At 36.8% G+C, this 72,089-nt stretch overlaps 1 long non-coding RNA gene and 1 pseudogene across 1 annotated transcript; one reads left to right on the top strand and one right to left on the bottom strand.

The window, feature by feature from the left end:
• Positions 1-19,333: 19,333 nt before the first annotated feature.
• LOC132303208 (uncharacterized) lies at positions 19,334-32,499 on the top strand. The gene is made up of 2 exons (XR_009481121.1): positions 19,334-19,904; positions 32,379-32,499. It is a non-coding gene; the product is annotated as an uncharacterized LOC132303208 (long non-coding RNA).
• A 33,816-nt stretch (positions 32,500-66,315) lies between these two features.
• On the bottom strand, positions 66,316-66,414 carry LOC132305691 (small nucleolar RNA R71; annotated as a pseudogene).
• Between the last annotated feature and the right edge of the window lie 5,675 nt (positions 66,415-72,089).

The following is a 72,089-nucleotide window of genomic DNA, read 5'->3' as shown; positions in this document are numbered from 1 at the left end:
CCATGGGTCCTTATTAATTAACTCAACAAGACTTCATCCAAACCTAAGACCACATCCATCGGTCCAACTTCCTTTAAGCCCAATCTAATTAACTTAAATAAATAAAATAATTAAATTAAATATATTAATTATAAACAATTCATAATTAAATTACACACGCATAAACATACACATAGTAAAATAAACAACCTAATCATGGCATTTCACAAAGCAAAACATCATATCAAATCAACAAATAAAATACGAAATATAATTTAATTAAAAATATAATTTAAATAAAACAAGACAATTAAATAACATACCAAATTAAATTAAACAAATCAACTCAATCAAATTAAAATTAATTAAATAAATTCTTTAAAATATAGGGATATTGCAAATAAAGAATGGATTTAACACTTAACAACAGATCGTTGAGTGTGCTAGAGGTAGTTAATAATCCCCAACAATTGGTATCAGAATTGATGGTGGGTATAACCCTTTGGTTGATCCTGAAGGTCATAGCAAAAGATTAGTGTGAAGTTTGTCAAAGTAGAAGGTTAATTATGGGGTGCAATGGAGATTAAATTAGAGTTGATGATGACATGAAGGTATGTTGTTGTGAAGCTCACGAGAAACAAGTTTTGGGGATAAGCCAGAGAGTGGGTACTAGTTCCCAAGATGGGGCAAGTATAGTGTAAGGAATGAAGGGGTTTACTCTAAACCCGATGAAGAGCAAAGTGGAATGTGAGAGTGTAGAGAGGTTTGTTGCTTTAAGCTATAAAATCAATTCATGATGATGAGTTTGAAGATTGGTGGGTTGCTGTAATGTTTTGTAATTTTTTGATATTTTTTTATTTTTCGTATTTATTTTACTCGGCGTCTTATTTTACGTGTAGAGTATTGATTAGCATGTCGTGTGGGTCCCGAAAGTCATTTAGGGTATTTCTTTGAATTTATAACTCTTAGAAATACATTCTGCGTCATTTTTGTATTTTTTAGATTTTTGGGCCAGGAGGTCCTGTGCGGCCCCACGCCCAAATTTTTCGTGTTCGGGAATATTTTTTGGTTTATTTAATTTCTTAATTATTATATGGTGCATCTATATGTGTTTATGTGATTAATTATATTATTGGGGCATAATTGTAGTTTAAATACACGGGAGGGGCTAATGTGTCATTTTGAGGTCAAAGGTAGGCCCCACTTTGGTACAGGGGCCAATATATGTTTTTTCTGTATAAATTCTCACCCTCTCATCTGGACCACACTTATTCTTCTCTCTTCTCCTTCTTTCTTCTTCATCGACCATTGTTACACACCTTAGAGCTTACATTCGACCTCATTCTAGTGTGATTTGGACAATGAGCAAAGAGACAAGTTGAACCTACTATCCAGAGCTTTCCATTAATACAAGAATCATCTCTATCTACCCAATTTGTGATTCCAAGTTTTACTTGAAGAGTGGATTTAGGGTTGTCTTCAAGAGTAAAGTTTGCTCTCATTGTCCTCCCTTTTTCATTGGTGTTGATAGCTTACAATTTGGTGGAGATTCTCACTTGGTGAAAACTAGAGTTTGTGCATCAAAGAGTTAGAGTTTTCTAATTGTCATAGTCCTTAAGTTTTAAAGTCAATACCATATTTTTTCCCTTGAATAACATGCTAATTTGATGTTAATTGTGTAGAGAAATTTTAGGGTTTCATACATGTTTAATGTTATTGTCTAATTAATGAACTATGAAAGGTTATGTGCTTAATCTTGTGAATATTATGTGATTATCATGTATTGGGTTCATTAAATGTTGATGGCTATAACTAATTGATGACAAATTGAGATGAGGTTGTTGTATGACATGTTAAACATACCTTATGATATAAATTGGCCAATGTGACTTTCCTTTGGTTAAGTTGATGCTAGTTCATTGCTTATATGAAGTCAATTTTATAAGTAAAGTGTTACTACAAGATTAAATTGCCTTAATGATTATGAATACACGATGAGTTACCAAATTGTTGAAATATGTTATACATTATAACCATGGCATTGAAGGCATTTCATGAGCAATAGACATGGGTGTGTAGAAATGAACGTGGAAATATGAATTGTGAATATGGAGAAGTTTTGAGGAAAGGTCTTCTCAAACTCAGTCTTGAGGGGGTACCCTTTTATCAGTGGTACTAGCTATCTAATATGGACACGGGAGGTATCCGTAAGTAATTTAGCAACTTAGGTCCTAAATGGTAATTGAGAGGTACCTTTTGCCAGGGAAAATATCAAATTCTCCCTAAGGACAGAGGAAGGTACCCAAAGTCTAGTTAGTTAATACATTTTCAGTGTGGGTGTATGGAAATACGGGCGTGTGTGTGTGGTATGTGCTTGCATTATTCATCTCATACATTGCATCACTTTAAATTTGTTGATGATGATTCTTTGGTAAATTAATTAATGTTATGTAATCCCAGCATGATCATTTCTCATGAACTCTACTTCTTGATGTGTAAAAACATACACTGTCCAGCTACTTGATTTGAGGAGATGCCACTTACATAATCTCTACTAAGCCGTTGTGCTCATTCCTATACTTATCATTGTTTAGGAAATGAAAAGGAAGTAATGGACAACCCACAACCTCACCTTTGATGCATTTGAGGACTATTTTTGTCGACTAGATGTTTAGCCCATTTTGAAACATGTATCTTTTGGTGTATATGTAACTTGTAATCAAATATGTAATCTTTTGCTAACTTTGTAATTGATGGATGGTGTGGTCGTGTGGCCAAGTTTAAATTTGTAGATTGTCACTACCACTACTAACTATTAATATAGTTAAAGTGAGTAAGGATAGTCCCAAGGGAAAATGGAGTGTATTTAAGCTTGGAAATCAATGTTGGATTAGTAGGTCGAATGATCAAAGATGGGTTGGTGGTTAATTAAACTACAATGTAAGCTAAATAAATGCAAGATAAAGCAATGAAGGTAAAGTGAGGTGTAGAGAGCATAAGAGAGGGGCCTTAGGACTTAGAGTTCACCACTAGGCACTACCTTCCTAGACATTCAATGTTTGATGGATTAGGGGGATTATATGTTGCAATAAATGTGTATGTCATTAATTGAATTAACAAGCATAGATGGCCAATTAAGCGTACATTGTCTAGCCAAACTAGTGAATAGCACAACATATCAAATCAAACCATTAACCTTCCTTTAAGTCCACAATCAATGCACATCATCAAATTAGAGAAATATACTACTTGCATTCATAAGCATGGTACATCAAACAATAAGTATGGATTGTCCACCTATCTAAGAAAGTAAGGCAACTACACTATAACTAAGCTAATGACATGAAAATTAAACTAATTAAACTAAGGGTGTGGCATAATCCATCAAGAAATAAGTATGCATCATCAAATAAACCACAAGAGTAATCTATTTAAGCACCATGCTTTAATCATCACTAGATTCATAGTATTAACACACATAGACATGTACCAATGTTACAAAATTAAGAAATAAACACATGAACATTCATCCTAGCATATATATATGGATAGAATTAAATTATCAATTAAAAGTATTCAACCACACAAATCATTGTAAACAAAGATTTATAAATAAAAGATGTTAAGGCAACAATTACAACACACACCCCCTTTAATTACAAAACATCAAAGTCTAGGAGGCATGCTTAGGGCTATCTCTAGCCCCAAGAGAATGATTTAGCCACTCATTGATGTAGTCATCCAACCCTCAATGGCTATCTCCATGGTAGAAATGATCTCATTCCTCTTGATGGAAACCCTAGATGAGTGGAATAACTCTCCTAAAATGGTGTGTATCTCTCTCTTCAATCTCTAAACTCCTTTCACCTTTATATTGTATATAGTTCCCCTCTAAAAGTATATCTTGTAAAAAATGGCCAAAATCCTTATCTAGGTAGCTTAAAAGTCACACCCAATGGTTAGACCTCGTGTACTAGGACCTCAAAATGATTGCACCACAAGCATACCTTTTAATTGGCTGGAACTCTATTTTTCTCGCACTTTAGGAGATTTTATCAGTCGCAAGGGTGGTTCGATTGATCGAACTATGGCGGCGCCTTTTTAGAATAAAGATAAAGCTGAGATATTTTCGGGATATTTTGGGAAAAGGACAAAAGTGGTTGGTGAGGATAAGATCAAAGATATTCGATTGATCGAAGGAATTGTAATGACCCGATCATTTTTCTCCCTTTCATTTTTCTCAAATTTTACGGATAAATTTTTTCCTTTTAATATTCTTTTTCTGAGTTATGTTTCTCATCACTGGGTGTCATCTTGAGTGCTTGGAAATGGTTTCCGAGACTCTTTTATTTGGATTGACAACTTCCTTTGAGGACCGAGTCATTTTCACATTTTCACTTTTTGGACACTATTCACTTTTCGTCTTTTTCCTATATGTCACTTTGGTGGCACAATCTCAATTTTCGTGTTCGGATTTTATTCTAGTTTTGCATGCATCCATGATATTAAAATTCCATGGTATTGTGCATTTTTACATTCCGAGAAATGCATGCCATTAGTGCACTTACTTCCTTAGGGATGTGGATGCACACTTTCTTTGGAAACTTTCTTGTTTTTGGGGTTACTTGTGTAATTACTTAAAGTAATTATTTTTCATTTTAGGGACCATTTTGTAATTTCATTTGGAATATATTTTCAAAAAGGACCATTTTGTAATTAAGTTTACAAGATATTTAGAGCAGGGACCTACTTGCAATTATTTTTGGACTACTTTGGGATTATGTTGTTAAAGAAGGGTTTTTGTGCAATTGACCAAGACTTGTGTGTGTTGACTTTGGTGTAAGACCACATAGTGAGTGGAGGATTTCTATTTCCTCCACTCATATTCTATCACACTCACATTTTCATCATCTCCATCTCTTGTAAAGAAAACCCTAGCCTCCATGGATAAAACTTAAAGCCTTAAACTTTGACCTTGATTTTTGAGAGCCTTCCATTGATTTCCAAGCTTAACCTTGGGAATAATTTTTGTTCCCCTCATCCTCCTCTTCATAACCCTAGAAGGGTTTGCCATTTCGTATTGATTTGCCTTGGATTCAAGAAGAACAATTCTCTTGTGAGGTAGGAGGTGTTATAGTTTATTTTTCCAAGTGGTTTTACTTGCTTTTTATAGTGAAATATAAGTTTTATGCATGTCTCATGTTAATTTGAGAAATTAATGATTAATTGTACTTGCATGTAACTCACCTTAGACTTGAGATATGGCATGGCTATGACTTGATCTTTGTTATATATTATTTTGGGATGATTTAAATGAGTTTTCAAATTTAGAGATTTAATAAATTTAATTTGATTTAAATTCTACTTAATTGTACCTTGCTTGTATTCCATTTTGGACTTGATATATGGCATGGACAACTTTTTATGTCTAGAGATTTAATTAATTTAAATTAATTAAATTTCAAATGATGATATCTTGCTCACTTTGTGAAATTTATGTGATATTTTCAATCACCATGGAATGGACATTCACTTATATTATTTTGAGAATTTTTGGACAACTTTGATTTCTAGAGAAATTAATTGATTAGGCTAATTAATTTCTACTTAGTGTTCTAATAGATTGGACTTGTATTTCATAGGGCCTTTGCCTTTTTATCATGCATCATAACTTATTGTATCTTAACTTGCACCCTTACATTGTAATGAATTAATAGTCCAAGAGTTGTTAAACAAATAATTAAATTATGAATCTTATACTAGTGGTATATTTACAATAACGGTTCCATGAACTTTATTAAGTTTCTAACTTGGTATTTATAATTCCCTTGACAAGTTCTTTCACGTGTATCAAATAAAGAATAATCGGATAAGTTTTTAGACTTGTATTTAATAATCTCCTTTGTATGGAATTTGATTCACATGGTTGTATCTTGTATGAAATGAACTTGTAACTTGATATTAAAGTTGTCCTTGACATGACCCTTGACATAACTTATTCTTGGAATATTTAGAGTTGCCTCGTGGTCTTGAGAATTTAATCCCTTAAGTTGATTAAATTTCCCTTTTATGCATCTATCTAGTTAAGTATGCTTTGATATTGAACTCTCGTCAAACTTATAATTTGGTACTTGCTATATGATCACATGGTAGGATTGTACGAGTTGAGGTTATGAATTGACTTGTCGGCATGAACATTTACTTATATGACATTTAATGTGCCATCGTAGCTTGAATGCCTAGGGCATGTGACCTCCATGACTGGTTCTGTATAGTACTTGGCTAAGTGCATTGAATATATATATTGTATCTTGATTTTCACGACTTGTTGATTTTGGGACTTCGGATATCAATCAAGAATTGACATGGCTAAGACTTGGTTCTAGTACGGGAGATAGAGAGCTCCCTAAATTATAGTGCGCACTAGGGGAAGGTACCCATGGGTTAGAAGCCTTAAAGTGATCCCAGGAGTACGGTTTTAATCCGGGCGATATCCGAGTATCCACATTGGTTGATTTCACTCTTTAAATTTCAAGTTACTATTCCTTGAAGATTTAAAACTTGTCGTGTTATGTGAAATGCTCCAATCTTGTTTAATTGCATATATATTATACTTTATCTTGGATTTCACTCCTTAAATTTCAAGTTTTTTGTTCCTTGAAGATTTAAGACCTTCTCGTGTTTTATGAAATATTCTATCCTGGTTTAATTGCGTAGATATTATGCATTATCCTTGATTTCACGTATAATTCTTTTCGTGTTATTGATTTCATCCTTAAGTTTCAAGTGTTATCCTTTGAAGACTTAAAAACCCTTTTTATGTCATTGATTTCACTCTTTAAATTTCAAGTGTTGCATTCCTTAAAGATTTAAAATCTTTTCATGTTATATGGAATGATCCAACTTGTTCAAATTACATAGACATTATAGACATTATGCTTTATCCTTGATTTCACTCTTTAAATTTCAAGTAGTATTTCCTGAAAATTTAAACCTTGTCGTGTTATATGGAGTATTTCCTACCTTGTTTAATTGCATAGACATTATGCTTGCTTTATGTATTTGGATCTTATATAGCATACTTGAAAACGTTCACTTGCTTCTTGTATCTAGAATTCCATTTAGTATACTCGTGTCTAGTATACTTGCCTTGTGTGTTTCCAATCTCTTTAGTATACTTGTGTTTTGCATACTTACCTCGCATGTTTTCATCTTCGTTTAACACACTTGTAACCGGTATGCTTGTATGTCGTGTATCTCATTTCAATTGCATGAGTAGCTTAGGATGATCCCTGAGTCTCACTTTGACATTGACGTTAGTTGGCATGTCCCTTTTGAATTGTTTCATGTTAATGTAAAAATCAGTAAAAGTTGAGTCTATGTATGCTCATTCCCTACGAGTAAACTTGTTTACTCACCCCAATGTTACCGGGTGATTTTTCAGGTACGGATGCCTTGGTTTGGGATGCACAATATCCCTAGATCATTTGACGCATTGAAGTTCTTTAAGTGAATTCTTGTTCATGACTCTTGTAAAGGTTGGCTTAAAATGCCACTTGTAACCTTTTATGTCAAAATGTGTATATTTGATTCCATATATGTAATGTGTACATAAGTACTCCTTTTGTATTGTATTTGACATGTATGAGATGAGGCAGGAGGCCAATGACATGTATTTTGTATCCAATGTAAATTTTGACTTCATGAAATTTTATGAAAATATTGAAAAATCACAAGTCATTGTCTCACCATGTTTGCATCGAGTGTGAGAATTCCATTTTTATTCCTTCATAGGGTTTCATTAATCATGTATGAAGTGTGGCCAAGGTCCAAATGGTCATTTGACTCCATTTTATAATTTTGGTTTTCATATTTTCTATTTCAAGTTCATTTTCGCCTTTTTGGTCGTTGGGGGGGCGAATTTTGACTCGGCCATTTTCGGGAGCCGCGGACCATTCCTACGAGCTCAAAATCACTATTTACGTTTGCATGCATGATCATTTTCATGAAAAACCCTTTCATTTGTGAAATGAGCCTCCTATGGACTCATTTCACATTTTTATTGAATAATTCAGCTTAAGGGTATTTTGGGATTTTTTTTTGGGAAATAATTTCCAGTCTCAACTCTGCCACATAGAAATTGTGATTTTGGGGGGAGTTTCTTCCTGAAATTTTTCCAAAAATGTCATCTTGGTCTCAAAAACCACGTTTCAAACTCATTTTTCTGCTTTTCTACTATTTCTGCTGCACTTTACTGTTTCTGTTTAGGTTGAACTAGTTCAAGAACGTTGAACTTGTTCAAGGTGAAGTTTTTTTGTCCAGCATAGATGTTCTATCCATGTTAAACTGGTTCAAGAATGTTGAACCAGTTCAAGTCCTCTAGAGATTTCTCTACAGGTTTAGCTTTAGCCTTCTAAATTCGATCTGACGTAACTTCTTCATTTTAACTCCGAATTAGTCCGTTCTTGAGTCTAAACAGACCATGTCAAAATAATATTTCCAATGGTACCAATTTATATTTTAGATTCTTCTTCTATCACAAGATATCCTTGTTTTAGTGAGAGGGTGTCCGATTTGGTTCGAACCGGGATAGGGTTCATTTGGGTTTTCTCTTCCTTTGGCCTTGGGACTTCACGTAAAGTTACCAAGGATGTTTTTAGATGTTTTTAATCTCATTTGACTTGTTGGAAGTCAAATTCCTTCCTCTTTGGGTAAAATGACCATTTTACCCTTGGTCCTTCTTTTAGTAGGGTTTTGATACCCATGTCTCCGTTTTACTTCTGTTGAGTCTTGAAACTCCTCAGAAGGCCATTCTTGTTTCTTAGGGATGACGTACATCTCTAAGGACTTGTCTTGGTTTTGCTTCCGCATTCTTGGATTCGTTTCGGGTCATCACAGGACATACTGGGTTGAAAAATCCAGGGTCGTCACAGGTGGTTATAGAGGGTCCGGGTTCGAATACCTTGGGCAATGGGTTTTGGGTGCATATCATGCTCACGTTGTTTTGCTTTGGTATGTCATTTGTATCTTGATAACATGTCTTGTTTGATAACATGTCATGTATGATAACATGTTCACATGCTCAGGTGTTTTGAGACATCTATTATTTATTAAGCATATTTTATGTGTATATATGCTTCTTGATAACATTGTATGGGTTACTATCATGTCTTGGTGTGATATCATGTCTACGTGCTTATGTTAGCACGACCGTATACGACGTATGTCGGCATAACTTACGCTGTTTATTCACGGGTATTGTCATGCCATGCATTTACGTGCATCTTAATAACATGTTTTGACTTGATAACATGTTTGTTTGCTTATGTGGCAACTTGCTTAGAAGCTTATCTTGACTGTCTTATCATATGATATATGCGTGTTTACCTTAGCACATGGTACCTGCTTGTTATTTTAGCATGTGGTATATGCTTGTCTGTTTGAGTACATTGTATACGCTTGTTCATCTTAACATGATTATATGCAGCATATTGTCATGTTTTAAGTTCTTTTCCTGCATACACTGACATACTTTATGTGATCTTACTACTTATGTGAGTAGGTAGTCCATTGTTATGTTATATGCTAGCTGTTTACTTTCATGTCTGGTTTTAACATTATCTCTTTGGATCTGTCGTATCCCTTGGATGTGTTTTTATTTCACGAGTTTCTTCCTTGGATAGGAGAAATTCATCCTGTAAAGACCTATGTCGGGAACCTTCTTGTTTGTTTTGTTGGTTGGGTGTTTTGGGACCTTAGTCTGTTGGTTGATGCAAGTAAGGCTCATGTGAGCATAGAATCGCAATCCTTGTCTGGTGGAGTGAGACGTGCGCCAGGGAGGCACCGTTTCATTTTCCTTTTCCTTCGTGGCTTCAAGGGTGTTTTGCAATGTAGGAGTTGCTGGCTCTACTTGCACTGAGGATCTAAGGACTAAAGTGTAGCATTGCCTATGACATTGTTGTCAGAGTTTTAGGATTGGCCAAGATGGTCCGGCTGGACATCATTGGACCAAACCCCACTCTTACAAAATGTCTATTTCCCGTAGTGCTTTTGGTAATGATCGTTTCCGACATTAATGTCATCCATATCGATAGTTTTTTTTTTTTCTTTTCAAAGTTGACCTGGTACGAGGCATGTTATTAGCTAGTTCCTTATACTGTCATGCTACCTTGCTGACGAGTAAGTGTGAGCGGGTTCTAGTTATTGTTCGTACTGCCTTGTCACTCTCTTCTTTTATTGTGTTTAAACGTTTTGTTGTCTTGGGATTCTCTCGGTGGTTGACATTGAATTAACGTGTCGATTCATTTGAGGTGTTGTCTTAGTTCATGGTTTCGCGTTCCTTCAGTTGATCTTGAGACTTCTGGAGTTGTCCTTTAGTGCTTCATGAGCTGTTCTTTGATTTGACCTTTTGTTCGGTCCTTATTCTGTTCTTTTCTGGTATGTTTCTAATTTTGGGGATGAAATTCATTTAAGAAGGCTAGGTTGTAATGACTCGGTCATCTTCATCCCTTTCCTTTTTCTTAAATTTTATGGATAAATTTTTTCCTTTTAATTTTTTTTTTTTTCTGAATTCTGTTTCTCGTCACTGGGTGTCGTCTCGAGTGCTTGGAAATGGTTTCCGATACTCTTTCATTTAGATTGACAACTTCCTTTAAGGACCGAGTCATTTTCACATTTTCACCTTTTGGACACTATTCACTTTTCGTCTTTTTCCCGGATGTCACTTTGTTGGCACAACCTCACTTTTCGTGTTCAGATTTGATTCCGGTTTTACATGCATCCATGATATTTAAATTCCATGCTATGCGTATTTTTAATTTCCTAGAACTGCATGCCATTAGTGCACTTTCTTCCTTAGGGGTGTGGATGCACAATTTCTTTGGAAACTTTCTTGTTTTTGGGGTTACTTGTGTAATTACTTAAAGTAATTATTTTTTGTCTTAGGAACCATTTTGCAATTTAATTTGAAAGATATTTTCAAAAAGGACCATTTTGCAATTTAATTTGGAATATATTTTCAAAAAGGACCATTTTGTAATTAAGTTTACAAGATATTTAGAAGAGGGACATACTTGTAATTATTTTTGGACTACTTTGGGATTATGTTGTTAAAGAAGGGTTTTTGTGCAATTGACCAAAACTTGTGTGTGTTGACTTTGGTGTAAAACCACATAGTGAGTGGAGGATTTCTATTTCCTCCACTCACATTCTATCACACTCACATTTCATCATCTCCCTCTCTTGTAAAGAAAACCCTAGCCTCCATGGATAAAGCTTAAAGCCTTAAGCTTTGACCTTGGTTTTTGAGAGCCTTCCATTGATTTCCAGGCTTAACCTTGGGAATACTTTTTGTTCCCCTCATCCTCCTTTTCATAACCCTAGAAGGGTTTGCCATTTCGTGTTGATTTGCCTTGGATTCAAGAAAAACAATCATTTTGTAATTGACATGGCTAGGACTTGGTTCTATTACGGGAGATAGAGAGTTCCCTACATTATAGTGCGCACTAGGGGAAGGTACCCATGGGTTAGTAGCCCTAAAGTGATCCCAAGAGTACGGTTTTAATTCGGGCGATATCCAAGTATCCACATTGGTTGATTTCACTCTTTAAATTTCAAGTTGCTATTCCTTGAAGATTTAAAACTTGTCGTGTTATCTGAAATGGTCCAATCTTATTTAATTGCATAGATATTATGCTTTATCTTGGATTTCACTCCTTAAATTTCAAGTGTCGTGTTCCTTGAAGATTTAAGACCTTCTCGTGTTTTATGGAATATTCCATCCTTGTTTAATTGCATAGATATTATACATTATCCTTGATTTCACTTATAATTCTTTTCGTGTTATTGATTTCATCCTTAAGTTTCAAGTGTTATCCCTTGAAGACTTAAGACCCTTTTTATGTCATTGATTTCACTCTTTAAATTTCAAGTATTGCATTCCTTGAAGATTTAAAATATTTTCGTGTTATATGGAATGATCCAACTTGTTTAAATTACATAGACATTATGCTTTATCCTTGATTTCACTCTCTAAATTTCAAGTAGTATCTCCTAAAGATTTAAACCTTGTCGTGTTATATGGAGTATTTCCTACCTTGTTTAATTGCATAGATATTATGCTTGCTTCGTGTATTTGGATCTTATTTAGCATACTTGAAACCGTGCATTTGCTTCATGTATCTAAAATTCCATTTAGTATACTCGTGTCTTGTATACTTGCCTTGTGTGTTTCCAATCTCGTTAGTATACTTGTGTTTTGCATACTTACCTCGCATAATTTCATCTTCATTTAACACACTTGTAACCGGTATGCTTATGTGTCGTGTATCTCATTTCAATTGCATGAGTAGCTTAGGATGATCCCTGAGTCTCACTTTAACATAGACGTTTGGTGGCATGTCCCTTTTGAATTGTTTCATGTTAATGTAAAAATCTGTAAAAAGTTGAGTCTATGCATGCTCATTTCCTACGAGTAAACTTGTTTACTTACCCCAAAGTTACTGGGTAATTTGTCAAGTACGGATGCCTTAGTTTAGGATGCACAATATCCTTGGATCGTTCGATGCATTGAAGTTTTTTAAGTGAATTCTTGTTCATGACTCTTGTAAAGGTTGGCTTGAAATGCCACTTGTAGCCTTTTATGTCAAAATGTGTATATTTGATTCCATATATGTAATGCGCACATAAGTACACCTTTTGTATTGTATTTGACATGTATGAGATGAGGCCGGAGGCCAATGACATGTATTTTGTATCCAATGTAAATTTTGACTTCATGAAATTTTATAAAAATATTGAAAAATTACAACTCATTGTCTCACAATGTTTGCATCGGGTGTGGGAATTCCCTTTTTATTCTTTTATAGGGTTTCATTAATCACGTATGAAGTGCGGCCAAGGGCTAAATAGTCATTTGACTCCATTTTATAATTTTGGTTTTCATATTTTCCATTTCAAGTTCATTTTCGCCTTTTTGGCCGTTGGTGGGTCGGATTTTGACTCGGCCATTTCTGGGAGCCGCGGACCATTCCTGTGCACTTAAAATCACTATTTACGTTTGTGTGCATGATTGTTTTCATGAAAAACTCTTTCGTTGATGAAATGAGCCTCCTATGGGCTCATTTCACATTTTTATTGAAAAATTCGGCTTAAGGGTATTTTGGGGATTTCTTTTGGGAAATAATTTTCGGTCTCAACTCCGTCACATAGAAAATGTGATTTAGGGGATAGTTTTTTCATGACATTTTGTCGAAAAATGTCATCTTGGTCTCGAAAACCGCGTTTCAAACTCATTTTCTATTTTTCTACTGTTTCTACTATATTTTACTAGTTCTGTTCAGGTTGAGCCGGTTCAAGAATGTTGAACCAGTTCAAAGTGAATTTTTTGGTCCAGCATAGACATTTTATCCTTGTTGAACCACTTCAAGAATGTTGAACCGGTTCAAGTCCTCCAGAGATTTTTCTGCAGGTTTAGCTTTGGCCTTCCAACTTTGATCTGACGTAACTTTTTTGTTTTAACTCTGAATTAGTCCATTCTAGAGTCTAAATAATGGTACTAATTTTAGTTTCATATTCTTCTCCTAGCTCAAGATATCCCTATTTTAGTGAGAGGGTGTCGGATTTGGTTCGAACCGGGATAAGGTTCATTTGGGTTTTCTCTTCCTTTGACCTTGGGACTTCATGTGAAGTTACCAAAGGATATTTTTGGATGTTTTTTTTTTATCTCATTGGACTTGTTGTAAGTCAAATTCCTTCCTCTTTGGGTAAAATGACTATTTTACCCTTGGTCCTTCTTTCGGTAGGGTTTTGATACCCTTGTCTCCATTTTGCTTCCGTTCAGTCTTGAAACTCCTCGGAAGGCCATTCTTGTTTCTTAGGGATGACGTACATCTCTAAGGACTTGTCTTTGTTTTGCTTCCACATTCTTGGATCCGTTTCGGGTCATCACAGGACACATTAAGTTGAAAAATCCAAGGTCATCACAGGAATGTTAGATCGATTGAAGAGGGAAATTTTCTAAGAATAAGGACAAAAGGCTTGATGCATCTTGGCATGGTTGGAACGATCACTATGTGATCGATTAGGGCTTGGTTCGATTGATCTAAGAATGCTTCATTTCACCACTTTGTTTCCACTTTGCTCCTTTCTTCCACTAAGCTTGAGATTACATCTTTTATGCTCTAATTCAGCTGAATTAACTTATTTTGGGGATAAGTGCCTGAAAAGGGAAAGAACATGAAATTAAACTAAAACTGAAAAATAAGATAGAATAAGGTCCTATAACGTTTAAGCTTAAGGGGTTTAAAGGCGCACTTTTCAGTGTTTATCACACCCCCAAACTTAAATGTTGTTAGTCCCTAGCAATGAACTATAAAGGAAATAAAGAAATGAACAACTATACAACTATGAAATAGAAAGCAATAAATGGATAACGCCACTTTCATAGGGAACACGATTGCATTTAGCACATGCAACAGGCTTTTTAAACCTCTAGGTTACCCTTAGTGGACGAGTGAAGTCTCGTGAGGGTTTCCAGAGATGCTACCCATAAACATTAAGCTCATTCTCACTAAAAAGGCACCAATATTCCAAATAAGCATTAGGAGAAAACTACCTCAAGTATGCAATTTTTCAACCACTTTCAAGCAATCTCCCAAATCTCAACAATATGCAAGCAAAAATGGTCCTCTACACTAAGACAATGATCATGCAAATCAAAACAACTCTAGAACCCTTTTTAAGTGAACTAACATCAAATATGTTACTATCTAAGCCAACTAAAGAAATGATCACATCCGGCCTCAAGCTAGCAGACAAATCTAGTACTGATCATCAAGACAAAGAATAGACCTTTTTATTAAAATTTTATTCAACTAGGTGCACTTATTCTTTTCACTCGTTGTTGTTTTTTTTTTTTTCTATGATTTTAATTTTGAAATTTGAAATTTACAAAGTCAAAGTCAAATGGAGGAACACAAATCGATCGAAGATTGATCGATTGAAACTCAATCAATCCAACAGGTGAAAACCTGCAGAAATATTCGAACGATAGATAGAGAGGACATTTTTCAGAGTTTCGAAAAATTTTCTAAGTATTGAATTGAGATCGATCCAAGGGAAAATTGGATCGATCGGGAAATTCTTGGATCGATGTGAGAGAAAGTTCGCACGATACACAGAGAGATGAAATATGCAAAGAGTTTTCGCTCGATGGAACAGAGAGATGGGAATATGCAGAGACAGTGTTCGATCGATCGAACTTCTTTTGTAATCGATCGAACAGGCACTAAATGCCTAATTTGAAGATGAAAGCACATGCAATCCCTATCAAAGTCTCAAACAATGTTTATGATCCCAAAATGTATTTAGACGACACAAGAAATGAAAGTAAAATAGAAATGAGGGTGGAATAGGGTTATGAACCCTACGAACCACTAGTGTTTAACGTCTCTAGCAAGACATTGGACTCTTTTAGCCAGGATAAAAAATCTTGTTATGCATCCCCTCCTTAATAGGGCGGAAAGAACTTTGAACCCCACCCAACAAATTGTTCCCTAAGGAACTCATTGGATTTGATTTAAGTGAGATTGATGGTCCTTTGTAAAATCAATTCTTAGGCTTCTATGCCCTTTCAACACTTGGTTTACAAACATTTTTCTTTGCAATCTTTTTAGAAAACGAACCATTGTAAGGTTCAACATCAAACAAAGACTCAAATTTTTCAAATTCACTTTCAAGACATTTTTCAACAATACAAACCTCTTCATGCTTGTCCAAAGAATTTGGGGTTGGATTGAATATGTTTAACTTCACCTTCATGTGCCCAAATGAAATTTTCATTATCCCCATCCTGTAATTTATGTTGGCATTAGCGGTTGCCATGAAGGAACGACCAAGGATAACGAGAATTTGGCTCTTGAGATTTGGGACCGGTTCCGTGTCAATGACTACGAAATCGATCGGGAAGAAGAACTTATCAATTTTGATTAACACATCCTCACTGATACCCTAGGGCTTCTTGATATATCGGTCGGCTAGTTGCAGCACTACCAATGTTGGTTTTAAGTCTCCTAAGCCCAATTGAACATATACTGAATATGGAAGAATGTTCACACTTGCTCCCAAATTAAGAAGAGCCTGGTTAATGACATGATCACCAATAATGCAAGAAATAGTAGGTGAACTGGGGAATTTTGGAAGGGTGTTATGTTGTAAAATGTAACTTACTTGCTTGGTCAAAACAACTTTTTTTGGTGCTTAACTTTTGTTCTTCCTCTTTAGGGTGCAAAGATCTTTAAAAAATTTAGCATAAGCAGGAATTTGTCTAATTGCATCCAAGAGAGGAAGATTGATCTTCACTTGCCTAAACACTTCAATTATTTCATTAACTTTGCCTTTTTGTTTTTCAAGAGAGTTGAATCCTTTTAAGGCACCCAAAAATGGAGCCTTTGGTTCAAAAAATTTTTGAAAATCCTTTTTGGAAGCATTTTCAACACAAAAAATTTTCAATTCATTTGGCAAATCTTTCTCAACAAAGGGGTCATTCACATGCAATGTGTCACGCCCTGAATTTTTCTAAATAAAATCCTCGATTTCATTAAATCAAAATACTTCATAAAAGACACCAGGATCTCAAAAGAAATTAAATACCCTTTATTGATACAAAATCAATCAAATTTCCTCAAATGAATAAGATAACATCTCAAATTAATTAAATTGATACTAAATCAATTTCCTCAAATAAATACATAAAAATCTCTAAATAAAAAAATAATTTAATTCCTCAACTCCAACTCTTCCACCTAAGCCTGCAATTATGAATCCAAGTTCATCCTCGGTACCTGAAACTGTAGGGGGTGAGACAGTAGGAAAAACCATAACAAGGATTTCAAAGAGTTTCATGATAAATTTGCTTCACAAAAATATATATATGCTTTTAAACAAAATACATATATGCAATTTTAACAAAATAACAATCAACAAAATATTTGAAATAAAATCATCCAAGCCATTCAAGGTATGATGATCCCTACTCTGCAAAAAAATTAAAAATCACCACTGGACTATTCAAGTCTGTCCATCTCGGCACCTTATCTGTGCTTCACAATATCACTCTGTGCACTTCTCTAAATTCTCTTCTCTGTTCTTAATTTTTCTCTGTATCATCACTTAGTGTACAAACACACCTCAATATAAAGGTAATTGTACCGACAGAAATCAAATCTCAATACAGCTCACCATGAACATAAAATATCAAAAAAATGATCAAATGCCATGGGCCCGCCACCAATTTTCTTCCTTTTCTTACTTTTCCTTATTCTTTCATTACGCATACAATCAATTGTACTCCAAACAGCCCACGAAGTCAAGGAAATAAATTGCCAAAATATCTCTTAATGGCCCGCCACTATTCACAATCAGAAGCCAAAAATATATATATAATATATATATATATATATATATATATATATATATATATACACAAATGTTAAAAAAATCCAAATCAACTACTTTAAACATCATTTCTCATGGGACCCATACCAAACCATTTCCAATTTCATTTTCTCTTTCTCTATTTTCGGGTGGGTGCATCTTAAAAAAATCCAAATCAACTACTTTAAACATCATTTCTCATGGGACCCATACCAAACCATTTCCAATTTCATTTTCTCTTTCTCTATTTTCGGGTGGGTGCATCTCCTTACCATATTCCTTCAACAGATGATATATATATATATATATATATATATATAATTCAATCCATTAATTTCATCAAATGGGACCCGCAAATTCCCAATTTACCATCACAAAAAATCAATCTTTCTTCTCCCACTTGCGGCTGCTCCTTTCTTTCCATAGACATCAAAAATATATATATGCATATATATCTTACACATGCAACAAGGAAACCAAATCAACCAATTTCTCTCTCCTTCTTATCTCATTCGGCTGACCTTGCTGCCACCTTCCTTCAGACACCACAAATATATATATATATACATATATTACACAACAAAATTCAAGTCCATCAAATATCTCTTTACTGGGCCCACCAAAATCACATCCATTTCCATTTTTTCTCTTCATTTCAGCACTGCTGCCTTCTTCCATCTCCATGACATTCTATATATATAAATATATCATATAAAATGAAACAAAACCAAATTTCCTTAAACATCATTCCTTGTGGGCCCCACATATACACATCTCATTTTCAATCCCATTTCATTCTTTCATCACCTCGGCTGGTACATGCATCCATCAGACACATTGCATATATATATATATAATTGCAATATAAAACCAAATCAACCCAATTTAAATCTTTAAATTGGTACATCTCCAAATTTAAATTTAAATAATTCTCCAATTTAAATTTTGAATAATCAACTATGACAATTTAAACGTCATGAAATAAATTGAATTTCAACCCTTAAAAAAAATCCGGGTTGTCACACAATGAAGGAGGAATAGAATGTGAGACAGGACGGGTGTCAACTTTTGGTTGTACCGGTTCAATCTTTTCATTTTGAATACCAACTTGATTATCTACAATTCTTCCACTTATCAAGGTTGTCACCGCATTGACATGTTCAATTGTGGGACCTTTCAAAGAGGAATTGGTCTCCACAATAAATTGTTGCTTGGGTGGTGAATTCAAAGGCATCTTACCTTTTTCCCTAGCATTCAATGTACTAGTTATTTGCCCGACTCTGGTTTCTAACTTCGCAATGATTGGGAATATGTAATACCCCTAATTTTCAAAATGATATAATTGAAATTTAATTTTTATTTCTTGTGCATTTTAATGGATTATGTGGTTATGTGGCTTAATGGTATGTGTTTAATTAAATTAATTAATTAACTATTTGGTTAATTGTTAATTGTTTAATTGTTTGATTATTTGAGTATTATTATTATTAATTGTTTATTTTAATGTTAATACTAGTAATATTATGTTAGAAGATTATATATATATATATATATATATATATATATATTTGGTGATCACGTATAGGACTTTATATATGTGTGTTATTGTGATAACCTGGATTTTTAAAATTTTAATTTAATTTATTTCATGATATTTAGTTGCTAAGATTGAGTATTTAATTTTTAATGGAGATTTTTTTTAGAATTGATTTGGTTTTGTGCTTATATATTTCTAGTATCAATTTCATATGGTGAAGGAAAATGGGCACTTGGGCGAAATTCAAAGAAAGAGAAGGAAAAGGAAGATAAGTTTGAAATGGTAATGAATTTTGTGGGGTCCATTAGTAGATTTTTAGTAGGAGTGGATTTGTTTTATGCAATTGTATTTATATATATTATATATAATATACATTGCATTTATTAAGAAGGAGCAGTTCAACCGCATGTGGGAAGAATGGGTTTTGATGTTTTCAATTCGTGGGGTCCACTAAGGAGCTTGATGTGGTCTTGTAAGCATTTACATATATATATTGCATCTGCCTTGAGATAAGAAGAATGTGTGTTGTTAGTCGAAAATTTAGAGAAAAAGAAAGAAAAGAAAAAGGGAAAAAGAAGAAAGAAAGGAAAAAGTAATGATTAGTGGGGCCCACGAAATTGTTTTTGTGGCCATAAATTCTTTGAACTTAGTCCTTCACGTGCGGGGTTGTCTGATGGGCTTGAAATGAGTGTATTGCTTCATTCATGTGGGTTTTGTTGGCTGACATTTTGTTTGAGTGGTGAGTGTTTTTGTTGGGTGTCAGTGGAATTGTCTTTATAAAGAGACTGTTTTGCAACTTTGGTAATGATACAAGCAGAAAGAAAAATGGAGGAAAACATAGTTAGCTGAGAGAGACACAAAGAAATGAGAGTTGCAGAGAGAAGCCGCGAGGTTGCCGAGGAGGCTAGAAGCTTGAGGCTTTGATGATCTAGTGAGGAAAATTCTTTTTTTCAAGGTAGGAGTGTTCTAATTCACTCAATCTTTGGTTCTTATGACTCATTTTTTTTTTATATTTGATGTATAACGTGCTTGAATGTGATTATTCTTTGAGAAATTGCCTTAGTGTTGTATATTGATTTTGTATCTCCATGTGGGTTTCTATATGAAAGTAATTGGTGAGTATATTGTTGTTGAAATGGATTGAAAATCACGTTTAAATGGTTGTGTTTTAAATTCTTATATTTAATGGTTAAAATTTGATTATTGATGTTCATGTTATTCTTTTATGAGAATTATCTTGATAAGCTTATAATATTTGTTAGAGTTGATTGTATGATACCACGGCATTGGGACGCATGAAGCATTCATGCATACATTGGGAAAGGAAAAGGAAAAGTGTTTTAAAAACAAATGAAATTACTTTTTTTTTTTTTTTTTTTTTGGGAAAAGTTTTCGAAAGTGTTTGTAAAAAACACGGACGCCTAGGAGGCGCCTAGTAGATCGTGGTGTTAGTGTAGTCTAGAGAGGACTAGGGATTGAGTTAACTAAGCCGGATGCGATGCCTTAGAGGTGCCTTGTGGTCGTGGATAGTTAGCTGATCGGTTGATCAACTATACATCAACCTTCGCAATAGCACGAATCATTGTAAAATAGGGCTATTGGTCGGGTAAGTCGAACCACTGGGACTGCGCTAGTCTAATACAACCTAAATGTCTAGAATCATTCTTAGAATGATGAAGGGTATATAGAGGTTTTGTTGGATGTCACTTAAGCTAGGAAATTAAAAGTGCATAAAACAATAAATTGCAAGAATTCAAGGGGGTGAAGTACAAGTAAAGAAGGCTAGGGAAATGAATCCACCTCCATCCCTATACACATGCTAGGTTAAGATTAATTTAAGAGAAAAACAACATATATGATAGTCATGATACATAACAATACTAGGTTGCTATAACATCCTCAAGAAGTTCATTTAAATAGGAAGGCAAGAATAAACCATCAGAGGTTCACATGATCAACTACCTAAACTAAAATGTAGCTTAGAACATGCTTACTGAGTTAAGGATTATCAAGCCCTAATTTAAATGGTGAATGCACATAAAGCTAAGAATCAAGTATAGACCATCAAAGGGAAACCCTAAGCCATGAACTATCTAGGTTCTCCAACTCCATTCCATTAAAACCATTCCATGATCTAACTTCCATTGTCACCATGGAAGTGCAAGCAATATGATTAAGAAAAGTAACCATCCAAGACAAGATGAATAACTCACAATAATCATTTATAAACATTCAACATTCATTACAACAAAAATGAGGCTCTTGATCATGGAAAGACTATCAAAAATATATTGTAATCCCCAAAAATAAACTATACTAACACATGTTTACAAGGGAGGGGTTTCATCACCTCCCTAGATGAGGTTTAGTTGCCCATTGGTGAGCTAGAAGAAGGAAGAAGCATCATCCTCATCTCCATTTTCGTGCACCCTCTTTGGAGCTTGAAGAACACACCTTTCTTTTGCTCTCTTCTCTCTCCTCCCTCTTGTCAAAATGAAGGATAATCCTAAGTAATGTATGGCTCCCCTCTTTTGTAGACATGTTACTCCACCTAAAAAGCCCTCTCTCTCCTCCAAGAAACATCCCCAACCAACTCATAAAGAGAGCATACAAAGTTAGCAAATTTCTGAGCACAAGTGGCTGATCTCATGAAGCAATCTGCCCTACTTTCGAGCACTCGAAATAAGGCCTCGAGCACTCGAAAATTGGCCAGAATGCTCTATGCTTGGTTTGCTCCGCCCAGACCTACTTTGGTAAAACAGCCATAACTTTGCCCTCCGAACTCCAAATGATGAAATATTTGAAGATTTGGAAAGATAATTCAGAGATCTAAAAACTTTATGTTTTGGTGGAGATCCAATTCTCAAGTATGGTTGGTCGAAATTGAAGAATAAGACAGACTTTCATTGCTGCCAGGCAGTTCTGAGCACCTCTAATAAGAAGATCATAACTCTCTGCTCTGAACTCCGAATGATGAACCGCTTGAATATTTAGAAAACTGATTCAGAGCTCTAAATCTTTCATGTTATGATTGAAGTCCAGTTCTTAAGTTTGCTAGGTCAAAAATGGCGACAAAAGTCAGGTTCCACTGTGGCCAAGCTTCAGCATTGTGCCTTTCTTATCCAAAATTACAACAAAACTTCAACCTTGCTTCTTTTTGGCCAATGAACCTGAAAATGAATAAAAACATGGAAATGGAGATAATCTACATAAATACACAAATAAAGAACTTAACTAATGCAATTTAGGGCGCCTGAATATACAATATTCGGCGCTTATCACACCCCCAAACTTACATTTTGCTAGTCCCTTAGCAAAACTACAATGAAAAACTTAATGAAAAGACAACCATGGGCATGCTACTACAACAATATCATCCATGGTAAAATGAGATATATACATAGCTCAAAAATAACTTGAAACAGAAAAAGAGCTGGAGATGGGGTCATTGGGAAGACTACCTTGCATATATGAAGTATTGATACAAAAATTGGCTAAATACATTTCCACATACATGCATCAACATGAAAGTCTATATAAATAACTCAATTATCATCTTTTGAATGGAAATCAACTCTAGCTTCAGTGAAAGTGAATTGGATTCTCAACATGCGGCTTTTACTTTCTTTTCCAATTCCAAAGCACAAGTTTTCGAATCATTGAATTCCCCTTTAAATGAGGTACCTAAGGCATGATTTTATTTACAAGACAACTTTTGTTGCTTGTTGACAATTTATTGTAACTCATAAGCGAAACATAGAATGGTTATGCAATGCTGAAGTCCCTTAAGCTTTCTAACCAACCTATGTAGCAAGCGTTAGGCCAACAACTCCCAAACCAGATGGCTTTAGGGTGTTAAGTGTAGAGACACTCCTAGGGCTTAATAGCTCAAGTTGGAAAGGCTACAAACTCCAACGAACCATGTTTATTACAAGTTTTTTTTTTTTGAATGATCGTGCAATGTTTAAGTCCTTTAAGCTTTCTAACCAACCCATGTAGCAAGTGTTAGGCCAACAACTCCCAAACCAGACGGCTTTAGGGTGTTAAGTGTAGAGACACTCCATAGGGCTTAATAGCTCGAGTTGGAAAGGCTTCGAACTTCAACTAGTCATTATTTTCTTTCTTTCTCATTTTTTTTTTAGATAACTTAAATCATGCCAAAGATATTCATCTATCAGGTTCATCAAATCAGATTAATTAGGCCAAGGTCAAGGTTGATCAAGTTGCATGCCTCACAGTTAAGTTTCTAATGTGCATCTGTGCATTGTGAAGCTTAAAAGAGTGTCAAATCTAGTGAGAATCTAATTGAGACATTTATACAGACTAATTTGAATCCACATGATCATTTCAACTCAAATTTTTCTTTATTTTCAAAAATGTCAATTGCTTCTATACACAAGGTATTAAACCTATGCTTCATCTCCAACTAGTGTCAAGTTATACTATCATTGCTTAGCAAAAATTATGAAACCAAAAATGCATAAATGCACCCCCAAACTTGAATGTCACATTGTCCTCAATGTGAGAAGACAAGTAAATGAAAATAAGAATAGAGAGGGTTAAAGAACAATAATACCAAGTCGAGTGATGATGACGTAGATGTTCAGCCATATGAGTGCGCAACGGCGTCCCCCAAACTTGGATATAAAGACCTATCAAAACACAACTAAAATATACAGGTAAAAGCATTGGTCTCGTAAGGAGAACAAGAACAGACAAAAAAATAGGACTAATAGGAATTGTAATAAAAGATAGAAATCTATATTAATTTTTTTTTCTTTTTTTAGAGAATGAAAGAAGGTTGGATGGGTGGTGGGTTTTGGAGGTTGAAGCCGAGATGGGTTTGGGGTGTTGGAGAGGGTTGGGATGGTAGGGTTGGTTGGTGCAGCGAAGGGTGGTAGAGGAAGCAAGGATGGTGAATTGGTTAGTGAGAGAGAGAGAAGCCGAGAGAGAGAGTTGTTGCAGCGAGCACTAGAAGTGAGCTCGCATGGGGTTGGTTGAGGTGTGAGGTTGAGCAATGCATGGGGAGAGTTGGTGCTCAGCTGGGTGGGTGGTGGGTGACATGCAATGCATGCATGAGGGGGTGGTTGGTTGTTTTGGGGGGGTGAGGTGGTTTGGTGTGGGTGGTGAGGTTGGGGTATGCTTGCATGGTGGTGAGGGAAGGGGCATGCATGGGAGTGGGTTGCATGGAGATGAGGTTGTGGGGTGGGAGATGGTGAGAGGGTGGTGGTTTATGGGAATGGTGTGTGTGAGGTGAGAATGGAGGGTGGGGATGTGCATGGGGTGTTGCAGAGATCGTTTTGGGTTCTAAAGGAAGGTGAAGGAGATGGGTTAGCTTCGAGCACTCGAATGGGCTCGGCGAGTGCGCAAAGCTTTGGTAGAGGGCTCGGCGTTGGGTTTGTGTTGGGTTGGTGATGCTGAAGTTGAGTGGTGGCCTAGAGTGTGGGGGGGTGGTGGTGAGGTGAGGGTGAAGGGATTGGTGAGTTGGGTTGCATGGAAGTGGGTTTGCAGGGAAGGGTGAGGATGAGGTGTGGTGGTTTAGGTTGGGTGTGGTTTGTGGGTTGATGAGAGATGGTTGGTTTTGAGGTGAGAGATGAGCTCGGTTGAAGAGAGAGAGATGGTGGTAAGGAGGGTTGGGGTGGTGGAGCCGAGAGGGAGAGAATGTGAGGGATGGCATGCAGGATGGTTTGATGGGTGGTGGTGTATGTTGCCGAGAGAGAGGGAGTTTAGGGGTGAGTTAGTTTGGGGGGAGAAGCTGGTTTGGTTGGTATGAGAGATGCCGAGATGCACTCGGCATGGTGCATGGTTGAGGATGATTTGGGTTTGTGAGGGAGGGGTTGGATGGAAAGCTTGCCGAGAGGAGAGGGTTGCAGATTCGAGTGCTCGAACTGAGCCTGCGAGCACTCGAATTGAAGGCAGTGTCTCGGCTTGTGATGCATGAAGTGTTCAAGCACTCGAAAATGGACTTCGAGTGCGCGAAATGGAGACAGTAGCCTCAGGATGATGTGCTGACATTGGTGTGCAGCTGCGAGCACTCCAAAGGGCCTTTGGATTGCTCGAAATGAGCACAGAAAGGTGAGGGGTTTTGAGCATCATGGAAGTTGAATTCTTTATCCGACATGGATGCATGGATGCATCCAAAAAATTTTCATTCTTATGCATGCATGAATCCATTCTTATGCATTGAATGCAAAATTTTTCATGATGGATGCATGCATGAATTTTTTTATTCTTATGCCTTGCGAATGCATGCAAAATTCCTATGCATAGATAGACTGTGTATACATGATACAATTTTCAATTTGCCTGGATGCATTGGCTTGAAAGTTGAAATGTAGCATGGATGGAAAAATTGAAATTTCTCATGGAAATTTTTTTTCATGGAAATTTTTTTTCTTTAATGATGCATGCATGAATTTCAATTGCATGAAAAAATTTCCAACTTGCACAACATCACACATAGCATGGATGAATGAAATTTTAAAACTTTGTAAATTCATTCTAATGTAATGCATGGATGAAATTTTTTTTCAAACTTTGCACTGCACACAATGCATGGATGAGTTTAAGAAAATTTTCAAGCTTTTTGTAACATGATGCAAAATGGATAGAATTCTCAAAAATGAAAATTTCAAGCTTAAAACATTTCAACATGATGCAAAATGGATAGAATTCTCAAAAATGAAAATTTTAAGCATAGAGAATTTTTGAAAATTTGCATGTCAGTCCTAAATTCAAGCCATGCATGGAAAATTTGAAACTTGACACATTATTCCAATCCAATGCATGGATGGATTTTTAGAAAAATTTGGGAAACTTTTCAACTTCTTTCTAATGCATGGATCAAATTGGAAAAATTTTCAAAATGTAACACCTTTCCAATGCTGGATGATTTTGAGAAAATTTTCAAGCCTTGGAACATCTCTTCAATGCATGGATGGGATTTGGTCTCTTCAAATGCATGGATGAATGTAGGAAAATTTTTTTTAAACCTTGCACTTAATCTCCAATGCATGGAAAATTTTTGGGGAACCATGATCCAACAATGCGTTGAAAATGAGAGGTTGTGCACATGAGTTGCATGCCAAAGATCCTATGAAATTGCTAAAAAGCGATGGAAATTTCCGGGAATGAAAATTAGAGCTGAGAAGGTCTAAGAGGCCGGTCTAAAATTACGGAACACAACTAAAGACCATTTCAGAAAAATCAAATTTTTGGCTTTTCTAAACCATTTCCCAGAAAATTTCAAGGCATGAGCAATTTGAGAAGGTAGGGAAGCTTGGAACATCGAAAGAATTTCTTCCCTTGCTTTGCTAAATTTAATGTCGATATCTAGACGAACCAGGATCAGGATCCATTGGAGAGATGGATCCTTAACGCTCCGTATGCAACTTGCCTCCTTCATATGGTCTCAAACTTGGATCAATGAATGGTGAGGGATATTGATCCTTCCGAAGAGAAACAAGTTTGGCCTTAGAGGATTTAAGCATCGCTTTTAATCTCACTTCTTTTATTTTCAGATTTAAGCAAAGGTGTTGCTTGTTCGAGATTATGGAGGCTCGTTGAATGTCATTGTCTTGACTAACAATGGGAGCATCATGACCTTTCATATTTGCAATCTCCAAGTCATATACCTCATTGTACTTAAATGGTTTGTTCATAGGTTGAGTATCATGGACAATGATTCAAGATTGGGCCGGAATGATTGGAAGAATTTCTAGCAACTTGTCAACATTCGCCTTACCTTTGTCCGGTGGTTCACCCTCAAAATGTTGAGGTAACTTCGGTGAAGAAATGGAAGGAGATGGACATTCCCAAGATAGAGATGGGTTTGGTGCTACCCATAAAGGAGAGGAAAATGGTGATGGAATATCAAGTAAGGAGTTAACTTTCCGAATGGATTTTTCCTCATCAAAATCCTCAAAATCAGAGTGGACCAAGCAAGCTTGTAGGGGATCCTCCGTTGAAGGAGGTGGAATTGGATTTTCAATGAGTTCATCAGCAATAGTGATTGCAAAACACTCACTCTTATCCAGAGAAAGATGCACAGCATTGAAAATATTGAGCTTAACATTCATATTCCCAAAAGAGATATCCATTAATCCGGTTCTACAGTTAATAGAAGCATTAGCTGTAGCTAGAAAAGGACGTCCGAGAATTATGGGAATGTGTTTTATTGGGTCGTGGACTGGTTCCGTATCAAGAACCACGAAGTCTACCGGGAAGTAGAACCTATCCACCTTTATGATAACATCTTCAATGATTCCCCGTGGTTGCTTAATAAATCTATCAGCAAGTTGCAATACTATCGGAGTTAGTTTAAGATCTCCCAAACCAAGTTGTAGGTAAACCGAATATGGAATCAAATTCACACTAGCTCCTAAGTCAAGGAGGGCCCTCTCGATTTTGTTGTCACCAATGACATAAGAGATTGTAGGGGCACCCGAATCCTTATACTTTGGAGGAGTGCTGTGCTGAATGATCGCACTAACATTTTCAGTTAACCTCACTTTCTTTGGTAAATGACTTCTGAAAGTGTGCTTTTGAGTGCACAAATCCTTAAGGAATTTTGCATAGGGAGGAATTTGCTTGATAGGATCCAAGAGAGGAAGATTGATCTTTACTTGCCTAAAGACCTCCCACATGTCTTGAATTTTGCAATTCTTATTCCCAAAATGTGTCAACTCTTGAAGACGTTGAGGGAACGGAGCTTTTAGCTCATAAGTAGTTTCCACATTTAGGGTGACATGCATGGGATTTCCGTAAATGGTATTTGGACAAGAAGAACTTGGATTTGGATTGGAAGAGCTTGAATTTAGATTTTTCAAAGGAGGATTTCGTTCACTTTTGTCTCCATCGACCTTGTTGTCAACCACTTTACCACTCCGAAGGGTGGTGTTAGCTTAAACATGCTCAAGACTCGGCCCACTCGGAAGAGGGGTTTCATCAATTGCATGTATCCCTCTAGGATTTTCAAATGGTTGAGCGGGAAGCTTACCCTTGTCTTTTTGAAGAAGTTGGTTCACTTGGTTAGCTATTTGTCCCATTTGATTTTTGACCCTAGCTATGGCTTGAGTATGGGAGTGAACCATTTGGAGAGTAGGTTGCAAGGATGTCAAGAGATGCTTGTTGGAATCTATGATTTGCTTGTTTAATGATTCCATCATTTGCACATTTAATGATTCCATCATTTGCTTGTTTGCAGCCACCATCTCATCAATTGGATTCACAGGAGGTTGAGTGGAGACATTTGGATTGTATGGAGGTTGGTAGCTTGAAGAGGCTTGGAAAGGCCTACCTTGATATTGAGAAGAGGGCTGATTTTGAGGCCCTTGATTTTGAAGTTGGGAATTTTGTGGGGCTTGTTGCCTCCACGAAAAATTCAGATGGTCCCTCCAACCTGGATTATATGTATTAGAATACGGGTTATGCCCGGGCCTTGAGAACATGGCATTAGCTTGCTCTTGGTTGGGATTGGGAAATTGCTCCAGTGTGGGGCAATCTTCCGAGAGATGGAATGGACTAGTACATAAAGCACAAACCGAACTTGCCAAATTTTGAGACAATGAAGGGGGAAGATGTGGTGCCATCAATTGGTAGAATTTATGAGCAATGGCATCCACTTGAGATGATTCCTCCCTTATTGATTTTTGTTGACAAGGATTGGTGTTCTTTGGAATGGTTGAGGTCGGAGCCCTACGAGAATTGTGTTGAAGTGAATTTTCACTAAAATTCTCAAGTAAGGTCCAAGCCTCATCTGCATTCTTGGACATGAACATCCCACCACAAGAAGAGTCAACCATGAATCTATGGGTGTCGGTCAAGCCGGCATAGAAAGCTTGCACTAATTGCCATTTTGGAATCAAATGATGAGGACACTTCCGAAGAAGATCTTGTAACCTTTCCCAAGTCTCGTGGAGTTGTTCTCCATCAACTTGAGAAAAGCTTAGAATGGAACGCCTCATTTGGTTGGTTTCACTCATCGGATAATACTTCTTAAGAAATTCTTGTTGCAATTGAGCCCAAGAAGTAATAGAGTTGGGAGTGAGGGAGTTCAACTAATATTTTGCCCTATCCTTTAGGGAGAATGGGAAAAATGTAAGTGGAGTGCATTTTCAGGAAATCCTCTCAACCGGATGGTCGAACAAATTTCAAGGAACTCATCGAGATGCTTATATGGATCTTCATTATCAAAACCATGAAAAGATGGAAGCATTTGGATGGTACTAGATTTGATCTCATATTGAGCTGCATCAATGTTTGGCATCACTATGCAAGATGGAGAAGCATAGGTGGTAGGGATGAAATGATCTCTAAGAGTCATTGGTTCAATATTAGGAATTTCAGCCCTTTCATTCCCCAGATTTCCTATATTATCCCCCATTGTATTAAATTCAGTTTCAAGATCCCGTGTAAGAGTAGGTTCCCTAGGGTTCCGTCTAAGAGTTCTTTCAAGAGAGTTAATATCAATGGGAGAGTCAATTGTGGGTAAGGAAAGTGACCTACGACCGAACATCAACAACAAAGCATATACTTAACAAAGCAATTCATCAACCACAACTCCACATACGATGTTCCCTTTCTCCTCAATTATCAAGACAGAAAATAAATGGCCACGACAAGGACCGATGCTTAAACACGAAATTAAAACAATAATATAGCCTCAACAAGGGCTTGCAAAAAAAATTAACTACTTCTAAGCTTAACACATGCACAAAATATAACAATGCAAAACTAAATGGTCAAGAAGCTTACCTAGGGTCCTTTGGACTTACACTTTGCTAGCGTTCCCACGGCGAGAGTCGAGTCCCTAGAATCTTACAACACGAAAAATGGTTAAACCACACGAGAAATATGCACAAAACACAATCACTAAGTTTAACCCTAAAACTTTGGTTGCTAAACCGTATGCAAGTCCCTGGCAACGGCGCCAAAAATTGATCGGTTGATCAACTATACATCAACCTTCACAATAGCACGAATCATTGTAAAATAGGGCTATTGGTCGGGCAAGTCAAACCACTAGGACTGCGCTAGTCTAATACAACCTAAATGTCTAGAATCATTCTTAGAATGATGAAGGGTATATAGAGGTTTTGTTGGATGTCACTTAAGCTAGGAAATTAAAAGTGCATAAAACAATAAATTGCAAGAATTCAAGGGAGTGAAGTACAAGTAAAGTAGGCTAGGGAAATGAATCCACCTCCATCCCTATCCACATGCTAGGTTAAGATTAATTTAAGAGAAAAACAACATATATGATAGTCATGATACATAACAATACTAGGTTGCTATAATATCCTCAAGAAGTTCATTTAAATAGGAAGGCAAGAATAAACCATCAAAGGTTCACATGATTAACTACCTAAACTAAAATGTAGCTTAGAACATGCTTAGTAAGTCAAGGATTATCAAGCCCTAATTTAAATGGTGAATGCACATAAAGCTAAGAATCAAGTATAGACCATCAAAGGGAAACCCTAAGCCATGAACTATCTAGGTTCTCCAACTCCATGCCATTAAAACCATTCCATGATCTAACTTCCATTGTCACCATGGAAGTGCAAGCAATATGATTAAGAAAAGTAACCATCCAAGACAAGATGAATAACTCACAATAATCATTTATAAACATTCAACATTCATTACAACAAAAATGAGGCTCTTGATCATGGAAAGACTATCAAAAATACATTGTAATCCCCAAAAATAAACTATACTAACACATGCTTACAAGGGAGGGGTTTCATCACCTCCCTAGATGAGGTTTAGTTGCCCATTGGTAAGCTAGAAGAAGGAAGAAGCATCATCCTCATCTCCATTTTCGTGCACCCTCTTTGGAGCTTGAAGAACACACCTTTCTTTTGCTCTCTTCTCTCTCCTCCCTCTTGTCAAAATGAAGGATAATCCTAAGTAATGTGTGGCTCCCCTCTTTTGTAGACATGTTACTCCACCCAAAAAGCCCTCTCTCTCCTCTAAGAAACCTCCCCAACCAACTCATAAAGAGAGCATACAAAGTTAGCAAATTTCTGAGCACAAGTGGCTAATCTCGTGAAGCAATCTGCCCTAATTTCGAGCACTTGAAATAAGGCCTCGAGCACTCGAAAATTGGCCAGAATGCCCTATGCTTGGTTTGCTCCGCCCGGACCTACTTTGGTAAAACAGCCATAACTTTGTTCTCTGAACTCCAAATGATGAACCGTTTGAAGATTTAGAAAGATAATTCAGAGCTCTAAAAACTTTATGTTTTGGTAGAGATCCAATTCTCAAGTCTGGTTGGTCAAAATTGAAGAACAAGGTGGACTTTCATTGCTGCCAGGTAGTTCTGAGCACCTCTAATAAGAAGATCATAACTCTCTGCTCCGAACTCCGAATGATGAACCGCTTGAAGATTTGGAAAACTGATTCAGAGCTCTAAATCTTTGATGTTATGATGGAAGTCCAGTTGTTGAGTTTGCTAGGTCGAAAATGGTGACAAAAGTCAGGTTCCACTGCTGCCAAGCTTCAGCATTGTGCCTTTCTTATCGAAAATTGGCCAGAATGCTCTATGCTTGGTTTGCTCCGCCCAGACCTACTTTGGTAAAACAGCCATAACTTTGCCCTCCGAACTCCAAATGATGAAATATTTGAAGATTTGGAAAGATAATTCAGAGATCTAAAAACTTTATGTTTTGGTGGAGATCCAATTCTCAAGTATGGTTGGTCGAAATTGAAGAATAAGACAGACTTTCATTGCTGCCAGGCAGTTCTGAGCACCTCTAATAAGAAGATCATAACTCTCTGCTCTGAACTCCGAATGATGAACCGCTTGAATATTTAGAAAACTGATTCAGAGCTCTAAATCTTTCATGTTATGATTGAAGTCCAGTTCTTAAGTTTGCTAGGTCAAAAATGGCGACAAAAGTCAGGTTCCACTGTGGCCAAGCTTCAGCATTGTGCCTTTCTTATCCAAAATTACAACAAAACTTCAACCTTGCTTCTTTTTGGCCAATGAACCTGAAAATGAATAAAAACATGGAAATGGAGATAATCTACATAAATACACAAATAAAGAACTTAACTAATGCAATTTAGGACGCTTGAATATACAATATTCGGCGCTTATCATTAGCCCATCCCCCTTTCGTGACGCCTTGGAGGTGCCTTGGGTCGGATTACACTAACGGTTTGAAAGTTGAAATGGTATTGTTTCGGAAATGGGGATTAACATTGCATGGCATGGCACATCATTGGCACGCTTGGTGTATTTGGTAGTTGGTTAACATATGTATGTTTGTTGATGACATAATGGTTTTACTTGACTCCTGAGATATGATCCCATTCTCTTGCCTTCTATTCTCTATGTGGATTCATGGGGTTATAAGAAGTATGTCTTAGACACTTCCTACTGAGTGTTTAGATCACCCCATCATTTTAACATTTTTTTCAGGATACGGAAAGGAAGTGGCGGACGACGCTCCTCTATAGGTTTTAACGGGTTAGTGGACTGTTTGACATATTTTGTAGCTATGATCTCATTTTATTATTATTATTATTATTATTTTTATAAACCCTGGGATGACATGTATATTATATATTAACGTAGGAAAGGACGATAGTATCCTTAGTTGACCTCGGGTTCGGATAAGGACCCGGTTAGCAATTCAGACCCTCGGGTTCGGGTCATTACAGTTATTATATTTTACTTTTCTTTTCTTTTATGTTTGGCCGACTTAGTATCAGGTTGGGATTAGGGTTTGTATAAACCTATATATATTTAAGGGTGTTGTCTACCTTAGGGTTCATAAGACCCTACTCACGCCACCTTATAGAAGAAAGTGGTAGTAGAGAATTGAGAGAGAGAACAGAGAGGAGAGAAGACAAACTGAGAGACAAAAGAGAGGGTTTAGACCAAAGAATTAGGCTGGACCAAGGAGGAAGGTTGAGGGCTATTCGAGGGTTAGAACCAGAGCAGAGGAGTCCTTAACGGCAGTCACGTTCGCCGAAAAAACTAGGAAGAATAAATTAATGGTTTCAAATCGAAACCTAGAGGCAAGTTTTATTTCTTGCTCTTTCCCGTAGACCTGTGTTCTGTGCATGCCTAGATAATCTCCAAGATGTAATCAGACTTTAAAACTAAACTTGTACGCATAGGGTTTTTAGAGTTTTATCTGTATATTCTGATTTTGATTTAAATTGAAGTCTTTGATACGTTGTTTCATTCTATGTACTCTGAATTATTGTTTTTGATTTAAAAAGTTACAGAGGTGTTTAAACTTGTCAGAGATGGGGACGAAGGGGTAGAACGAGAGGGAATTGGGTTAGGGCTCTCAGAGAGGAAAAGAGCCGGCTCCATCGAAGTAGGAGCTAGCTCCCTCAAGCAAAGAGCCGGCTCCAGGGGTTAGGGAGCCAGCTCCCTCCTAAGTAGAGCCGGATCAATGGTGTGGGGAGCCGGCTCCCTTTGTGGTTGAGCCTACTCTACATTTTTTCGAGTAGGCTCTCTTGATTTAGTGCGTACAAATGATGTTTTGGGGCACTGTTTGGGTGTTTTGGAGTTCTAGAATGGATTTAGGTTGATTTTAGGAATTCTAAACAATTTTTCAAGACACCTTAAATTCCCATAATGCATAATTTATACCTGTATGCTAATAGTTAGAATAATATGAAATTTTAAACAAATTTACATATTGTTCTCGGATGAGGGGAATTAATATTATTTTAGCAATTTAATGACTATGATTATGATCTGATTTTAATTTTGTATTGGATGCATAATATGCTAATGGTTAGAATAATATTGAATTTTAAACAAATTAGCATGTTGTTAATGGATATTGAGGATTTAATTGCTTAATCTTAGTTTAGCAATTTAAAGGACTGTGACATGATTTTTAAATCTTGTAATGGATGCATAATATGATCATATACATATCAGATTTTTATTATGCTTGCTCTAGACTATGATTGATGAATTGTTTAATTCTATTTCTATCAATTATATGGATTTTGTGGATTATATGCACCGGTATGGGACGTTGGCATATTAGATACGGATTATATCAAAATGCTAACTCCTACCTATTCTGGATTTTAATTATTGAACTGCTTTATTTGTTTTATCAATTATTGGTTTGTTTTGTGGATTATATGCACCGGTATAGGATGGTGGCATATTAGGTATGGATTAGATCAAAACGCTAACTCTTACCTATTCTGGAATAAAGGAATGGATTAATTATAACATTTAAATCCTACTTATATTTCGTGTCATGGCAACGAACAGTTGAGCGGCACTACTTTGGTGGTGGATGGATTTTAAATATATAATTATGGTACCGCGATATGAGCTTGAGTCTTAGAGTTGATGGTTAGGGAGTGTATATGCAGTGGGATACATAACTAGCTATGATAGGCTGAGGTATACCTTGTTAGGCTTAGGTACTCATACCCACTTCAGGTGCATTTTTGCATGTTGCCTTCTATTCAGGTTGAGACCCCTTTTGTAATCCAATGAGAGTCCTTTAGTGTGGATATATATATATATATATATATATATATATATATATATATATATATATATATATATATATATAGTTATGTGATGAGTGCTCAAATGTGACGCATTTTAGCCCATAAGCTAAGGTATTTTAGTCTATTCATCTATCTTACTTTCATGTCTTAGATACTTATTTGTGCTTTTGTTTATTTCAGGTTAATAAAGTTCAAACAGGCTAACAAGAGCCATTTAGCTCAATTTGGAGCTAAAGAGCAAAGTTGGAAAGAAGTCAAGAAAAATGCACCAGGGGAACTTTGATCGATCAAAGAGGAATCCCGATCGATCGAAAAAGTCTTCAATCGATCGAAATGAGGCAGTGCCAACTCAGCCAATCGGATAAAGCCAAAAAAGATATTTTTGAGCCACGTCAGCTTTGATCAATCGAAGTTAAGTGTTTAATCGATCGAATATATTCGATCGATCGAAAATGCTGCTAGCAGTGAGCTATCCAATTTTTGAGCGCACCGATTTATACATAACTTGTGTAGTGGCGAATTTCCTCTAATCAAAGGCTGTAATTCTAACTTGGTCTTTACTCAAAGGAGTATGTAATTGATTTATTGAACATTGATTATATCATAGAAGAAAGATAGAGAAATTACCAATCACAGAAATTTTCCTTTCTCTAGAACTGTAATGACCCAGTCATTTTCCTCCTTTTTCCTTTTTCGGTGATTTTCTTTTTTCGTCTTTTTCCTATTTTGTCTTTTCCCTATTTCGCCTTTTTCCCGTTTATCTTTTTTCCTTGCATAATATCACTTTTTGTGTATGGATTTGATTCCGGTTTTGCATGCATTCATGATATTTGATTTCCATGATTATTGTATTTTTACTTTCGTAGAAAATACATTCTAGTTGCTTACTTTTTCGTAAAGGGCATAGATGCATACTTTATTGTAAATATTATTAATTTTTGGGGTTTTAGTGTAATTATATAGAATAATTATTTTTCATTTAGGGACCTTTTGGTAATTTAATTTGGAAGATATTTTGAAAAAGGTCTTTTTTACAATTTTTGGAAAATATGATAAGTGTCAAATTCTCATGGTGCCACTTGTTGGCATTGGGGTGGAGTGACTTGGAAACATAATCTATTGACATTTGGAGGGTGGAGATTCACCCACTTGTTGGCCTAGGATTGGTGTACTTGTTGGGTTAGATGGTTAACAAGTGTAGGCTTAGGATTAAGCCTATGAAGAAGCCATTAATTTATGACAAGTGTAGGCACCAAAATAAGTCTTGCATTAGTATGTATATGAGAGGTAGTGTAAGAACACATAGTGAGTGGAGGATTTCTAGACCTTCCACTCACCATTTTCATTTCATCTTTATCATTTACACTTGTTCTTCAAAACCTAAACCTAGCCACCATTGGAGAAAAGCTTGGTTAATAGCTTTCTTCTTCATTTTGGCCTCCTTCCACTCACCTTAGACTTAAAATTTTGGGAGACAAAAGTTTCCTCTTGCTCTCCTTTTCAAAACCCTATTATTGTTTTCTATTTTTAAGCTTGGTTGCTTGGATTATAGAGATTCAATTCTCTATTGAGGTAGGGGTGGTAGTATGTTTATATTCTAAGTGTTTTATAAACTTTTGGGGTTTAATATATATTGTGTACATGCTTTTAGAATTGTAGTATTGCATACTATAGGAAATTATTATAATTAACTTAGGGTTTATTAATTTAAGCATATATGTTGTGTATGTATCATGGGTATGATTATTAATGTTGTATAAAACTCTTATTGATTTGAATTACTATACTATTGTGATGTTAATCCTACATTCTAGTTGATTACTATTGGTAATTGTAATTATTTTAGAAGCTTGTTACTATAATATTGTAATCTAGTATATAAAGCATATTGTTGAGGCATGATTTAAAATGATAAGTTAGTGGCATAGTATTGTGCATAATATCATGATGAGGACTTGTCATTTGGTATGCCATCTTAGACTTGGAACCCTAAGACATGGTTTGTGTGGTTTCAAAATACTTGTGCATGGAAAGTGGTGTATATGCCTTGCCTTAATTATAGTGTATGAGTCTTGAACTTGGTTATGATTTTGGATTCTTTTGGGACATTGTTACAAGTGATATGGCTAGAGTTTGGCTCTAGTGCGGGAGGTTTGAGTTCTGTCCAATTCAGATAATGCGTACTAGGGTGGTCTTCCCAGCGGGTTAATGCCCAGAATAACCATTTTGATCTTGGTTTAGTCCGAGACATGATGTCCAAGTCTTCCACTAATTGATTTCACATTCAATTCTAAGTTGACAACCAATACTCAATTGTAACTTGTAATTTTTGTTATTGGCGAATTGATGTTGTTAAGTACATTGATGCTGATATGTGTTGTTAAAGAATCATTTAAGTTAGCTTAAGATGATTCCTTAGAACACCTTGAATATAGACGTTAAGTGGAATGCTCCTTTGTATTCGTCTATATTGATCTTACAATGATATTGAAACTTTAGGGTATACACATATGCTTCTTCTTACGAGCAACTTGATTACTCACCCTAGTGGTTTGGGTTGTTTTATAGCTAACGAGACTATGTTCTTGGATGTTCATCGTCCTTAGAAGCTTATGAGCAATTTGAAGCATTTTTGTATATTAACATGCAAATGTTTAGCATGCTTTACTTTTGAAGTTATATTTTTGCATACCATGGGTGTATGGTATTTTGGAAGTGAATGTAACTTTCTTGATGTGTAATGATACTCAAGTATTTACTTTTGACATTTTAAGCATGTTTACTTGTGTACTTGTATTCACTTGGTATCAAACTTTGCTTTAAATTGCATTTTAACCAACTTTGGAGGTTTGGCATATGAAATTCTTGTAATGGACATGTATAAGACCACAATTTGTTGTAATACATTCATTTATTCATTTAAAGGTTGTTGACATGCTCACATACTCAAATCTCATTAAAAATCAGTTTTAAACTTTCATTTTTGAACCAATTCATGAGGGGATTTGAAGCATAGGTTAAACCTTAACACATTTGGCATATAGAAGGTCTTACAGCAGCTTTTTGAGTTGTTTCAGTCGTCTGAAACTCCATTTCGGTCGACCAATGGCATTTGGGAAACTCATTACACAATAAAAACTCATTTCTAGTAGGCTTTTTCACTGTTCAGGACCATTTCGGTCGACCGATGGCCTAATTCGGTCTACCGAAACAACCTCCTCTCAAAAATCATGTTTTCAGCAAAATTATGCCCAGTTTGATAGTCCGAAACTCTATTTTAGTCGACTAAAATAGCTTGCATTCACACAGCCTCTTAGTTATGTTTTAGCACTGAAGTTCCAACTTCAAAGGGTCATAACTTCTTCATTTCTAATCTAAATGGGGTGATTCTCGAGCCTAAACTCAAGGATTTTGAGTCAAATTTCCAATGGTACCTATACCATTCTCAGATTCCAACTGTAGTAGGAGTTATTCATGTTTTAGTGAGGTAATGTCAGTTTTTGCTTAAGCCGGGAAAGGGCAATTTTGTGGGATTCTTGGCCAATGTTCTTGGAACCTCTTGGAATGTTATAAAATGATTGGATTAGGTTGTATTCACCTTGTTTGACTTGTTTAGAGTCAATTTTCTCCTTTTATTTGTGAATTGACCATTTTACCCTTAATTGACGAATTTAGCCCATTTTAACTCTAGTTTCCTCTTTCGCTTTCCTTAAGTTCTGTGACATCATGGAATGTCACATTGTTTCCTTAGAGATGATTTGTGTCTCAAATGACTATTGTTTTATCTTTTGCTTCCGCATTTTGGACCCGTTATCGGGTTAACTTTCGGGTCATCACTGACGCACCGGATTGAAAAACTTAGGCCATCACAAGTGGTATCAAAGCTCCTAGGTTTGAATACCTTAGGACGATGGGTTTTTGGTGCATAACATGAATTTGTTGATCTATCTTGATATATTTGTATGCTTTTGATAACATGTTTTGGCATTATAACATATTTATGTTTTTCTTGATAACACGTTTGCTAGTATGACATGTCTTTATGTTTATATGCCTATGTGGTTAAAAGTATCTTTGTTTGACATGTGTGCCTATTTGCTTAAGTGCTTAACTATTTTAAGGGCTTTCTTTGATTACTTTAGCATGACCATATGTTGCATACCTTGCCTTGCCTTGTGTTTCGTGCATTCATAATGTGAGTTGCACTCGGTCATAATAACTTATGTAAATTTTGACCTCTTTCTTTATGTACATTTAGCATCATGGTTGTCATACATGGAGAGTCTTCACGTCAAGGCATTGAGGAGCAGGTGGATGACACCAAGATCACGAGGGGTCCGAGAAGGCCCAGGGTTCCAGTTCGTGGCGTGGATACTAATCCACCATGGGCACTAACTTATGAGGAGCGAGTGGCTCAGGGAATCAATCAGGGGATCACCGAATCCCTACAAGAGTTGATACGTAGGCAAGTGGTAGGGATACAGATTCCGGCACTAGCACCGGCACCAGTAATGAATGAGGTAATGGAGTACTTTATGCAACTACAGAGGGTTAAGATTGATCCATTTGTAGGGAGTTCAGATCCGCTAGTCTCAAAAGATTGGTTGGACCTTATGGTTTGCAAGTTGGATAGTATGGCGGTACCCACGGACAGGTTGAGGATTTCTTTGATAGCCTCTATGTTCATGGGAGATGCAGATATTTGGTGGAGGTCTATGACCAATGTCCACAATGTTAAGTTGATGACTGGAATAAGTTCAGAGATTTGTTCTTCGAGCGCTTCTTTCCTAGGGCTGTCAGGCAAGAGATGAGGATACAGTTCACAGGTCTTTATCAGGGCACTATCAGTGTTATTGAGTATGAGACACGATTTAATTATCTCTCGTTATGCCGAGGATATGGTAGCGATAGATGAGGCCAGGGCAATCAAGTTTCAGGATGGACAACATCTTGACATCAGGCTACGGGTCTCAATTCTTGATTTGAGGACTTACAGAAAGGTAGTCCAGAGGGCTATACTAGCTGAGGCAGAGGAATGGGATCAATTACGGATCAGGGGTTCACACAAACAGCCTCGCGGAGAAAATCCATCATCTTCTAGGAGTCAGTGGAAGAAGGCCAAAGCAAGGAACAATACTTACTCACAGGGGGCACCGTAGCAGACTCGTCCTGTACCCACAGTTCCTGTAGCTACGGGATCTGCCCAGGGTGTGGTTTGTTACCATTGTCAACAACCGGGGTATATTAAGCCTCGTTACCCACAGCCTAGACCACAGGCCAGTCAGACATCAATTCTACGAAAATAGGTCAGGGAGCTTGCTTTTATTGCAAGCGACCAGGTCATCTCAAGAAGGATTGTCCAAGGTTGTTGAATAAGTCATGTAGTGGCATAGATTCACAGATGGTACTGGCACAATCTGCAGTGGTTCAGTCTGGTTTTAGAGTTCCTTAGGCACCACAGCCAGTGGCACCAGTTGGCACTTATCCAGCCAGGGGTTCTACACCTAGTGCTTTTACACATTAGTCAGGCTATCATGGCAGTTCACAGCAGGGCTCAGGGACTCAAGGACGAGCCTACACTCTTCAGCAGGCAGATGCTTCTGCAAGCACTTCTTCAGTTCGAGGTATCTTTCCAGTTTTTAGTTCTTGGGCATAGGTTCTTGTTGACACGGGTGCATCACATTCTTTCATTTCTGTATCATTTGCACATTCTTTGGGTCTGGAAGTCATACTTCGGGATAGTCTTCTCTGTGTTAACATACTAGCTAGGGGTCCAGTGTCTTTGGATTATGTTTGTTAGGGTTGTGCTATTGAGACAATTGGACGAATCTTAGAGTTTGATTTCATTGTTCTCAACATGACGGGCTTTGACGTCATTCTCGGGATGGATTGGTTGTCATTTTTTCGGGCTACGATTGATTGCTTCCGCGGGAGGGTGTCCGTTTACACTCCTAAGGGAGATTGTTTCCATTTTATAGGAGATCGGAGCGATTCCCACCCAGTGATGGTTTTTAGCATTGGTAACTGGAATCGCCACAGATCCTACTTGGCTAGTTTGCTAGTTGACGAGGATAACAGTTCGGGCCATGTTCTTCCGGCAGTTGTTGAGGAATTTGTTAATGTCTTTCCAGAGGAACTGACAGAGTTACCTCCTTTAAGGGAAGTTGTTTTTGCCATTGATGTCATTCCCAGTATAGCACCCATTTCTGTGGCACCGTACCGTATGGCACCAGCAGAGCTTGATGAGCTAAAAGGCCAGTTGGATGATTTGAAAGGTAAGGGCTTTATTCATGCTAGTGCTTCACCATGGGGAGCACCAGTTCTTTTTACGAAGAAGGAAGATGGGTCTTTAAGACTTTGCATCGATTATCGCAAGTTAAATCACGCTATGATCAAGAACAGGTATCCTTTGCCAAGGATTGATAACTTGTTCGATCAGTTGAAAGGAGCGACATACTTTTCGGAGATTGATTTGAGATCAGGTTACTATCAATTGAAGGTTAAGGATGAGGATATATCCAAGACCATTTTCCGCACACGATATGGCCATTATAAGTTTCTGTGATACCATTTGGTTTGACCAATGCTCCAGTAACTTTTATGGATTTGATAAACCGTGTATTCAGTGACTATCTTGACAGATTTGTGGTGGTGTTCATTGACGACATTCTCGTATACTCAGCTTTGGTAGAGGAGCATGAGTATCATTTGAGGATAGTGTTTTAGGTCCTTAGGGATAATCAGTTGTATACCAAGTTTGAGAAATACGAATTTTGGCTACCAGAAGTAAAGTTCCTCGGACATGTTGTATCAGGGGGTGGTGTTGTGGTGGATCCATCGAAGATTGAGTTTGTGATGGATTGAGAGCGTCTGAAGACAGTGTTTGAGGTTCAGAGTTTTCTTGGCCTAGCCGGCTATTACAGGAGATTTGTTCAAGATTTCTCTCGTCTAGCGGCACCTATGACTTAACTTACTCGCAAGGTAGTCAAGTTCATATAGAATGAGGCTTGTGACTTTGCTTTTCAGAAGTTGAAGGTCAGGTTGACATTAGCTCCAGTTTTGATCATACCTGAACGTGGTTTGGGTTACGTGGTCTATTGCGAAGCTTCGCGGGAAGGATTGGGTTGTGTCTTGATACAGACAGAACGAGTGGTTGCTTATGGGTCTCGATAGTTGAAGACTCACGAGTTGAATTATCCGACACATGATTTGGAATTGGCAATGCCTTGAAAGGGTGGAGACATTATTTATACGGGGAGAAATTTAAGGTTTTCTCCGATCACAAGAGTCTCAAATATCTCTTTTCTCAGAAGGATTTGAATTTGTGACAGTGCAGATGGGTTGAGTTCATGGAGGACGATGACTTTAAGTTGCAGTATCATCTGGGGAAAGCCAATGTGGTGGCCGATGCATTGAGTAGGAAGTCACGGGGTACTCTAGCTAGCATTTCCATCCACAGATGGAAAATGCTTAAAGAGCTTGCACATCTTGGTTTACAGTTGTATGAGGATGTTTCACCGGCTATCTTGCTTAGCCTTGTGGCTCAACCGGCTCTTGTTGGCAGAGTTATTGAGGCACAGCAGGAGGATAGGGAGATGAAGTCCATCCACAATCGGATTTTAGGCGGCGAGAATGTAGAGGGTTGGACCTTGCATTAAGGCAGTGGTCTCAGGTACAGAGGGAAGATGGTTGTTCCTTTGTCTTGTCGTGACATTGTTCCTTGGGATTTTCACCATTCTCGACTCGCAGTTCATCCTGTTGGTACGAAGATGTATTATAATTTGCGGAGACAGTTTTGGTGGAAAGACATGAAACGGAATGTTTCTCAGTTCGTGGCTAAATGCCTTACTTGCCAGCAAGTGAAGGTTGAACATCAGAGACCGACAGGTTTGTTGCAACCACTACCAGTGGTAGAGTGGAAGTGGGAGCACATCACTATAGATTTCATGACGGGACTTTCGAGATCCAAGGAAAGGAATGATGCCATTTGGGTCATTGTTGAAAGATTGACTAAGACGGCTCACTTTTTACCTATAGCAGTGACAGATGACGCAGAGAGACTTAGTGGACTGTATGTGGAGCAGATTGTCAGGCTTTATGGGGTCTAGTATCCATTGTTTCGAATAGGGATCCTAGGTTCACGTCTCACTTTTGGCAGAGTTTTTAAGAGGCTCTGGAGACGAGGCTTCATTTCAACATGGCATTCCATCCTCAGATTAATGGTCAGTCAAAGCGTACCATTCAGATATTGGAGGATATGCTACGGGCTTGCATTTTGGATTTTGGGGGTAGTTGGTAAGACTACTTACCCTTGGTTGAGTTTGCCTACAACAGCAGTTACCAAACCAGTACTAGCATAGCACCTTTTGAGGCATTGTATGGCAGACCTTGTAGATCTCCAGTTTATTGGACCGAGGTAGGTGATGTAGTTGCCTTGGGTCCCGATATTGTCCTTGAGACTACGGAAAAAATTAAGTTGATTCGGCAGTAGTTGGCTATGGCTCAGAGCAGGCAGAAGAGTTATGCTGACAAGAGGAGGAGATCCTTGTCTTTTAAGGTAAGGGGCCACGTCTTTCTCAAGATTTCTTTACAGAAGAGACTTTTGAGATTTCGGCAGATGGGCAAGTTGTCTCCTAGGTTCATTGGACCATTTTAGATTTTAGAGCACGTCGGTGAAGTTGCTTATCATTTGGCGACGTCTTTCATGTTTCTATGTTGAGAAAGTATGAGTCGGATCCATCACATATTTTACGGTGGACAAATGTTGTTGATAAGGATGTGACCTACGAGGAGGGTCCAATTCAAATTCTTAATTCACAGGAGCAGGTTTTGCAGACCAAAACCATTCCATAAGTTAAGGTCTTGCGAAGACATCACGGTGTTAAGAGGCTACCTGGGAGCTCGAACAGGAGGTTCGCTCTCAGTATCCAAATTTGTTCTCTCCTTTAGGTACGACTCAATTTAGGGGACGAAATCCTTTTAAGGAGTGTAGGTTGTAATGACCCGGTCATTTTCCTCCTTTTTCCTTTTTCGGTGATTTTCTTTTTTCATCTTTTTCCTATTTTGTCTTTTCCCTATTTCGTCTTTTTCCCATTTATCTTTTTTCCTTACATAACCTCACTTTTTGTGCACAGATTTGATTCTGGTTTTCCATGCATTCATGATATTTGATTTCCATGAGTATTGTATTTTTACTTTCGTAGAAAATACATTCTAGTTGCATACTTATTTGTAAAGGGCATGGATGCATACTTTATTGTAAATATTATTAAATTTTGGGGTTTTAGTGTAATTATGTAAAATAATTATTTTTCGTTTAGAGACCTTTTTGCAATTTAATTTGGAAGATATTTTGAAAAAGGACTTTTTTGCAATCTTTGGAAAAATGTGACAAGTGTCATATTCTCATGGTGCCACTTGTTGGCATTGGGGTAGAGTGACTTGGAAACATAATCTATTGACATTTGGAGGGTGGAGATTCACCCACTTGTTAGCATAGGATTGGTGCACTTATTGGCTTAGATGGTTGACAAGTATAGGCTTAGGATTATGCCTAGGAAGGACCCATTGATTTGTGATAAGTGTAGGCACCAAAATATGTCTTGCATTAGTGTGGGTGTGAGAGGTAGTGTAAGAACACATAGTGAGTGGAGGATTTCTAGACCTTCCACTCACCATTTTCATTTCATCTTTATCATTTACACTTGTTCTTTAAAACCTAAACCCAGCCACCATTGGAGAAAAGCTTGGTTAATAGCTTTCTTCTTCATTTTGGTCTCCTTCCACTCACCTTAAACTTAAAACCTTAGGAAACAAAAGTTTCCTCTTGCTCTCCTTTTCAAAACCCTATTATTGTTTTTCATTTTTAAGCTTGGTTGCTTGGATTATAGAGATTCAATTCTCTATTGAGGTAGAGGTGGTAGTATGTTTATATTCTAAGTGTTTTATAATCCTTTGGGGTTTAATATTTATTGTGTACATGCTTTTAGAATTGTAGTATTGCATACTATAGGAAATCCTTATGATTGACTTAGGGTTTATTCATTTAAACATGTATATTGTGTATGTATCTTGAGTAGGATTATTAATGTTGTATAGAACTCTTATTAATTTGAATTACTATACTATTATGATGTTAATCCTACATTCTAGTTGATTACTATTGGTAATTGTAATTATTTTAGAAGCTTGTTACTAAAATACTGTAATATAGTATATAAAGCTTATTGTTGAGGCTTGATTTAAAATGATAAGTTAGTGGCATAGTATTGTGCATAATATCATGATGAGGACTTGTCATTTGGTATGCCAACTTAGACTTCGAACCCTAAGACATGGTTTGTGTGGTTTCAAAATACTTGTGCATGGAAGGTGGTGTATATGCCGTGCCTTAATTATAGTGTATGAGTCTTGAACTTGGTTATGATTTTGGATTCTCTTGGGACATTGTTACAAGTGATATGACTAGAGTTTGGCTCTAGTGCGGGAGGTATGAGTTCTCCCTAATTGAGATAGTGCGAACTAGGGTGGTCTTTCCAGCAGGTTAATGCCCGGAATAACTGTAATACCCCTCGGATCCGAGACACGGGTTGATCAGGCCCAGGCCCAAACCCGAGGGAATATCAAACAATTAATATTTTAAAATGAACACAGATGATAAAATGAATTAAGAATAAATATTACAAGCTTGAAGAAACTAAAAATAATCCTTTTAAATCGGATAATCCAAAACCTTCAATAGATTTAACAACTCGGGAATCCATCTCTAGTAGACCCCTAATAATAATCCAACTGTGATACAAATAACTGATGGAACATCCAGAAGTAAGCTATGGAGAGAAGTCCTACGTCTTCGGAAGAGTGAGTGATGGTCTCTACTCAGCACGATCAGCCTACGCCTGGAACTATCAAACTCCTGAAAAATAGAAGTGGGTCAGGCCCACGAACAAGTTCTATCCTACTATAATCCAAGCAGAGACTCAATATGCATATACATTCTAACCAACTCAATAATATCTATATAGTCCGCATATATTTATATATCCACACTAAAGGACTCTCACTGGACTATGCATAGTATCTCAACTTGAGTAAAAGGCAACATGCAAAGCACACCTGAGTGGGCATGAGTACCTAAGCCTAACAGGGTACACTTCAACCTAGCATATCCAGCTACACATCCTACTGCCTATACGCACCCTAACCGTCGACTCTGAGACTCAAGCTAATATCGCGGTACCATAAAAATATATTTAAAGTCATGTTCCATCCATAAGAAATCCAGTTGGCCATTCAGCTTGTGTAGCTTCTTTGACTCAACATAGATAACAAGTAATCCAGCTAGTTATTCAGCTTGTGCAGCTTCTTTGACTTAGCCTATACATAAGTAGGATTTATTTATAACCTATTCCCTTATTCCAATACAAGTTGGATTTAGTATTTTGAAGCTAAACCATTCCTGGTATGTCACTATCACATACCGGTGCATACAATCCAATCCATCCTGCAGTTGATAATACAAATATATAAGTAAATACCAACTATTCCATAAGTCCACAATTGATAATATTATGTTAAATATAGGCATCGATTATACCCTATTAAGCATGATAAAATCTTATAATTTAACAGGCTTATACATACTACTTTCCACGATCTAATAATTGACTATACAGGACCTACATGTAAACCAATTTATTCCAAGTAAGCACAACAAAGTATATAACTTCACAGGCTTAGTTTTCAAGACACTGGAACCCAACATAACTACAGAATCATCCATGAAGATTGCTATACTAAGATTAAGCAATTTCAAATCCTTTCCTCCCAGGAACAGTAACTCAATTTTATTAAAATAACCTTCTGTTCAATTATAGTCATCAAGACAAATAGAAACCTGTATATTTTCATACTTATATGAGATTACTGAACCATATTCCCTGTAATCCATCACTGAGAATTATTGTACTAAAATTTAGCTATTTAAACTCCTTTACATCCATGCACCGTAATCTAATTTAGTTTAACTCCGTCTACGGTTTAAGTAAAACATGCTTTTGGTTTAATTTTCATTAGCCTATTTACTGGAGTTTTAATAAAGCTTAGAACCTCTCTGACTACTCCCAACACAGCCTGTACTAAACCTATTACCTTCAAGATTTAAGCCCGAAGCAACAGAGTTATTGGAACATAAAAGAAAACCAAACAGAAAACGAAAATATAAAGAAAAAATAGGTGGAGCAGGCTCCAAAACAAGTGGAGCCGTCTCCACCTTCTTGGAGCTGCCTCCACAAGTGGTGGAGCCACCTCCAAGACACCTTGAGCCGGCTCCATGATTCCATGGAGCCGCCTCGTTCCTCCTCTCCTCCTATCTGCTAGTTTCCTTCAACGATGTCTTCTCCCATGAAGTCCAGTTTCAACAGTTCTCAATGCTAAGGTTTCAATAGGTTAAAATCTAGTCTTAGTGTGTTCCAGAAATAATTAACCTCTTTGTCTAATGATCCACCAAGATTTAAACCTGAATTAAATAATAAGGATCTAAAACAGACCATTTACAATTTATAACCGCTTATCGCTTAAACCATTCAACCACTGTAATACAGATTACTTCTTGTGTTTTCCAATAGGTTCTAGACTATTTAAATGCTTAATACATCAATTGACATTAATTTAAAATAGAAGTTATGCAAAGAAGAAATTAAAACCAACAATACACATCTTGCAACCACACCCAGTTTAAAAACTCAAACATGCATACCAGTTGAATTTTAAACTTTATATAATCTTGGAATTGTATCAGAGATGCAATGAACATGAGCCTAAGGAAAAGAGTTAGGATTAGAACTTGCCTTACACCGACATCGTTCTAAATTCCCAATGAACTCTCTATTTCGTCCCTCTCTGTTGCTTCCCAGACTTCTCCAAAATTACTTCTGCATTTACTATATCGTGAATATAATCTTAAACCCTAGGCAGAGAATTACTGGTATATTTATAGGTCACCAATCCTAGGTTCCATTAAACCCTAACTGATTTACCCGGCCCATCGAATAAAAACCTAACTTGACTATGTGTGCTACCAATTAACAAAACCACGTTAAAATAATTAACACATTTAAGTTCAATTAAAACAATGAGTCACGTAATGAAAATTGAATACACAATTAAATAGTTAACTAAACCCTAATGAAAACCAATTAAGCATTTAAAAGAATAAAATACAAAAATACAACTAATTAAATAAATTAAAACACCATAATAAAAACAAGTCACACTTAAGTCAAATATCAAGCAAATAAATAAATAAATAATTTCAAATAAATTCAAATATTCAAATACACCAGCAATTAAACAATTAAATTATTAAAAATACAATTAAATAATTAACCAAAATACTAGGACTATCCTTTTTAAAATTAAGGGTATTACATTCTTCCCCCCTAACAAAAGGAATTCCGTCCTCGGAATTCGCTCTTACCTTCTTCCTATAATTCAGGAAACTGTGAGCGAATGACATCCTCCCATTCCCAAGTGGACTTAGCCGCGTTGTGATGACTCCACTGAACACGTACCAAAGGAAAAACCTTGTGACGATGGATTTGTTCCCTATGGTCAACAATATGACCCGGTGACTCCAAATAAGTTTCATCGGGCTGCAACTCAAACTCCCCAACATCGATATACTGATACCAATCCTTATCTTGCAGAAATTTCTGCAACAAGGAAACATGAAACACATTATGCACACGATCCAAATGGTCCGGAAGCGTCAACCGATAAGCCCCAGCTCCAACGTGATCCATGATCATGAATGGACCGACAAACCATAATGACAACTTCCCTTTCTTCCTAAAGCGCATGACACCTTTCATAGGCGACACTTTGAGTAGAACCTGGTTTCCAACCTTAAACTCCAAAGCACGAGTACGCCGATCAGCACAACTCTTCTGCCCATTCTGAGCAGTGCGCATACGATCCCTAATAAGAGCAAGCTTCTTAGAAGTATCCTTGATGAACTTAGGACCCAAGAATCTGCTATTGCCAACCTCCATCCAACAAATAGGCGATCGACACGATCGACCGTACAATGCCTCAAATGGTGCCATCCCAATAGTCTTCTGGAAACTATTATTATAAGCAAACTCAAGAACACACAATTGAAGCATATCTTCCATAATCTAATTAACCCTTTCAATCTGTCCATCCATCGGAGGATGATAAGTAGTACTAAGGTGCAACTCTATACCCAAAGCCTGCTGAAAACTCTTCCAGAATCCAGATACAAAGCTCGAATCCCTGTCCAATAAAATAGACAATGGAATGCCATGTAACTTCACAATCGCAGTAATGTAAAGTCTCGCCATCTACTCCGAAGTGAAGTCAGTACGGATAGGCAAGAAATGAGCTGATTTCGTCAATCTGTCCACGATGACCCAAATGGAATTGTGATCCTTGAAGGAATTTGGCAATCCTTCCACAAAATCCATAGAAATGCTCTCCCATTTCCACTCCGGTATAGGCAGTGGCTGTAGAGCTCCTAACGGTCTTTGATGATCAATCTTGACCATCTAATAAGTACTACACCGAGAAACAAAAAGAGCAATGTCCCCCTTTATACCTACCCACCAAAACTGCCGCTTCATATCCTGATACATTGTCGCCTCCTAGATGAATAAAGAACTCAGAGTGGTGAGTCTCAGTCATCATATCCTTTCTCAAATCATTAGCAGAAGGTACCACTAACCATCCCTTGTACCTCAAACCTCCATCAACCCTAATGTAGTAGAATGGAACCTCTCCGGAAGCTATCTCCGCAATTTTGTCAATGCACTGCTAATCCATTAGTTGTGCCTTCAAAACCTTGTGAATAATAAAAGGTGTAACTACCATGCAAGCCATGAAAGCATCCAAAAATTCATCCACCTTCTTCAACGCATTCCACTCAGTAGTGAATAGAGCGGAAAGGCTACCAACAGGTCGGCGACTGAGGGCATCCGCCACCACATTCGCTTTCCCTGGATGGTACTGTATAGAGAAGTGATAGTCTTTCACAAACTCCAACCATCTGCGTTGTCTCATATTTAGCTCCCGCTAAGTGAACAAGTACTACAGACTCTTATGATCGCTAAACAACCTGAAGGATTCACCCAACAAATAATGCCTCCAAAACTGTAAGGCAAAGACCATAGTTGCCAACTCCAAATCATGTGTTGAATAATTAAGCTCATGAGGCTTAAGGTTCCGAGATCTATACAAAATCGGTCGCTTCTCCTGCATCATAACACATCCAAAACCCTACAATGAAGCATCCGTGTAGACCAGATACTCTATCCCACTCTGTAGGGTAGACAAAACCAGTGCAGAAGTCAACTTAGTCTTCAGCTTATCAAAAGCTCTCTGACAATGTTCATCCCATATAAACCGTACACCCTTCTTAGTCAGATGAGTGAGTGGTCCTACTATTTTTTAGAATCCCTGGATGAACCTCCTGTAATATCCTACCAAACCGAGAAAACTCCAAATCTCGGTAAGTGATGTAGGTTGTCCCCACTCAACCACCACTGAAACCTTGGCCAGGTCCACCACTATTCCCCTTTCTGACACCACGTGACCCAAAAATTTCACCTCCCGCTGCCAAAATTCACACTTCTCAAACTTGGCATATAACTGGTGCTCACGAAGCATCTGCAAAACTATTCGAAGATGTCTAACATGATTGTCCTCCGACCTTGAGTAAATCAAGATGTCATCGATGAAAATAATGATAAATTGATCCAAGTAAGCCCTGAAGACTCTGTTCATCAAATCCATGAAGACCGCTAGTGCATTAGTCAACCCGAACGGCATCACACGAAACTCATAAGATCATATCTAATGAGAAACGCTGTCCTTGGAACATCCTGTTCCCGAACCCGAAGTTGATGATATCCTGACCGCAGATCAATCTTAGAGAAATAGGTAGCTCTCTTCAACTGATCGAACAAGTCATCAATCCTGGGCAAAGGATACTTGTTACGAATCGTAACCTTGTTCAACTCCCTGTAATCTATACATAGGTGAAGCGAACCATTTTGCTTCTTTACAAACAAAATTGGTGCTCCCCAGGGTAAAATACTTCTTCAAGTTAAACCCTGGCTGAGTAGCTGCTGAATCTGATCCCTAGCTCTCACATCTCCACTGGTGCCATCCTATACGGTGCCCTAGCAATAGGTGTAGTGCCTGGAGCTAAGTTTATCACAAAGTCGATCTCGCGACTAGGTGGCAACCCTGGAATATCCTGAAATACATCCGGGAAATCCTATACAATTGGTATATTATCCAATGGTACAGTAGTCCCCTCCTCCGTTTCCTCCTCCACATGGAATAAATAGGTGCTAGTGACCTCGCTAGAACGTGGCATAGCAACGACATACATGTCCTGACCAGGTATGGTGAACACAATAGACCTTTCCAAAACGAATAACTTGAGCATGGCAATGGTAACCAATCCATCCCAAGTATCACGTCATAAGTGTGTCTGTCCAAGACCAAAAGATTTGCTAGAAATCTGAGTCTACCAATATCTAGTGTCACCGGTCCATCCTATATAGAAATATTGCCTAAAAGTAAATATCCTAAGGTTTATTATGTAAACGTATCACCAACCAAATCTATAGAAATTCCCTATTTCTAAAAACTCCGTAGAGCAGAACACATAAAGTAAACAAAAATACTCCATAATCTTCCCATTTTTAGACTATCATTCTATCCTGGGGATTCTTCCTTCTAAACCCAAACTACCATATTGATTTACCCAAGTTCTTTCACAAACTCCTTGGTAATCCTCCTGTCTTAACATAATGTACCACAAGTAAATATCTGTTTTCCTGAGCAAAACCAATCACTCCACTGTGATAGACATTTATGAGCCCAACACACACATTCTAATACAGCTTAATAAAACCATATGTGTATAAATCACCAAAAATACCATCACAAAACACAATAAAATAGCCAAAAACGTTAGTTCACTTTATTAAGAACTTTCCCAAACCAAAACTGTCAAACAAGTAACCATAAGGTGTTCTTTAACATAATCATAATGTACATGATTAAATCCGTACTACATTCTTACTAATACCTCCTCCACTACTAGCAATTATAAGTACTCTTAAAAGAACAGTCACCCTTTAACTCCGGTGCCCTCCATCTTGGATGCTCTGGTATCTCCTCCATCCTGATCCTCTTCGGGGGTCTTCCTCTCCACTTGGTTCAGCTTCGAGCACCACCAAAGTTGTATTAGGTCCATAGTATGGTGGCCAATCTCGCATACAAGAAACTTTCCTTGACTTGTACTCCGAAGCAACTCCTATTGGAATTAATTCCAATTCTGCCTTCTTGGTCGACCTTCGTAGGGGAATCATTGGAGTAACCTTCCTCGGCCTTGGGCCCATCTTTGCTTTCATCACGGACCCCATCCTCTTACTAGTGCCAAACATTCTACAATTACAGAACAATCTTGACATCAGTACTTTCTAAACAAACCGTAAAGGAATACTATGAATCCTAAACTTAAACTCTAATCAAGAGAAAACGCTACGTGGAAGTCTTAATACGAAACATCCTAGAGACACTTGAACCTGGAATGCTTTGATACCAACGGTAATACCCCTCGGATCTGAGACACGGGTTGATCAGGCCCAGGCCCAAACCCGAGGAAATATCAAACAATTAATATTTTAAAATGAACACAGATGACAAAATGAATTAAGAATAAATATTACAAGCTCGAATAAACGAAAAATAATCCTTTTAAATCCGATAATCAAAAACCTTCAATAGATTTAACAACTCGGGAATCCATCTCTAGTGGACCCCTCATAATAATCCAACTGTAATACAAATAACTGATAGAACATCCAGAAGTAAGCTATGGAGAGAAATCCTACGTCGTCGGAAGAGTGAATGATAGTCTCTGCTCAATACAATCAAGCCTACGCCTGGAACTATCGAACACCAGAAAAATAGAAGTGGGTTAGGCCCACGAACAAGTTCTATCCTACTATAATCCAAGCAGAGACTCGATACGCATATACATTCTAATCAACTCAACAGTATCTATATAGTCCGCATATATATATATATCCACACTAAAGGACATTCACTGGACTATGCAGGGGATCTCAACCTGAGTAGCAGGTAACATGCAAAGTGCACCTGAGTGGGCATGAGTACCTAAGCCTAACAGGGTACACCTCAACCTAGCATATCCAACTACGCATTCTACTGCATATACGCACCCTAACCGTCGATTCTGAGACTCAAGCTCATATCGCGGTACCAAAAAAATATATTTAAAGTCATGATCCATCCATAAGAAATCCAGTTGGCCATTTAGCTTGTGTAGCTTCTTTAAGCCAACATAGATAACAAGTAATCCAGCTAGTCATTCAGCTTGTGCAGCTTCTTTGACTTAGCCTAAATATAAGTAGGATTTATTTATAATCCATTCCCTTATTCCAATACATGTTGGATTTAGTATTTTGAAACTAAACCATTCTTGGTATGTCACCGTCCCATACCAGTGCATACAATCCAATCCATCCAGCAGTTGATAATACAAATATATAAGTAAATACCAATTATTCCATAAGTCCACAATTGATAATATTATGTTAAATATAGGCATCAATTGTACCCTATTAAGCATGATAAAATCTTATAATTTAACAGGCTTATACATACTACTTTCCACGATCCAATAATTGACTATACAGGACCTACATGTAAACCAATTTATTCCAAGTAAGCACAACAAAGTATATAACTTCACAGGCTTAGTTTTTAAGACACTGGAACCTAACATAACTACAGAACCATCCATGAAGATTGCTATACTAAGATTAAGCAATTTCAAATCCTTTCTTCCCAGGAATAGTAACTCAATTTTATTAAAATAACCTTCTGTTCAATTATAGTCATCAAGACAAATAGAAACCTGTATATTTTCATACTTAAATGAGATTACTGAACCATATTCCCTGTAATCCATGACTGAGAATTATTGCACTAAAATTTAGCTATTTAAACTCCTTTAGATCCATGCACCGTAATCTAGTTTAGTTTAACTCCGTCTACGGTTTAAGTATAACACGCTTTTGGTTTAATTTTCGTTAGCCTATTTACTGGAGTTTTAATAAAGCTTAGAACCTCTCTGACTACTCCCAACACAGCCTGTACTGAACCTGTTACCTTCAAGATTTAAGCCCCGAAGCAATAGAGTTATTGGAACACAAAAGAAAACCAAACAAAATACGAAAATATAAAGAAAAAACAAATGGAGCCGCCTCCTCCTTCTTGGAGCTTCCTCCACAAGTGGTGGAGCCACCTCCAAGACACCTTGAGCCAGCTCCATGATTCCATGGAGCCGCCTCGTTCCTCCTCTCCTCCTATCTGCTAGTTTCCTTCAACGATGTCTTCTCCGGTGAAGTCCAGTTTTAACAGTTCTCACTGCTAAGGTTTCAATAGGTTAAAATCTAGTCTTAGTGTGTTCCAGAAATAATTAACCTCTTTGTCTAATGATCCACCAAGATTTAAACCTGAATTAAACAATAAGGATCTAAAACAGACCATTTACAATTTATAACCGCTTATCGCTTAAACCATTCAACCACTGTAATACAGATTACTTCTTGTGTTTTCCAATAGGTTCTAGACTATTTAAATGCTTAATACATCAATTGACATTAATTTAAAACAAAAGTTATGCAAAGAAGAAATTAAAACCAACAATACACATCTTGCAACCACGTCCAGTTTAAAAACTCAAACATGCATACCAGTTGAATTTTAAACTTTATATAATCCTGGAATTGTATCAGAGATGCAACGAACACGAGCCTAAGGAAAAGAGTTAGGATTAGAACTTGCTTTACACTGACATCGTTCTAAATTCCCAGTGAACTCTCTGTTTCTTCCCTCTCTGTTGCTTCCCAGACTTCTCCAAAATTACTTCTGCATTTACTATATCGTGAATATAATCTTAAACCCTAGGCAGAGAATTACTGGTATATTTATAGGTCACCAATCCTAGGTTCCATTGAACCCTAACTGATTTACCTGGCCCATCGAATAAAAACCTAACTTGACTTTGTGTGCTACCAATTAACAAAACCACGTTAAAATAATTAACACATTTAAGTTCAATTAAAACAATGAGTCACGTAATGAAAATTGAATACACAATTAAACAGTTAACTAAACCCTAATGAAAACCAATTAAGCATTTAAAAGAATTAAAATACAAAAATACAATTAATTAAATAAATTAAAACACCATAGTGAAAACAAGTCATAATTAAGTCAAATATCAAGCAAATAAATAAATAAATAATTTTAAATAAATTCAAATATTCAAATACACCAACAATTAAACAATTAAATTATTAAAAACACAATTAAATAATTAACCAAAATACCAGGACTATCCTTTTTAAAATTAGGGGTATTACAATAACCATTTTGATCTTGGTTTAGTCCGAGATGTGATGTTCAAGTCTTCCACTAATTGATTTCGTTTTCAATTGTAACTTGACAACCAATGCTAAATTGTAACTTGTAATTTTTGTTATTGGCGAATTGATGTTATTAAGTGCATTGATGTTGATATGTGTTGTTAAAGAATCATTTAAGTTAAGTGGAATGCTCCCTTGTATTCGTCTATATTGATCTTACAATGATATTGAAACTTTAGGATATATGCATATGCTTCTTCCTACGAGTAACTTGATTACTCACCCTAGTGGTTTGGGTTGTTTTACAGGTAAGGAGACTATATTCTTGGATGTTCATCATCCTTAGAAGTTTATGAGCAATTTGAAGCATTATGGTATATTAATATGCAAATGTTTAGCATACTTTACTTTTGAAGTTATATTTTTGCATACCATGGGTGTATGGTATTTTGGAAGCTAATGTAACTTCCTTGATGTGTAATGATACTCAAGTATTTACTTTTGACATTATAAGCATGTTTACTTGTGTACTTGTATTCACTTGGTATCAAACTTTGCTTTAACTTGCATTTTAACCAACTTTGGAGGTTTGGCATATGAAATTCTTGTAATGGACATGTATAAGGCCATAAGTTGTTGTAATACATTCATTTATTCATTTAAAGGTTTTTGACATGCTCACATACTCAAATCTCATTAAAAATCAGTTTTAAACTTTCATTTTTGAACCAATTCGTGAGGGGATTTGAAGCATGGGTTAAACCTTAATATATTCGGCATATAGTAGGTCTTACAGCAGTTTTTCGAGGTGTTTTGATCGTCTGAAACTTCATTTTGATCGACCGATGGCTTTTGGGAAACTCATTACATAGCAAAAACTCATTTCCAATAGGCTTTTTCACTGTTCAGGACCATTTCGGTAGACCGATGGCCTATATCGGTCGACCGATGGCCTAATATGGTCTACCGAAACAACCTCCTCTCAAAAATTATGTTTTTAGCAAAATTATGCCCAGTTCGATCGTCCAAAACTCTATTTCGGTCGATCGAAATAGCTTGCATTCACACAACCTCTCTGTTATGTTTCAACACTAAAATTCCAACTTCAAAGGGTCATAACTTCTTTGTTTCTAATCTAAATGGGGTGATTCTTGAGCCTAAACTCAAGGATTTTGAGTCAAATTTCCAATAGTACCTATGCCATTCTTAGATTCCAATCACATTAGGAGTTATTTATGTTTTAGTGAGATAGGGTCAGTTTTTACTTAAGCCGGGAAAGGGCAATTTTGTGGGATTCTTGGCCAATGTTCTTGGAACCTCTTAGAATATTATAAAATGATTAGATTAGGTTGTATTCACCTTGTTTGACTTGTTTAGAGTCAATTTTCTCCTTTTATTTGTGAATTGACCATTTTGCCCTTAATTGACGGATTTAGCCCGTTTTAACTCTAGTTTCCTCTTTCGCTCTCCTTAAGTTTCGTGACATCATGGAATATCACATTGGTGCCTTAGAGATGATTTGTATCTCAAGGGACTATGGTTTTATCTTTTACTTCTGCATTTTGGACCCGTTACCGGGTTAACTTTCGCATCATCACTGACGCACGGGGTTGAAAACTTAGACCATTACAAGAACTAGGGTTTTGGAGAAGAAAGCAAGGATGAAGATAATGATGCCAACCTCCAAGCTAGCCCTTGAAGGTTCCATGTTGTAACGACTCACTCCACCACATGGTATGATATTGTCCACTTTGGGCCTGAGCCCGCACAGTTTTGTTCTTGGGCTTTACCCCAAAAGGCCTCATACCAATTGGAGATGACACACTTACATATAAGTACTTCACCTTTCTTCTACCCAGGCGATTTGGGACTGTGCACCCGTAGCTCGCCAGTGTGGTAGCTTGACAGTGTCTCTCGCACCCGCCCATGGCACACCCGCCCATAAAGTCATCATAATCCACCCCCCTTGGAGGCCCGACGTCCAAGTCGGCACACTTCCGGCTGGGTCAGGCTCTGATACCATTTGTAACGACTCACTCCACCACATGGTATGATATTGTCCGCTTTGGGCCTGAGCCCGTACGGTTTTGCTCTTGGGTTTTACCCCAAAAGGCCTCATGCCAATTGGAGATGACACACTTACATATAAAGCACTTCACCTTTCCTCTACCCAGGCGATGTGGGACTGTGCACCCGTAGCTCTCCAGTGTGATAGCCTGACAGTGTCTCTCGCACCCGCCCACCGCACACCCGCCCACAAGGTCATCACAATGAGCGTGATGACCTTGTGGGCGGGTGTGCCGTGGGCGGGTGCGAGAGACACTGTCAGGCTACCACACTGGCGAACTACGGGTGCACAGTCCCACATCGCCTGGGTAGAGGAAAGGTGAAGTGCTTATATGTAAGTGCGTCATCTCCAATTGGAATGAGGCCTTTTGGGGTAAAGCCTAAGAACAAAACCGTGCAAGCTCAGGCCCAAAGCGGACAATATCATACCATGTAGTGGAAAGGGTCGTTACAAATGGTATCAGAGCCTGACCCAGTCGAAAGTGTGCCGATGGGGACGTTGGGCCTCCAAAGGGGGTGGATTGTAATGACTTTGTGGGCTGGTGTGCCGTAGGCGAGTGCAAGAGATACTGTCAAGCTACCACACTGGCGAGCTATGGGTGCACAGTCCCACATCGCCTGGGCAGAGGAAAAGTGAAGTGCTTTATATGTAAGTGTGTCATCTCCAATTGGTATGAGGCCTTTTGGGGTAAAGCCCAAGAGCAAAACCATGTGGGCTTAGGCCCAAAGCGGACAATATCATACCATGTGGTGGAGTGGGTCGTTACACATGTCCACTACAATGAGTGGCTAAATCCTTCTCTTGGGGCTAGAGATAGCCCTTAGGCTTGCTTCTCAAACCTAGTTTTTGTGTATTTTTGGGGGTTTTAGTTGTAATAGATGTTTTGACCATGAATAAATATGGATCTTGTGATTTCTACTTGATTTGTATGGATTAATGCTTTCAATTGATCATTTGGCTCTAGTCATATGTCTATGTATGCTAGAATTGATGTTCATATTTTTGTCCCTAGATTTAATGAAATTAATGCATGTCTATGTGTGTTGATGATGTTAATCTAGTGATGGTCAAGGCATGGTGCTTAATGGAACACTTTTGTGATTTATGTGACGACTCGTACCAGGAGGTCCAAATCGTTAACCGGTTCCTTACTCGAACCCGAGGTCATCTACGTCAATCACATCCCTTTTAGCATTAAAACCTCCTCCTTAGGGTCAAACTAGGCTCCCCCAAATGATCAAAACAACATCCAAGAGTCAAGAGGAGATTATAAATGAAAAAGGAACAAGAAACCTAGAATAGGCACACTTCGGTCGACCGAAGTGGAGCTTCGGTCGGCCGAAGCAGGCCTTCCTGAACCGGTCGACCGAAATAACCCTTCGGTCAACCGAAGGTGAGATACTGAGAGCATATGAATGGTTTGGTCAACCGAACCCTATTTCGGTCGACCGAAACAGGAGATCCCTATAGTCAACAAGAGGGGTTCAGTCAACCGATGCTCTATTTCGGTCGACCGAAGTGGCTTTTTCGAGCCCTGTATCTTGAAACTGACCTGCTATGCTTAGAAATGAACTAATATGGCTAAGGGGACTTTTAAAACAACCCAAACCTGGACAAAACCATCAAAATAGATTTCAAGCTTCTAATTACATTATCCTTTACATGCCAAATGAACTTAATGCATTTTACATTATATGCTTTACAAAATAAGTTCAAATTCAACAAAATACATTCAAAATGTTCTTCAAGTTCCCTTAGTTCTATGGTGGATTATCATCCGCCAATTCTTTGCCATGTCCTGAAAAAAAATGTAGAATATAATGGGGTGAGCGAATCGCTCAGTAGGTAGCACTTAATACACGCCTCTTGTGTCCCCGTGAATCCATATAAAGAATAGAGCAATGGGAAATGGGGCCATATCATGTCGGGAATACACAACATAATAACAAATTCAATATAACCAATGCAATGCAATGCATGCCAATGTCGCTCCCCATTTTCATTCCAAAACCATCACTTTCAAACGGTTAATATAACCCGCCCTTTGGTGACCCCGCAGTGATACGAGAGAATGATTGGCTAGTGTCCCTGACCCTTGGTACCCCCGCGGCATCATTTTGGGCCAAGCTAGCTCAACCACGCTAGGGTAATCTCCCTAGTTCCCTTTAGGCTATATTAAGCCTCCAGCCCTTTGGTACCCCAGCAGCGACCGAGTTTTCATAAAAATATTTCATCAAAACACTTTCCTGAAATTCCCCATTTTCATTTCAAAACAATTCTCCCCATTTTCATGCCCAACGCTAATGCGTGGAAGCATCAATGTCATGTCCACATGTACAATTCCACATCTAGCTCAAGATTAACTAGCAAAGTATAACTCACAAGAATTTGCAAGGAAATTATAACATGCTTACATACAATAAATTCTGGCTTGTTAGACGTATAAAGAATTCATCATATAGGCATGCTCTTCACATAAAATATTTAATACCCACTATTACATAATTAGCAAATACACACATCAACTAAACAATTAGCTAGATACTACCCAAAGTAAGCATGCTAAACAACCATTTACGAGGAGTTAACTCACAAAAGCATAAAAACTTCATGGATTAAGGTCCCCTACCTTGATTTGGTGCAAAACCTTCAAATGGTTCAAGAAATTGGAAATCCCTAGGGAGGCTTAAAGCTAAAATTGTTGGTACTCACGCGTAGAACTCGTCGTGCTCTCCGTTTTGCCTCAAACGACACTCAAAATCATCAAGTATTGAGGGAGGAATCTTGATTCAAAGTTTGTTACAAAATAAAAAGAAAATGAAGAAGAAAATGAGGAAGAAAGAAAAACCAACGGGGAGAGAGAAAATGAGAAGCAAGAATGGTCTCTAGACCACTAAATGGTTAGTGGTGGGGCCCACAAATTTTCTTTTCTTTTCTCTTTTTCTTTATTTGCAATTCTACACCACATAATGCATCACCACAAAATTACTACATAGCTCACATAATTTAAAATGTGTGAAATGCAAATGGACCTAACTAGAATTTCCATACACAAAACGTGAAGAGACATAAATACCCTTGCATCAACGAAATTTCAAAAAAAATTGAAAAATGATGAAAATCGAAAACATCACAATTTATTTGATGGTTCACACTTGTTTCTTGATGGATTGTATCACATCTTTAGTTTAATTAGTTTAATTTCATGTCTCTAGTCTAGTTGTAGTGTAATTACTTTAATTTCTTAGATAGGTGAACAATCCATTCTTATTTCTTGATGTTCCATACTTGTAAATGCAAAGAGTGCATGCCTCTAGATATTTATGTATGCATTAATTATGGTTTAATTGAATGGATATTGGCCTCATTTGATAGGTTGTGCTAATCATTAAAATTGGTTAGACAACCTATACTTATTTGCTATCCATGCTTAGTTTCAATTGATGTCACACACACACAAATTACAATTTAAATTTCCCTATTAATGTACAATTGCTAGTGTTTGATGAAGTGAAGCTTAGTGGTGATTCTAAGCCCCAAGACCTCTCTCCTATATCTTTTCCCTACTTTCTAGATTGGTCTTTTTACTTGCATTAATCATTAATTGCATTGTAGTTTAATTAATCAATCACTAATCAATCTTTGATCACTCGACCTACTAATCCGACATTAGTTTCCATCACAAATACACCTCATTTTCCTTGGGACAATCCCTACTCACTCTAGCTATATTTTTAGTTGGAAGTGGTAGTGGCATTTTCTAAATTTAAACTTGGCCACACTACATACTTTTACAAGGTTTGGTCTTAACACACATCAAGTTTGGCGCCGTTACTGGGGATTGGCACCGAGGTATTGGAAATTAATTAGGAATTAGTACTCTTTTGATCTTGTTTTTATTTTTATTTCATTTTGGTTACTTATTGTGTTTGTTCTTTATTGGCTAGGTGAGTTGAGTAAAAAAGGATGAAGCAAAATGACTCTAGAGCAAAGAAGCAAAAGAAGCCAAGCAAAGCTAAGCAAGAGCAGAAAAAGCTCAAAAATAAAAATAAAAATTGCAAAGCAAATCAAGGCAAAAAAAAAAAATTTGAAAATCATTTGAAGTTGCTTAAGGATCTTTTGTGAGCTTTTCTAAACTCTATCTCTAGTTAAATCGTAAGCCCGCATCGAGGCAAGTCTTTAATTTTATAGATAAATCGTGAGCCTGCGTGGAGACAATTTATGTAATGACCCGGTCATTTTTCTTCCTTTTCTTTTTCTCAGATTTTAACAGATATTTTTTTTCCGTTATCTTTTCCTTCTTGGGTTCGATTTTTCATCACTTGATGTCATCTCAAGTGCTCTGGAATGATTTCCGAGACTCTTTGCCTTGGATTGACAACTTCCTTTGGGGATTGTGTCATTTCCATATTTTATTTTTCTGAACACTATTCACATTTTGTCTTTTTCTCATATATCCTTTTTCCTTGCACAACCTCACTTTTTGTGCTCGGATTTGATTCCGGTTTTGAATGTATTCATGATATTTGATTTCCATGATAGTGGTATTTTTACTTTTCTAGAAAAGCATGTTGATTGCTTACTTCTTTCATAAAGAGGCATTAATGCATACTTTAGTGTAATTATTCTTAACTTGTGGGGTTTTAGTGTAATTAAATAAAGTAATTATTTTTCATCTTGGGGACCATTTGCAATTAAATTTGAAAGATATTTTCAAAAAGGACCTTTTTGCAATTTTTGAAAAGTGTGACAAGTGTCCCACTCTCATTGGTCCACTTGTTGACATTTGTGTGGAAACACTTTAATGCATTGGATGATGACATTTAGAGGGTGAGGATTCACCCACTTGTTGGCCTAGGATTGGTGCACTTGTTGGCTTGGATGGTTGACAAGTGTAGGTGTGGGATTAAGCCAGAAGAAGCCATGAATTGGTGACAAGTGTAGATTCATAATTTAGTCTTGCAAATATCTTTGGGCCACTTTGGGATTATGGTTTTAAAGGACGGTTTTTGTGCAATTGACCATAGATGTGTGTGTTGACCATGGTGTAAGAGCACATAGTGAGTGGAGGATTTCTATTTCCTCCACTCACACTTAACCACATTATTTCATTCTCTTCCTTACAAGAAAACCCTAGCCTCCATGAATGGAGCTTGAAGCCTTAGGCATTGACCTTGATCTTTGAGGCCCTTCCACTTACTTTAGACCATAAAGTTTGGAATACTTTTTGTTCCCCTCATCCTCCTTTTCAAAACCCTTGAAGGATCTAGCCTAACTCCTAGTTTTGCTTTGGTATCTAGAGATTCAATTCTCTAGTGAGGTATTGATCTATTATTTTGAAATATTTTTATGTCATTATTGAGTGTTTTACATGCATGGAAGAGAAGGACTTATATTTTGCCCTTAAACTATTTTAACTTGAAATTAATCTTGTCAAATAAAATATATAATATGAAAATATACTCAATTAGCTTTCATTTAGTTTTGGTTTCATGTAATTTGGATTTAAAATGAATTAGTTATGAATTTTTGAAGTTGCAAGCTAGCTGTTGGAAATTTGAAGCTTTTCCTTTTCGGTCTAGAAATGAATTTTATATGGAGTTGTGGTGGTTTAATTATCTTGAAATTTTTACTGGAACTTCCCCCATGGGTTTTAAACTAGTTAGAATTTTTTCACGATTTTAGAGCATTTCTAAATTTTTTTAAAAATCCAAAACTATCTGCTGTCCATGTTTTTATTGCAGCTAGAAAACATATTTTTAGATGATTTATTTTACTAACCTTTTGACATTGCATCATGGCTTAAATTTTCATTTTTACACTCTCATATGTTTACTTCCAAAATAAATTAGGTTTGCCCAATTTGGATGTCAAATGAATTTTTCATGAATTTTCAAAGTTGGAAGTTACAGACTGAAAATGTGTTTTCTGGGCAGAATTTGTTTCAAAGTTGTGGGTCAAAACTGTTTCAATTGGAAAAATATTTTGTTAAAATAAATTGATATTATCAAATTACAGTGTTTAAGCTTTCATTGGGCATTGGATTCATTCAATTTGGGTTAGAATTAAATTTTTTTATGAATTTTACAAGTTGAAGGTAGCAAGCTGAAAAATCTGTTTTGCGGACCGAAAATTTGGGGCAATTTCATTTCGGTGGTAATTAGGATTTTCATTCCAATTGAGGTAAGGAATGTTTTAGGATTATTTGTGTATTGTATTGTGTATTTTCCATGATTATACAACATATATGTATGCCTTGTATCAAATCTAGAAGGTTAGTAATTTTTATTTCTTTGTATAAGATTTAAAATTTATGATGATGTATAACTTTGATTTGAATTGTAACATACTAGGAAATTACACTTAGATATGTTGGTTAACATATATTAAATTTGGATCATTTGATTAAGAATTAAAACTTTTATTTAATATTTATCTTTAGTGAAAGTTTAATTCACATGGTTGTATCAAGCATTAAATCAAGTTGTAATGTGATATTTAAATAGGCCTTGGCATGTTCTCTAACATAGATTAAATTGAGGGCATTTGGAATTGTTTAAAAATCTAGAGGAAATTAATTAATTAGCTTGATTAATTTTGTTTTAAGTGTTTTAATCACTTAATTTGTCATTTGATGTTATATATATGATGACCATGACATGTCTTTCAATATATATTAAATTGAGGTTATTTAGATTAACTTGGAATTTAGAGAATTTAACTATTTATGTTTAATTAAATTCTACTTTATTACTCCATGGATTTAATTGCATTTTGGAAGTTGTTTCTATATTTAAATTATGGATTTGGGTTTGATGTATATTCACTTGATTACTTTTGAGCATTGGATAACATAGTTGTTACTTTTATATTCATGAGAATATGTTTTTCCTTATTGAATATATTATTGTTATGTGTAAGGAATTGCACACTTTGTATTTGACATCTTACATGCCATAGTAGTTGTGAATTTTGAGCATGTATTGTATAAGTTTCCAAAATTTAGATTGTGCTTGGTAAATAGTTGATATCTTGTATATATATGTTGATATATATACGTTGTTGCACAATTTGTTGATTTTGAAAACTTGGGGATGTCGTTGTTTGGCTACGACTAGGACTTGGTTCTAGTATGGGGGATTGTCCCCCTGTATAGTCTAGTGCACACATAGGGAGGTTACCCATGGGTTAGTAACCCTAAAGTAACTATGTTATCGGTCTGATCCGGCGTGACGTCCGAGTATCCACTTTGTTTGATTTCGTATTTCATTTCAAGTTGATAACTAGATGATATCGTAACTTGTTGTTTCTTATTTGATTTCCTATTTTGAGCTTAAGATGTAGCTTTGTGAAAGCATGCTTCATGCGTTGTATTGGAAGTTCCATTGTTAGTTAAATTGCATCGATATCATAATTTGTGTTTTGATGTTCAAATGTAGTTTAGGAATGACCGTATAGATTCATTTTGAATATAGACGTTAGGTGGCATGACCCACACTTGTTGTTTTCGTATTTTGGATTTCAAGTTGAAGACTTTGAGAATCTATATCTTGTTGCTTTGTATAACATGTTTCCATGTTGTTTGAATTGCATGAACAATTTGATTATAATATAAATGATCTAGGTAGCTTAGGATGCTCCTTGGGTCTCATCTTGACATAGACGTTAGGTGGCATGAGCCCCATTAACATGTTTCACCATAAAGTGATAAAATTGTAAAATGCTAGGTCGATGCATGCTCATCTCCTACGAGTAGCTTTATGTTACTCACCCCTACGATACTGGGGCATATTTCAGGTACAGAACTCAGGATTTGAAGATTCCATTGCTCCTTGGATGGCTTACAGTTTCTAAGTTTCTATTTTATGCAAATGTTAGCATAAGATGCCTCTTTGTAGCCCTATTTGTTTAAACTTGTATTCGTTGATTCGTATATGTAAAGTGTAAGTGCACTTTTTTCAATGTATTTAACATGTATGAGATGAGGCCGGAGGCCAATGACATGTATCTCGTTTTCTATGCACTTTTGTTTTCAAAGTTTATTATGAAAATATTGGAAAATGTTAAGTCATTGCTTCATAACTTTCGCATCGGGTGTTGGAATTTCATATCTTTTCTGCCCGAACTCAGAATCAGACGATTCTTGAGTCTAATTTTGTTCATTTTTCGTTGTCCTTCCAATGGTGTGCATGGTGGCACCCTTTTCAGTGAGAAATGACCCTTTTGCCCTTAGTTCTTCTCTTTTCAGGTTAGGCATTCTTGCTTCATTTGCTTGGCTCATTTGAGTTCCATGGCTTCATGGAGAGTCATTTTGGGACCTTAGGGATGACGTGCATCTCTTGAGGTCATTTGGCTTCTTTCGCTTTCGCATTTCGGGTCCATTATCGGGTCAACTTCTGGTTCATCACTAACGCACCGGGTTGAGAAATCCAAGTCGTTACAATTTAATTTTTCTTGCATATTGTTCAAAGCATAGGAGTATGGGATCAATGTATATAGAAGATTGTTGATTATTGATTTGTTGCGGAGGAGAAGTGATTGCTACTTGCTTGTTGCTTGTTTGTGTTTTTTTTGTGCATGCATGGTCATAGGTCGTTTAATCCTACTCTTGTCCCACTTAATTTGAATCTTGAATCCATTGTCCATAATTCTAAAGGAAGGGGAAATTCTAGTCATTCCAATTCATCAATGGAAGACATCAATGAAGACCTTGTGGAGGACCTTGGTCACCTAGACCAAGAAGGCATCCTTCACCCTAATGTGCATCATGACAACATTCAAGTACCATTAGGCATGCCAAGACCTTTCATTCCACCACAACAACAAGGCCAAGTTCCATTGGGAATGCCTCAGCCAATTTTTGCTCCACAACCTCCCATTATTCAAGGCAATCAAGGTGTTTATGTAGCACCTCCAATTATGAACCCTCATCTTGCTTTGCATGATCATTATGTGCCAAATGAATATAATGCACCCACATGCATTCAATTGCCCCCATTTAGAGCACATCACTATGAAATTAAACCGCAAATTATTCAAATGCTTCCTAACTACCATGGACTTCCAAGTGAAGAACCTTACAAGCATTTGGATGAGTTTCTTGAAGTATGTTCCACCGTAAAATACACGGACATGCCGGAAGATGTTTTGAGATTAAAACTTTTTCCTTTCACCCTTAAAGATAAGGCAAAATATTGGTTCAACAATCTTAGGCCTTTTTCGATAACTTCTTGGGCGGAAATGCAACAAGAGTTCTTGAAAAAGTACTATTCGGTTTCAAAGACCAATGCAATGAGAACTTCAATTAGAGAATTTTCTCAAGGGAATGGGGAATTATTTCATGAGGCATGGGAAAGATTTAATGATTTGCTTAGGAAGTGTCCACATCATGACATGCCTAAGTGGCAATTAGTTCAATACTTCTTTGAAAGTTTATCGGATAATCACAAGGGTATGGTTGATGCATCTAAGGGTGGTTCTTATCTTGATAAGCATGAAAATGATGTTTGGCATCTTTATGAAAGCATAAGTGAGAATTCAATGCATCGATTATTGTCTTCCAAAAATGGTTGAAATTTAGGTGGAAGGAAGAATGTCGGCATATATCAAGTTGACAATTCCAATGACATAGCCGCCGAAGTCAAGTCTTTATCTCAAACGTTTGATCAATTTTTAATCAACCAAAATTTGGTGAATCAAGTGTCTTCCTCCCCTAATCATGTTCATCATCATAATTCTAATGAATCATGCTTGACTTATTCTAGTGTCTTACATTCTACTTCTAATTGTCCCTATGGACATGTGCAAAGTGAGTATCATGAACAAGTCAATGCCATATTTGTTAACCAAGGGAATAATCCCTATGGCACACATTACAATCCCGGGTGGAGGAACCATCCAAACTTCTCTTGGAAAAGCCAAGGGGAAAGCTCAAACCTTCCCCAAGGTGGTTTTTAAGGCAAGTATGTTCCACCCCCAATGCAAAGCCAAGGTTATAGATCATCTTTTCAATTATCACATGGAAATCAATTTTCTAACTCTCATTTTTCTAATCAATCATCTTATTTTCAAGGAAATTCTAGGAGTCCCGCTTTTGAGGAAAAAGTGTTGATTGCTTTGGGTACTTTAGAGGCAAACACTTAATTGTTTCATTCTCATTCTCAATCCATTGCTAAGCTAGAAACCCAAGTCGGGTAAATAGCTAGTACTTTGAATGCTAGAGAGAAAGGGAAAATACCTTTTAATCCACCAAAGCAACAATTTGTTGTAGAGACCAATTCCTCCTCAGAAAGTCCCATAATTGAACATGTCAATGAGGTGATGACCTTGAGAAGTGAAAAAGTTGTTGACAATCAAGTTGGAGTTCACAATGAAAAGAGTGAACCGGTGCAACCAAAAGTTGACACCCGTCCCGTTTCATATTCTATTCCTCCTTCATTGCATGTGCATAAGCCATTTGTTGAAATAGTTTTGAAAGATGATTTGAAAAATTATTGTGTTAAAAGTGATTTTAAAAAAGGTTTTGAAAAAGATTTTGAGCCAAAAGCTCTATTTTCGGATGCTTTAAAATAATCCATTTATCTTGAAAAGCAAAAGACCAAGGCTAATGAAATAATTGAAATGTTTAGGCAAGTAAAGATAAATCTTCCCCTCTTGGATGCAATTAAATAAATTCCGCCTTATGCCAAATTTTTTAAAGATCTTTGCACCCAAAAGAGGGAGAACAAAAGCCAATCACTAAAGAAAGTGGTCTTGACCGAACAAGTAAGCTCCATTTTGCAATATAACACTCTTCTAAAATTTAAGGACCCCGTTTCACCTACTACTCCTTGTATCATTGGTGACCATGTCATTAACCGGGCTCTTCTAGATTTAGGAGCAAGTGTTAACCTTCTTCGATATTCGGTGTATGTTCGATTGGGCTTAGGAGACTTGAAACCAACGTCGGTAGTTTTGCAACTAGCCGACCGATCCATCAAAAAACCCCGGGGTATTATTGAGGATGGGTTGATTAAAATTGATAAATTCTTTTTCCTGGTCGATTTCGTTGTCATTGACACAGAACCGATCCCAAATCCCAAGAGCCAAATTCCCGTTATCCTTGGCCATCCCTTCTTGGCAACCACAAATGCCAACATCAATTGTAGGACGGGGATAATGAAAATTTCATTTGGGCATATGAAGGTGAAATTGAACATATTCAATCCAACCCCAAGTTCAATGGACAAGCATGAAGAAGTGTGTGTTGTGGAAAAATGTCTTGACAACGAAATTAAAAAATTTGAGTCTTTGCTTGAGGTTGAAAACTTCAAAGGTTTGTCTTCCAAAATGATTTCAGGGAAGAAAGTTTTAAAACCAAGTGTTGAAAGGGCATGGAAGCCCAAGAGTTGCATTAACAAAGGACCATCTATCTCCTTTGAATCAAATCCAACAAGTTCTTTAGGGAACAATTTATTGGGTGGGATTCAAAAGGCCATTCACCCCGTCAAGGAGGGGATGCACAACAAGATTTTTGATCCGGGCTAAAAGAGCCCAACGTCTTGCTAGAGACATTAAAGACTAGTGCATTTTGTAGGGTTTGATAACCCTATTCCTCCCTCATCTCAGTTTTTACATGTTCTTGAGTCGTCTTGATATAAGTTGAATTGAACAATCCGGCTTGAGAGCCATTTTCTGCATTTTGAGTACTACTAGTGAGGTTTCGATTGATCGAACCCAGTTCGATTGATTGAAGCCCCACTTCGATCGATCGAATCACCTTGGTTGAGGATCTTTCAAATTCCATCTCAATCGATCAAAGTTAAGTTTAATCGATCACAATCCATTTTGGATCAACTGAAGTTATAGGTTTGATCGATCGAAAATACGTCATTTGAATTTTTCGGAAATCCCTTTAGTCGTTCAAGTTCCATATTTTATTTTATTTTATTTTTATTTTTCTTTTTCCTTTTCTCCCTATTTTCCTTTTCTTTTTCCTTTTCTTTTCTTTTTCTTTTTCCTTTTTCTTCTTCCCCCTCATCTTCCCTCTCTCACCCAAACCCTAACCCTCTCTTCCTTACCCGAATCACTCTCTCTCTTCCTCCACTCTCTCCTTCTCTCAATCTCCCTGAACATCTCTCTCACTCTCCAAGCCACCACCACCCACATCTCTTTCTCTTCAAGCCGCGGCAACCAAGAAGCCCAAGCGAAGTAACGGCCAAACCTCCATAGTTGCCGGTAAAGCTTTTGGCCATTCGGCCAAGCTTCCTCTCTTCAATCCCTCTTTTCTCCCTCAGATTACATCATACCCATCATCTCCGGCCGATTTAGGCCAAGGAGATCCATTTTCAAGCTCTGGCGAGCTTTTGCAGTTTCCGGCGAGCCTCCGGTCATCTTCTCCGACACCGGCGAGGTTGAAAAACCCCCGTTTTTGCTCCAAATCTCTTCCTTTACTCTTCTCTATTCTCTAAGTTGTCGGGTGAGTTCCACATTTTTAAATTATCATTTTTGCATCATTTTATTTTATTTTTATTTTTATTTTTATCTTGTTTATTGCTTTCTTTCTATTTTTGATTTTAGTTTTGCATGTTAATTGCCATCTTGTATATATTCTTGTATATATTAAAATTAGAAACAAATAAAAAAAAAATAGGAAAGAGTCAAAATCAAAATAAAAAGTAAAAATGTAAAAATATTGTTTAAAAAAAATTTTGGAAACATTTGACTTGAACTGAACTTTGATATTGATTGCATATTGGTGAAAATAAAATGGATGATGGATTGTGAATTGTGGAGATTATGGTTGTTGATTATAGTTGTTAGAAGGAGAATGGGCAAAATTTGAATTGGTTTTGTGGATTGATTATGGGCGGTGTCTCTTGTTGAGATTGATTCTTGATTGTGTTGAATTATATATGGATGTTTATTGTGTTTGAAAAATTTTTGGGATGTCCATTTTTAAGGGAAAATCATGCCAGATTTTCGAAAAATTTCTATACTTTGATTTTAAAATTCAAAACGGCATGTGGTTTGATTCTTAGACTTTGAGATGGAATTTAAAAAGAATTTTAAAATTGATTTTGGGTTAAAAAGAAAGAAATGTTTGACTTGTTTTCAAACAAGAAATGTTGGTGTTGACTTTGAAATGGGCATTGCAAAGTTTTAATTGTTGAGAGCATGGTTCCGCCTTATCTCATTTACTTTACTTAAATGTGAAATGCATGGATGTGATTTAAATTGCCTAAATTGATTGCAAACATGATTTGATTTGATTTTGTGCTTTAGTGTTGAAAGTGATAAGTCTTGTCTTTAATGCATAAAAATGTTTCAAGTGGACCTCTTTGAAAAGTTTTGATTGGATGGAGCGCATTATTTTGGTTAAATTGCATTGTGATCATACTTATTGAGTCTTAAATATTTACAAACAAAAAAGGAAATTTTTGAACTTTGTTTGAAAAATGTGAAGTTGAGTTGCATGATTCCTTCATTTGGTTTTTATTCATTGTATGATTCTTGTCATGAAATTTTTCTACAATGCAATTGATTCCAATCAAAGACTATAATTCTGACTTGGTCCTTACTCAAAGGAGTATGTAACTGATTTATTAAACTTTGATTGTATCATAAAAGATAGATAGAGATATTACCAATTATAGAAATTTTCCTCTCTCTAAAACTAGGGTTTTGGAGAAGAAAGTAAGGATGAAGATGATGATGACAACCTCCAAGCTAGCCTTTGAGGGTTCCATGCCCACTACAATGAGTGGCTAAATCCTTCTCTTGGGGCTAGAGATAGCCCCTAGGCTTGCTTCTCAAACCTAGCTTTTGTGTATCTTTGGGGATTTTAGTTGTAATAGATATTTTAACCATGAATAAATATAGATCTTGTGATTTCTACTTGATTTGTATGGATTAATGCTTTCAATTGATCATTTGGCTCTAGTCATATGTCTATGTATACTAGAATTGATATTCATGTTTTTGTCACTAGATTTAATGAAATTGATGCATGTCTATGTGTGTTGATGATGTTAATCTAGTGATGGTCAAGGCATGGTGCTTAACGGAACACTTTTATGATTTATTTGATGGTTCGCACTTGTTTCTTGATAGATTGTATCATATCTCTAGTTTAATTAGTTTAATTTCATGTCTCTAGCCTAGTTGTAGTGTAATTGCTTTAATTTCTTAGGTAGGTGAACAATTTATTCTTGTTTCTTGATGTTCCATACTTGTGAATGCAAAGAGTGCATGTCTCTAGATATTTGTGTATGCATTAATTATGGTTTAATTGAGTGGATATTGGTCTCATTTGATAGGTTGTGCTATTCATTAAAATTGGTTAGACAATCTATACTTATTTGTCATCCATGCTTAGTTTCAATTGATGTCACACACACACAAGTTACAATTTAAATTTCTGCATTAATCTACAATTGCTAGTGTTTGATGAAGTAAAGCTTAATGGTGACTCTAAGCCCTAAGACCTCTCTCTTATATCTTTTCCCTACTTTCTAGATTGCTCTTTTTACTTGCACTAATCTTTAATTGCATTATAGTTTAATTAATCAATCACCAATCAATCTTTGATCACTTAACCTATTAATCTGACATTAGTTTCCATCACAAATACACCTCCTTTCCCTTGGGACGATCCCTACTCACTTTAGCTATATTTTTAGTTGGAAGTGGTAGTGGCATTTTCTAAATTTAAATTTGGCCACATTACACACTTTTGCATGCTTTGGTCTTAACACACACCAAGTTATGGACTATATAGCTATTGTTGGGGTTATCTAGGATGTATCTGTGTATCGGGTCTCTGCTTGGACTGTGGTAGAGTAAAACTTATTTGTGGGCCTGACCCACCATTATTTTTCAGGTATTCGTCAAAAGTAGGGATTGTTCATGCTGAGCAGAGATAGACTACTTCACTCTTCCAGATTATTTACATAAAAGTTTTCTTTATATTTCAGTGTTCTGATGTAGTCACTTGCTCAGTTGGGATTTTCTAAGGGTCCACATAGTATGGATTCTCGAGTTGTATTAGTATTCGAGGATTGGATGTACCAGAATATTTTTTTATTTATAA

This window comes from Cornus florida, unplaced genomic scaffold, assembly GCF_030987335.1.
Source record: "Cornus florida cultivar Cherokee Brave unplaced genomic scaffold, ASM3098733v1 CherokeeBrave_3.0.0_Hap2_Chr04, whole genome shotgun sequence".
Taxonomy (NCBI): domain Eukaryota; kingdom Viridiplantae; phylum Streptophyta; class Magnoliopsida; order Cornales; family Cornaceae; genus Cornus; species Cornus florida.
This window is presented reverse-complemented; position numbering and strand designations above follow the sequence as displayed.